This window comes from Castanea sativa, chromosome 8, assembly GCF_040712315.1.
Source record: "Castanea sativa cultivar Marrone di Chiusa Pesio chromosome 8, ASM4071231v1".
Classification (NCBI taxonomy): domain Eukaryota; kingdom Viridiplantae; phylum Streptophyta; class Magnoliopsida; order Fagales; family Fagaceae; genus Castanea; species Castanea sativa.
Window position 1 is genome coordinate 12764604 of NC_134020.1, and position 72089 is coordinate 12836692.

General features: G+C 38.5%; 4 protein-coding genes and 1 pseudogene across 9 annotated transcripts; 3 read left to right on the plus strand and 2 right to left on the minus strand.

Moving 5' to 3' along the window:
* Positions 1-15965: 15965 nt before the first annotated feature.
* Positions 15966-16439, minus strand: LOC142605887 (uncharacterized). Its single transcript, XM_075777314.1, has one exon. The coding sequence runs from the start codon at positions 16437-16439 to the stop codon at positions 15966-15968; it is 474 nt and encodes a 157-aa protein (XP_075633429.1).
* Positions 16440-21636: 5197 nt separating this feature from the next.
* On the plus strand, positions 21637-22677 carry LOC142605888 (L10-interacting MYB domain-containing protein-like). The gene is made up of 2 exons (XM_075777315.1): positions 21637-21999; positions 22093-22677. The coding sequence occupies exons 1-2, from the start codon at positions 21637-21639 to the stop codon at positions 22675-22677; spliced, it is 948 nt and encodes a 315-aa protein (XP_075633430.1).
* A 252-nt stretch (positions 22678-22929) lies between these two features.
* LOC142607215 (uncharacterized) lies at positions 22930-24297 on the plus strand (annotated as a pseudogene).
* A 4824-nt stretch (positions 24298-29121) lies between these two features.
* On the minus strand, positions 29122-45343 carry LOC142608180 (uncharacterized). Of its 6 annotated transcripts, none has more exons than XR_012839442.1 (16): positions 44814-45342; positions 42914-44226; positions 42597-42778; positions 41672-41871; positions 41349-41417; positions 40488-40560; positions 39625-39781; positions 39217-39508; positions 39020-39134; positions 38713-38876; positions 38420-38494; positions 37875-38290; positions 37416-37480; positions 36878-36929; positions 36687-36715; positions 29122-29352 (listed from the first exon to the last, which is right to left on the minus strand). XR_012839442.1 is itself a non-coding variant. In XM_075779893.1 (12 exons), the coding sequence occupies exons 1-12, from the start codon at positions 45177-45179 to the stop codon at positions 38102-38104; spliced, it is 3138 nt and encodes a 1045-aa protein (XP_075636008.1). In that variant the 5' UTR covers positions 45180-45343; the 3' UTR covers positions 37685-38101. The 6 variants fall into 6 exon arrangements, 3 of the variants coding, with proteins under 3 accessions (XP_075636008.1, XP_075636007.1, XP_075636009.1); XR_012839441.1 differs by lacking the exon at positions 29122-29352 and adding an exon at positions 30140-36086; XR_012839443.1 differs by lacking the exons at positions 29122-29352; positions 36687-36715 and adding an exon at positions 30140-36086.
* Positions 45344-49434: 4091 nt separating this feature from the next.
* Positions 49435-50457, plus strand: LOC142605889 (uncharacterized). Its single transcript, XM_075777316.1, has 2 exons — positions 49435-49730; positions 49914-50457. The coding sequence occupies exons 1-2, from the start codon at positions 49435-49437 to the stop codon at positions 50455-50457; spliced, it is 840 nt and encodes a 279-aa protein (XP_075633431.1).
* Positions 50458-72089: the final 21632 nt, after the last annotated feature.

Sequence of the window (72089 nt, forward strand, 5' to 3'; positions counted from 1 at the left end):
AGATCCAACCCTTGTATCTCTCTCCCACTAGAAATTTTAAAACAAGTGGATTGTCGTGAAATCATTGTGATCTCATCACAATTTTAACCCTATACATCAAATGTGTTTAATTGTTTAAATTTGATGTGATGTTACTAAGTCATGTCACAATAGCGTAACAAACTTTCATGCAATCACAAAGAAGTTTAACAATGTAATCTGTCAAGTAAATACCCTCCGCTTGGAATGCAAGACTTGAAGTCAAGACAAGGTATCTATTCACATTACAATAAATATAACAAAAGTGTTATTTCAACATTCCCACTAGTTATTTGAGTTTTTCTTAAATAATTGTGATCCCATCACAACTAATAACTTTGCACTTGATAAAGACTTTAATCTCACTAGAATCACTAACTAAAACGGAAGTCCTAAACTATTTAGGATTCCTTAAACACTAATGAATCAAAAATTAGTTATATAGAACTCTATCCTTAATTTACTAGATAAAGTATTCTAATCTCATTAAAAACTATATAACTTTAATTAGAATTTTAATCTCATTAAAAACCTCTAATTAAAATAAATTAAGGATTTTTAATCATAAAACAATTTAGGACTAAGAGTTTTTTTTTTTTAACTAACATCTTTGATCTCATTAGGTCTTTTAGTTAGATAATGATTAATAAATTTCCTTAACTTTTAAGGACTATAAAATTAATCACATAGCTTTGCTTTTTATCAAAGTTTTAACAGTTAGTAAAAAACAAGTGAAAATTCAAAATTCAATGCCTTCGATCAATCGAACCTATTACTTGATCGATCAAAAAATGAAGAAATTCATCATAAAGCTTCTACCTTGTTCGATTGATTCTCGATTCTTGTTCGATTGATCGAAAGGAATTCTCGATCGATTGAGACAATGAAGAATTTCATTATAGAGTTATTTCTTGACTCGATCGGTTCTCGATTCCTCTTCGATTAATTGAAAAGTACATTCGATCGATTGAAAGGAATTTTTGATCGATCGAAACTCGCATAACTAAAATTTTTCAGAATTTTCCAGCAACCGTTTTTGACATCTTCATTGCTTTCTTCCATCAAAAGCAACTTTCGATTTTATCAACGAAGATTTACAGATCAAACATTAAGGTTTTCAATATCAAGATCAAGAACCATAATAATGCTAGAAACCTTGAAAACATAATTCTAATCTGATTAGGAATCAATTTCATTAAAGGATTTTAACCAGTAGCCAAAAAACTTTAATTCTAACATTAACATACTATTTGATCATAAAAAGATTATGCAAGACTAGCAACCGTACACGTTAATCATTCAAGAATGAAAACTATTCATTCGTACATGTACCTCCAGCGAAAATCAAAAGCAATTGGCAATATTAATTATAAAGCTTTAACAAATATATAAACGAAAGCATGTTAACGGCAGATTAAATATGCCACATGGTCCATGATAATACATTTGTAAAACAACATATCATGCCAAGATTGATATATGTTAACGGCAACACTAATTATTGAATAAAAAACAATAACTATGCCAAGTATATCCAACCAGTGCAAAACGAAGTGCACACACTTGAATGCTATTTCAGTTACATTCATATTCTTAAACTGTAAACCATGTATTTCACAAAAGAGAACAATCAGAACACAATTATGCATAAATTTTACTACAGAAAATAAAAACACCAAGAAAACTATTTTCTTTAATTCTAAAACTCAATCACATGTTATACAAGCATAATATTGAAGACCGCTCTGATACCAATTATTAGAAAAACTAGTTTTGCATCTCATACAAAACACACAGCTGAAGCAACAAAACACAGATCTACTTCATTCATGAAAGATAACATGTAACCTTGAATTTAGAACAAAGAATAGAAAGTGTACCTTAATGTAGTGAAATTCAAAACCAAGATTTGAGAATACCTTTAATCTTCATCTCAATTCTACATGGTGCCTAAGAAGTGTGGTCTCTCAATCAGTCTTTATGTACGTTGATTCTCAAAGAAAAATCATTCTTCTTCTCCTTGTAGATAAAAACTGTTTTCTTTCTTTTCATCATACGTACATTCTAACTACCTTGACAGTTACTTTATTTAATAACTCTTATTATATAAAAACTGATTATCTAATTGGGTTAGCCTTTTGCGTCTGCCCAATTGGGCTTTAATTTGTGGTTTGAGATGAGACCAAAGAGAACAAATAAGACTCTAGCTCTAATGAGCCTTGGGCTTTTCTGTCAACTCTTGACAAGTCCAAAGTTACCATTAATTATATTTAATATCACTATATAAATATAATTGCACTCTAGGCCTTATTAATAAATTATATCTCAAGACTCTAATGATATCATTTGACCACTCTACGGAATATCCATAGTGAACAAAGTCATAATAAATTGTCACTTTGTAAACAACAATTTTATTATTGAATACCCGGCTTATTCTTTTAGTTATTCACATTTATTAAAATCCAATTTCAATAAATATAAGCTTTAGTAACTCCTTACTAAAGTGAGTGCCCCGAATAACTAAGTCTCATTAAACTTATCTCAAGGGGATATTTCGTGTCTCTATAAAAAGAGATTATGTATTTCATCTTAAGAATATGTGTTCTCTCAACACTACGTGTGGTTGCCCAACATACTGAGATTTTGACCGTGACTATTAGATCTCACTCCTGATCGGGTTCATTACCCCTTTGAAATTAGAAATCGTGAGATTAATTATTCAGGTGACAGTTATTGATTGAATAATTAATCTCACAGTGATCCAGTTCAATATGTCTTAACTCTTAAGACACATCAACACATCAACTAGAAGTCTCCACTTCCATGATCAAGACAAATCATCTTAGTTGATATATTATAGTATTTGCAAATGAAACACTCAATTCCATTACCGACTATGAACTACATTTTAAATTTACGAGGAACTTGTGATTTACATCTTCCGTGAGTAAATCACATAAATCACATATAATGCATCTCATGGACTATGATAATATTCCATTAGTTCATTTATAAATTATGAAAGCTCGGATTTTTGTTAAAAACACAAGAGCTGTTTAGACCCCAAATTAAAAAATTACGGCTCGGTTGATTTTACTCTAACTTAAACTAAGCGCGGAATAGAGTAAATGCGAGCGAACAATTAAAACCGCTACTCTAAGCCATATTCAACAATACACAGCAGTAAAATGAAAGCTAAAAGAGTAGGGAAGAGAGATGCAAACATAAGATAACATGCCGATGTGTTATCAAAGAGGAAGCCAAATAACTCGGTGAAAAACCTCTCTGCCACCCTCCAAGTGGTAAATCGATCCACTAGACAATAAGTTGTGATACACGAATAGTAAAAGACCCTCCAAGACTAGTCTACCCAATGCACCTAAGCCCTCCAAGCTCCTACTCCAACAAGGCCTCTCGAAACCGTGTCTTGTCTAGCTTTCCGAATTCCGCAATGCCTGATTGCATCCGCCAAAACTTGGCTTCTTTCAATGCTTCCTAGCAGCACCAAAACACACTGGATACTCAGTATGGGTGTGGTAAGTGTTTGGGCTATTAACCTCTCAAGGATATATAAATGGAGAGGAAAGAGTAGAGAAAAACCACAATGGATTGTGTGTAGAATTGTGGGTATGACAATCTCACACTCTTAAGGGTTGAAGCTAGAGTTTTCTCTTTTGAAGAAACTCTCTACTCAATATGTGGGTAATGATGGTATATATAGTGTGATTGAGAATGTAGTGAAGCAGATAAGACAAAATAGCAAAACAGATTGTTTCGTGGATATCTCGTGGGAAGGCCTTACTCGCGAGACCCTCACGAAAACCAGCTGTCACCATCTGTCATGACTCTTCGCATTTCAGTCATGTGTAGGACACATGTATTGCTTCGCGGGATGCTTAGTCGCGAGCTACCCGTAAGAAATCTTCTGCCTTCAAAAGCTTGAGTCTTCACACACACACTCTCTCTCTCTTTATCACACAACCCTAACAATAAAATCTCACATAAAGTACATGGTATAAAAGATTGAACAATATTACAATCAAATTTGGCACGGAATTAAAGCCAACACAAAACAGTTGTAAATTACAACTTTACAAATAGTCTTATATAATTAAACAATTTAATTATTTATAGCATACCAAAAAATTAGATTTTAAAGCATATACTCCAACAAACCATATATAAAAACACTATCTCAAATTAAAACTCTCATTTATAGTCATCACCAATGACAACTGAACTCCCCCGAAATCAAGATAACTATGCAGTGAACCATTTGATTAGTCTGCGAAACAAGTACAGGAAATGGACAAAAGGGCTGACATTAATCAATTTTAGCAGTACAAGGTGGCAAAGAAAGAAACAAGCAAGGACAGTGAAAGAACACGTTAACTAAAAATAAAGTAGTAAATTTCATTGAGGGGGAAAGCTGGCATGCCTGTTAGGAATCTAATATATGTACTTAGCGAACAGTTACTATTCTATACCGTGTCAAAATGCACTACTAAAATACACACCAATAAATCCTATCTTCATATTTTATTTCCTGTACGTATTGTCATGATATCAGTTTAAAAAGTTCATATATTGGAAATGGTCTATATTCAAAACGATTTTATTGGAATTGGACCACGATTTTATTGGAATTGGACCAGAGCCAAATTATTTGTTTTTATAGAACCCAAAGAAAAAGGATAAAGCTAAATGTCATTGAAAAAAAGGATAAGATCATATTTACTATTACGAAAGGTGGTTCAACGCATTTACTTGTCAAAAAAGAAAAAAAAAATTCAAAGATCCTAAATTTCTTACATATCACTCAACAAAATTCCCAAAACAAAAAACAACAATAACACTAACACTAACAATAACAATAACAATATAAAGTTGTGATTTACAATTATGTTTGATGTTGGTTTTATTTCATAACAAGAAGTGTTGTATTTGCTTTAATTTTATTCTTTGTATTTGATGAGATTTTATTGTATTGAATTCAGTATTAAGTTGGTGAAGAATTGAGCATGAAGTGAAGAATCAGTGCAATTTCGCGACTAACTCGCGAGAAAAGTATCCCTTGAAAAGGGCACGTGAGAAGCACATACTGGAAGCTGAAGAGTCGTGTCAGGCTGTCAATTTCCCGAGTGTCTTTTGGGTAAGGCCTTCCCGCGAAGTACTTGCAAAACTTTCTGCCTGGAGGATTTTTAAGTATGGCTTTTTTACCCTTCACCCATACTATATATACCCTCATTACCCATAGAAATTGCAAGGAGACCATTCAAAGAGAAAAACCCTAGATAGATTTTCTAAAACACAACACACTCATCTTTTAGAGAGAGAGCTAGGCCTGTACACGGTGCAGTGCAGCCAGTTATGGGGGTGATTTTTGCACCACACCTATAGGGTGCGGTTTTCCCTTGTGCTTGACCGCACCTAACCATTGGAGGGGTAGAACATGTCTACAAAAGTTGCGGTGCACGATACCAGTTTGGTGCAGTTAGTTCGATGAACTCTTCAATTGTCTCATGATCCAAACAATGTAGTTAACACTCCCAAACCACAACATAATCATTAAATAACCCAAATATTCCACACACGGAGAGAAAAAAAAAACACCACAGAAAACAAACAAAACATATCTAATTTCAAAAAAAATAAAATAAACTAGACTAAACCTAAGTCATAAAAGATGAAAATAAAACTATCAAAAACAAAATACATAAACAAACTTGTAGAAAGCATTGCAATGGGGAGCATTAAAAGTCAAAACCTTCTCTAAATACTCATGACAAAATAGGGGAGGGGAGAGAGGGTGAAACTCCAAGAACAATGGCATCAAGCGGTAGACTATGGTGACAACAAGTGGCGGAGGCTGAGGAGAGAGAGAGAGAGAGAGAGAGAGAGAGAGAGAGAGAGAGGCAAAGATGTTGTTTGGACATGGGATCTTGGGTGAGAAAGATTAATGGAGAGAGAGAGAGAGAGAGAGAGAGAGAGAGAGAGAGAGAGAGAGAGAGGCGGGGAATAGGGAACTGAACTTAATTGAGGAACTCATCTAATATATTTAGGGTTTATAATTGAAGCGACGTTTCAATTTTTTTTTTTTTATCGTTCCTTTAGATCTCACTCTTGATATATCAAAGCAACCTACACCTCATGATCAGGTCCATTATTCTTTTAGGATTAAGAGTTCATACAAATAGATGTCTTGAGATTTATCATTCATTTGACAGTCGTTAGGAGAATAATAAATCTCACAGCAGTCCAGATCACTATGTCTTAACTCTTAAAACATATCAACGTATCAACTAGAAGTCTCCACTTCCATGATCAAGACAAACCATCTTAGTTGATATGTTATAGTTTTCGTAGATGAAAGACCCAATTTTATCACTAACTACGAACTACAATTTTGAGTTTACAAAGAACTTGTGATCTATATCTTCTGTGACCAAATCACATACTATGCATCTCATGGACTATATGATAATGTCCAATATTCATGTTATCATTATTTTAGATAACAATAAAGCAACTTTATTAATCACAACATTAAGTCATACATAATGTCATACATAGCATCATATAATAGGATTTAAGGGTACTAATCCTAACATAAACAACCTTAATTTGAGTTTAAGTGGAAATTAAAGTCTTGGAAGCTTATTTAAGTTTTATGGGCTTCTTGAAAGCTAAAGAGATAAGTTTTAAAGGGTTTTAAATTCCTGCCCATGTAAGAAATAGTTTTAACGTATAAAGCTGAAAAGTAAATTAGTGTTTCTTACGTGAAACAGGGAGAAAGGCTGCATCCGTGTAATCGTGTGGTCAGGTATATCTCTCTCTCAAAGATTCATGGAAATGACCTATGATGCTAGTGTAGTTTAATAGATTTGCTTTAATATCCCATATGAACTCATGAACAGGTGTTAAGCCTTTAAATGGATAGTTCCCTGGAGATTCACGCAACTTTGAAGTAGTGCTGAATTCTTGACTTTGTAATCTATATCATGGTTTCAAGTTTCTAAAATTTTGTCAATACATGCTTCACGTTACTAGGTCCTACAGGTAGAAATTACTTTGTAAATCTATAGCATTATTTCTATGTCTTACGGGTAGGAATCTCCTTGGATGCTATATATATAATTCGGGTTAATATGATCTACAAGCATAAGCTTGATTGGAAGTCAATCTGGTACTAGGAAAATTTCTAAATGCCGTAGATATCTCCATATTTGGCTTATTAGAATTGTTTACTAGGTATTGATTTATTTTGGAGTACTTGATAAAGCAATTGAGTATTAAATTAGCTATAGTTTCAGAATAAGTTGTGAGATACGAATTTTAAGAGTAAAATTTATATTGTTTATTGCTACCTTAGTGTAACCATTTTTATTGAGTCATCTTGTCCTTATTTAGGTTCTAGTTGACATTGATTCAAACAGCTAAAGTGGAGCTTGATTTAGCAACTAGAGGTAAGTAAACTTCAGAACATGACGTCTCTCAAGATGTGTATAAATATACACACACACGCACACACACATATTTGCAAAAGTGAAGTTTCAAAAACTTATACCATTGTCAATGTTTTATACACATACCTGAATTTTATTATTCTTGAGTGTTATTTTGAAACTGTATATGTTAAAAACGACTCAAAACTATATTTTTGAGAAAGTATTTGTTATATGATATATGATTGGTATTGACAATATTGTAATAAAGGAAAAATATTTTCAAGTAGTCAACTAGACAGTCTACAACCTTTACCAACACATGGTTAAGTGTTGGTCTTCAGCCGAAGTAGTGTTACTATGGTGTGGTGCAGTGTTATTGTTTGCTCGAGCCAGCGTTATTATCTACTTTTTTGAGCCAGTGTTGCCTCTTTGAGATTAGTATTATTGTTTCCCATAGAAATCACCCACCGAGTGTTTAGCAGTATACGTCTTTGACTAGATAATGTTTAATGTTCTCCACATGAAACTGTTATTTGTTATTAGCCTTTATAAGTGGAAAAATTGTTTATTACTATATTATGTTGTTTCTATCTAGGTAGTGTATTTTCACAAATTAAAATGGTTACTAAATTATTTATTGATTACAATATTATAGTTAAATGTTTTCTTCCTAAAAATTTTACAAAGTATATTATATTACTGTTAAAATTATTTGTAAATATTTTGTAAAGCTTATATATTGTCAATAATACTATTGTTTTGCTTAGAGAAACATCCTCATTTTATGTAGTCTCTTATTGTGCTTCTAGCTCCCCCTACCCCCCCCCCCCCCCATCTCCACCCTTTCAAATTAGAGCAGTTAAATATCTTTTGATGGTTTGATTCTTATTTGTGAACAGTTAATTACGCTATGTTCCATTATAGCAAATGTTGATTATTTATAATACAGGTTGTGCGTCTGATCCCTTCAAAAGAATGCACTAGAAGTAATTGCCTTTCAAAAGGCCATGGACTACCATCCAACACGTGATCTTTGTCCTTTAGCATCACAAATTTCACTAGTAACATATTTTCTCTTGCATCCTTTACTGTCATCCCTCTTGAAGTTTTCCATACAGTTCACATTGTCTAATTTAAAGCCTAATGATTAGACTTTTTCACAAATAAAACTCAAACTGACGAAACTAAGTTAAAATTATATATAAACACCTTTGCCCCCAACATATATATTTTTGGTTGTCCCCTCCTCTAAAAAAGTGTTCTGTGAGTGTATGTTTAATACTAATAATAATTCTAACCTTTTGTAAATTTTATTTAAAAAAATGCTAGTAGTAATTGTAGGGACACGAAATTTAGCAACTCAAACCCAATTAGAATAGTGAAGTTCGTACCAAGTTGAGGGGATAAAACATGTTGAGTTTAGTCCGAAGATTCAAACACGAAGGGAATGAACCAAAGTTAAATTTAAGTATATAGACGGTTCTTTACAAGCCCGCCCGAGGACGATGTTCTTATGCTAGGATATACATTGTTCTCTCTCTTTCCTTCTGTCTCCTTCATTTTTTTCGGATTCATTCATCTGGAAGTTCTCTTCCTTTATATACTCCTCAGCTTCTTGCATCCTAGCCCTCCATCTGCAATCCTCTAGACCCTCCTTAGGACACTTGTCCCATTAGATTTCTGTTGAAGGTGGTAGAAGGAGTTGCTTAGCTGTGAATCTACTGTGGGGTCATTTCCTCATCAATGCAGCTAATAAAACTGTTACCAGTCATTTAATGCGGAGGCAGCAAGTAAGCTTTGACAGGAAACTTCTTTCAACTACCTTGACTCTCTTTCTCAACGCCATTCTCTCCACTCAGACATTGAGGAAGTATTTTGTCTCTTCCCATCCTATCCTTAGGCAAACCCACTCCTTGGGCTTAAAGTGCTTCCATTTGAATAACGAATGATGGTCACAACGGTTTTATTCTTCCTCGATTCTCGGGTCCCCACAATAGCCCCCTAAAACCTTGCTATTAGCTCTAAAGTAAAACGTAAGGTTTTAGTAGTACACCTCCAAGTAATACGTGCCAAATGCATTCCCACGTGGTAACGTCTCTTCATCTGTCTTCAGCACATTCCTGACGCTTCGGTTGTGTCAAGCGGCTGCTTGTCCCTTATATTCTATAGTGCGATGGTGATCCTACGGTTCTTGTTTACCCTAATTTATGAGCGGGAAATTTACCACTCATTTTTCACCCCTATATAAGGAGAAGTTGGTGCTGATTTTGCTCCATTTATTCATCTTGCAATTTTTTGTTGAAGCAGCAATCCGAGGAAAGGTTCTTCTATTGCTTGTAGGTGTGTCTGGATTCATTTATTTTTATACATAGATTCTTTATTTCCCTCACCACAAATTTCCATGGGTAGATTTGCTAGGCTAATGGATACCCCTAAAGGCATGGCTGCATTTAGGGCTCAATATAGAATCCCTAACGATGTTGAACTCCAACACTGTGAGTTAGGCAAATGGTTGGTCATGGATAGACCTCCTGGTTTAGTAGTGATTCCGATGATCGACTTCATAAAAGGAGGATAGAAATTCCCATGGGTAGGGTTACCAGAGACTTCCTTATCAACTATAGGTTGTCCCTTACATAATGTTCCCCCAACGTCTTTAGGGTCCTCAGTAGCGTAGATATGATAAACCGAAAAATGGGGACCAACCTCACCTGGCACGATGTGAATTGGGTGTATAATTGCCAAAAAGGGAAGGATACCAATTACTATGTCAAATGTAGGATCTCAGCTGTTAGGTTAATTTCTTGTATGCCTGAGTCAAACAAGGGCATACCAATTACTATGTCAAATGTAGGATCTCAGCTGTTAGGTTAATTTCTTGTATGCCTGAGTCAAACAAGGGCATGGACGAGTACTTTCTCATCATCTCGAGAGAGGCATGATGGATTGCACTGTCCCACCCAAGATGGAGAACCAGGTAGAGTTCCCACAAACCTTAGACGAGCTTAGGATTTTCAAAATTATACAAAGAAAACTTTTATAAAGGCTTTTACTAACCTATGATTTATGTTGTATGTTTATTGGCAAACGAATTTCACACCGCTCCGGTCAAGAGCTTAGTTAATTTTCCCAAGCTAAACCAAATCCTCTAGTTAGAAATTTTTCTTCACAGGGACGGTCAACTTCGGGAGGTGCACGTAATCCTTGGGTTTAAACCCATCTCCAAACTTTTCCAAAACCCCAAACACGTAATCAAAGCTAAGGACCCAAGGCTACCTTTAATTGACTTAGTAAATCCTAGCTTCTTAACAACCCCTCCTCCTTCTGGAACTCAGGAAGCGCAACTACCAGCCCCATTTATAGCCAAGCTACTTTACTCCCCAAAGCAACCCATACCTTCGAACTATGAGGTCAAAGAGCGCACTCCCGAACCCACTCAAGAGGTTACAGATAAAGACTTTGAAATCTTCTATTAGCAGGAGGATCCCGACGATCTCCCTGGCCCCTCTCGTCGTCATCTATTACCTACCCAGGTTAGCACCAGCCAGCCAACATCCCTGAAGGAATGGTGCTAGAAGAGAACCCCGGACTTGCTGGCGTTGCTTACCACCCATGCTAGGGGTGCTTCCTCAGCAGTTCTAGTGGTACCCCGACCACCAACTCCTGCCCCCATGTGTGCGTCATCTGGTGACGCCACTGATAAAGAAAGAAAAATGAGCCAAAGGGGTAAGGGATCTGATGGTGCTGAAGAGGGAGAGATCACACGCCCGACGCAACAGCCACCAGCCAAGGAGCCCTGAACAATAAGGGTCAACAGAAAAAGAGCGCCCCTTCAGGGACCTCTAAAAGCTATGGGGGGGGGACGGCAACCAAAGGCTTCCGTATGAAAGCCCTCGCTTGTGTTGAGCTTAGGGAACCCAGTCATGGATGATGTCACCCTCAGGGATCCCCAAAAAGGCAGGTCGGGCATTCTTTCTAAATGCCTGGAAAAGGCTCTTCTCCTTCCCAAAGACATGCACGAGCTTCAGTCTTTTGTGGAAGTGTGAGGTCTTTCTATCATTTAAGAGAGACCTTGCCAAGGTACACACTCAACCTCTCACTTTTGTAAGCTTGTATAAAACTTGTATAGATACTCACACTTAACAATTTTGTAGTCAGTGTAAGCAACTTTCATGGCTAAGGAATGGATGGACCACGCCCTGGGCCAGGCCTGTGAAGCCAAGGGTAAGCTAGAGACGGCTGAAAATTCTCATGCTCAGTCTGAGAAAAAGCTCAAAGACACCCTCTTCCACCTGGCCGAGATGGAAAAATCTTGAAAAAACACTGAGTCCGCCTTGGTTGCTTATGAGAAACAAGCTAAGGAGTCTATGGCCTCCTTGAAAAAGGCTAAAACTTAGCTAGCCTTGGCCATTGTAAAAACCAAGCAGCAACAAAAACAACTGGAGGCCAAGGACACTGAGAAAGCTAAGGCAGAGCAGGCTGCCTATGATGCGAGCATGACTAAAACTGCCCAGAGTCTGACAGCCCAGCTTAGGGACGTTGCTCAGGCCTTTTACCTTGAGGTCTGGGGTAAAACCCTTAATGCAGCTGGGGTTAGTGCTGAATTAGAGCTTCGTGCTCCTAATAAAGTATATTATCCTCCAGCTTTATGCCTTGCTCCCATCCTGACTCAGTCCTCAGCTGACCCAAGTTCTACATCCGCCTCAGCCCAACCTACCACCACTTCAGCTACTACACCCACCACGGAAAAAGAGCAAGATCAACGAACTCCTATTCTAGTGGTGGACATGGAATCAGAGGAGGTTGATGAAGTTAAGCAGTTGAAAAGGAAGAAGAAAGAGAAAAAGAAAAAGGCCTCGGCATAATTTAGTCATAGGTGAAAAATTATAAGTTAATTTTGTATTCGAGCTTGGTTTATCTAATACCCTTATCTTTCTCTGGCTGTAATTAGACTCTCAAACTTAAATGAATATATTCAACTTTTACTTTACGTATTTTCATTTGTCTAAGTATAATTTTTGTTCCTTCCTTTTCTAATATTACTTGAAATGCGTTGAACCATGTTTAACTTAATTTATTTCCAATACTATACCTTCCAATCTTGAATGAATCTCGAGGTAGCTACTGAATTGATACTTAATGTAATTCATGGTAATATTCTAATACTTAGTCAAAATTTTAAATAGAACTTACCTTACCTTGGATTTATGATGTTTAAAGACCAATCTTCTTAAGACTTGTAACCCGAGGAGTCGAACAAGATTGTGATATCATTCAACACTTAGAAACTTTTGCACAAATGTTAATTTACCCAAGGCTTGTGACCCGAGGAGTCGAAGGTTTTGCTTAACACTTAGAGACTTTTACCCCTAGGTTAATTTACCCAAGGCTCATGGCCCGAAGAGTCGAACAATGGCGAGGTTCTGTTTAACACTTGGAGACTTTTACCCCTAGGTTAATTTACCCAAGGCTTGTGACTTGAGGAGTCAAATAAGGCCGAGATTTTGTTTAACACTTAGAGACTTTTACCCCTAGGTTAATTTACCCAAGGCTTGTGACCCGAGGAGTCGAACAAGGCCGATGTTCTGTTTAACACTTAGAGACTTTTGCATTAAGAGATTAAGATATAACTTGCAGCCACATTAATACATAGATGAGCCAAAAATGAATAAAAAGAACTTCATATTATTAATAATAATAACGTCGTAAATTATTTACATTCCAAGGGCATGGAATCACACTCTCGTCTAAGTCTTCCAAGTAATAAGCCCCAATGCCCGCCACTGATGTTATTTGGTATGAGCCTACCTAATTGGGACCCAGCTTCCCCCAAGCCGGGTTCCTTGCTGTTCCTACTACCTTTCTCAGAACTAAGTCTCCCGGGGTTAGTGGCCTCAACTTCACTCCTTTGTCATACCTTTGCTTAAGTCTTTACTAGTAATGCGCCGTTTTCACCATAACCACTTCCCTTCTTTCCTCTACAAGCTCCAAGCTGGTTGAGAGTAGGTGATTATTCTCCTCGACACTGAACTGATCAGTTCTTAAGGTCAGGAATCCTGATTCAATAGGGATTTCTACTTCAGCTCCATAAGTCATTGAAAAAGGGGTTTCTCCTACAAATCCCCTATGCAACTCCTCTAATAAGGGCTCCACTGCCTCGAGATGCACACATAGTAGATACGATCCCGAATGAGAACGTGTTTACAACTTCTGCTCTTCGGATAACCAGTAACGTGGTGCTTTCCTATGTATCTTCTCTGCCTCACCCCCATCCTCAGGTGACAATCCTTGCCTTAAGAATGTAATTAAGAGGTCCATCCAACTTGGCCCAACTTGGATACTATGTACCCCAAACAAGGGCTTCTCCAGAAGGCTGGGATTGGCCACATTCTTAACAATAACGACTCAAGGTAGATTTGACACCAAAGCGGTTGCCAGCATAGCTAAAGAGTCTGCATGGGAGTTCTACCCCCTCGGGATTTGCTTTAAAGTAAAACTCTTGAAGTGGGTTAGAGCCTGTCTGACCTTAATAAGGTATCCTTGCATACATTCATCTCTGGCTTCAAAATCACTATTGACTTGTCCTACAACCAATTACGAATCTGAATACACCTCTACGATTTTTCCCCCTAGCTTGTTAACCATTTCCATTCCAGCCAACAAAGCTTCATACTCAACTTCGTTGTTCATAATTTGAAAACTCAAACACAATGATTTTTCCATCACCAGCTTCTCGGGGGTTATCAACACAATTCCCACTCCTGATCGTTTTCGGTTAGCTACTCCATCCGTATACACCTCCCAGGTGGCAACAACAGAGGCCGAAACCATTAAAGCATTTACTATCCCTTTCCCATCATATGCCCTACTCTCTATAAACTCCGCCACAAAATCTGCTAAGACTTGTCCCTTTATGGCAGTACGAGGCATATACCTAACGTCATAGGCACCCAACATGGTTTGCCATTTAGCGATCCTGCCTGTGTAATTTGATTTTCTTAAGAGCACTTGCAAGGGGAGCTAGGTGAGCACCACCACGGTATGTGCTTGAAAATATTGTGGAAGCTTCTTCATGGCATGTACAATGGTTAACACCGCCTTCTCCAAGGGAAAATAACGTGTCTCAGCTTTATGTAAGGATTTACTAACATAGTAAACGGGTCTTTGTGCTCCATTCTTATTCCTGACCAGAACCAGACTAACTGCGTAATCCGTGACTGCCAGGTATGCATATAATACCTCTTTCTTCTCGGGCCTAATGACAACAAGGGGGTGTGACAAATACTATTTAAGTTCCTCAAAGGCCAACACACACTCATCGGTCCATTGAAAGTCTTTCCACTTATGGAGAAGCTGGAAAAATGGACGACACCTATCTGCTGAGCGAGAGATAAATCTATTCAGAGCTGCTGCCATCCCCGTCAACTTCTGTACCTCCTTAGGATTCCAAAGAGGATGTAAACTGTGAATGGCTTTAATCTGATCGAGATTGACTTCAATTCCTCTGTGCGTGATCATGTAGCCTAGGAACGTTCCTGAGCTAACCTCGAAAGAACATTTAGATGCATTTAAGCGCAGTTTACATTTCCATAATACTGAAAACACCTCCCCCAAGTCTTCCAAGTACTCCACAACTTGTTTACTTTTTATCACCATGTCATCAATATGTGCCTCCACATTCCTCCCAATTTGTGCCTCAAACATTCACGTCACCATTCTTTGATATATGGATCCTACATTTTTAAGGCCAAAGGGCATCACCTGATAATGATAATTGCTAGTAGGAGTTCAGAAAGCAGTCTTCTCCCGATCGGGTAATGCTAAAGGTATCTGATGATACCCCTGGAAAGCATCCAAGAAACTCATTCGAGGATGTCCAACTGTTGCATCCACCAACTGGTCAATTTAAGGAACGGGAAAAGGATCCTTCAGGCATACTTTATTCAAATTCGTGAAATCCACACACACCTGCCATTTTTCGTTTTTCTTTTTCACCACCACAATGTTGGCCAGCCACTCGGGATAAAAGATTTCCTTGATTGCCCCTGCTTGCTTAAATTTATTAACTTCAACCCTTACTGCCTCAGTATGTTCTTTTGACAAACACTAAAGAGGTTGCCTTCATGGTATCACATCTGAATTCATATTCAATCGATGAAATATAAACTCTTAATCAATACCAAGTACCTCATAAGTACTCCAGGCAAACACATCAATATTATCTTCCAAAAACTTCACCAACGCTGCTTTCTCCAAGGGTGGCAACTAGGACCCCACTTGAAAGTATTTCTTCTCATCTTAACCAATCAAAACCCTTTCCAATTCCTCAGACAACACCCTCTACAACTCGGTCCCAAGTCCACCTTCGGGACCCTTTAGTTGCTATGGGATTTGTTACCCTTCCACCACGGCTTGATCCACGAGATGTTGTGTAATGGCTGCCACCAGACATTATCTAGCCATTGCTTGACTTCCCACCAATTCCCCTACTCTTCCCTACGTGGGATACTTAACTTTCAAATGCAAAGTTGATGATACCACCCTTATAGCATGAAGCCACAGTCTAGCCAGGATAGCTGTGTAAGGGGAATAGGCTTCAACTACAATGAAATTAATTGGCACCTCTTCGTCTCCAACCTGCACAGGTAACCTTATCATCCCGCGAGGAATTACTAATCTCCTATCAAAGCCCACCAGCGGTGAATCGTACCTTTCCAAGTCCTCATGTTTAAGATTTAACCATTTAAACAAATACAGGTACATAATCTCTGCTCCACTCCCTTGGTCTACCAGGACCCTCTTTACATCATATCCACCAATCCAAATGGTTACCACCAAGGCATCATCGTGTGGCTGGAGTGTTCCCTCCTTATCCTCTTCTGAGAAACCCAAGGTGGGCATAGCCACCACTTTGGCCTTTTTGAGAGCATGACTCCTGTCTTCTAAATCAAGGCCCGAAACCACAGACATAACCCTTGATTAGGTCCCAGTAATTGTGCCCAGGGCTGGCCGAGGAGCCCCATCCCTCTAATACCTAGCTTCGGGTTGCCTAAACTAACCCGCAGGCTGTTGCAAGAATTGCCTTAACTTCCTTGCTCTCACCAGTTGACCCAAATGATCACGCAAAGTCCTGCAATCTTCTGTTGTGTGTCCTTTTTCCTGATGATAATGGCAATAAAGGCTCTAGTTTCTCTTGGACAGGTCCCTACCCATTTTATTGGGCCATTTGAAATATGGTTTATTTTTTTTCTTTTCCAATATCTGATAAATTGCCTCCTTAAACAATGAACTAACCACTTGAGCACCCGCCAAGGGTGAATGGTTGGGGAATTCTCTCCTTGGACGGTTTTTGTGATATCCTCCTCCTCCCCGAGGATCCCTCCTCTCTAGAAAAGCTTTCGCCTTGCCCTTTCCTTGAGTCTGATCTTCCTCTACTCATTTGTACTTATCAATACGATCCATAAGATGGCGCATACTACAGGCAGGCTTCATTGTTAGTGACTTCCTCAACTCATGCTCCATTGGAAGCCCTACTTTAAAAGTTCTTACTACCACGTCCTCAAAATCCCCATCTATTTCGTTGAAAGTTTCCCAATATCTATCCAAATAGGTCTTATGAGTCTCACCTTCCCTCATGGCCATAAACAACAGGGAGTTTTAAAGGCTTGGGAAACTTGTTGCACATCACCAATCTAGCACCAAGCACCCTTGTCAAGTGTTCAAAGGATCTTATTGAACCTTACTCTAAAGCATCAAACTAGCGCATAGCCACAGGCCTGAGGCTAGAAAGGAATACCTTGCACATGAGAGCTTCATTACTAGTATGAACTGCCATCTTCTGATTGAAATGGCTCACGTGCTCTACTAGATCAGACCTTCCATTGTAGATGGTGAAGTTGGTTGTGAAAAATGGGGGGGAAGTCTAGCCTTATTGATCCTCCTAACAAAAGGTGACTTCGAAATTTCACAAAGTGCCCTACTCATTGTGCCATTCCCCATATTATGATGAGATGGCCCCTGCCCACACTTGGACTTGCTCTTTTCTCGTTTATCCAAGCGAGAAGATACTGAGAATGGCTCACTAGATGGGGTTCTTAACCTATGGCAATATGAACAATCCTTACTTTCCCCTGATCCATCACTTGATGAAGGTGATGAATTTCTTCTATCACGCTCCCTTCACAGCAACTTCTTACGCAAGTGATTTATCTCAAGCTTCAATTTTCGCGTGTCCTGTTGGTGTGAAATATGGCTCCCAATCCTTGAGTGACTCCTTTCAATACGTTTCGTATGATATGATTCTACCATAACACTAGGTGTATGGTGTCTGTCTCTTCTTCACTCCAGGTCAACAAACTGGTTTTCCCTCTGCGAATCAACACACTCCTCTCTATTCTGCTCTAGGTTAAACATAGCTTGTCAAAACAAACCCAAAACAAAACCTTGTTTCCCACAGACGGCGCCAATAGGCCCAAACCCACTTAGAATAGTGAAGTTCGTATCACCCCATTAGGCCCAAACTAATAGATATTTGTTAAGAGAGAGGGGATAAAACAAGTTGAGCTTAGTCAGAAGATTCAAACACGAAGGGAATGAACTGATGTTAAATTTAAGTATATTTTTACAAGCTCGCCCGAGGACGATGGTCTTATGCTAGGATATACACTGTTCTCTCTCTTTCTTTCTATCGCTGCTCTTGTTCTCATCTCTTTTCCTTCATTTTTTTTTAGATCCATTAATCTAGAAGTTCTCTTCCTTTATATACTCCTCAGCTTCTTGCATCCTAGCCCTCCATCTACAATCCTCTAGACCCTCCATAGGACACTTGTCCCATTAGATTTCTGTTAAAGGTGGTAGAATGAGCTACTTAGCTGTGAATCTACTGTTCAGGGGTCATTTTCTCATCAATGCAACTGATAAAACTATTACCAGTCATTTAATGCGGAGGCAACAGGTAAGCTTTCATAGGAAACTTCTTTCAACTACCTTGACTCTCTTTCTCAACACCATTCTCTCCACTCAGACATCGAGGAAGTATTTTGTCTCTTCCCATTCCTATTCTCGGGCGAACCCATTCCTCGAACTTAAAGTGCTTCCATCTGAAGAACGAATGATGGTCACAGTGGTTCTATTCTTCCTCGGTCCTCGAGTCCCCACAGTAATAATACTCTACACATTTTAGTTTGCCCTATCGAAAAACAAAAAAACAAAACAAAACAAAAGAATGTCCATGGCGTTGAATTATTAAGGGCAAGGTCCTTTTTTACTTTCTTTCTTTCATTATATATATAATGAATGCATGTGGGATAGCATTATTTGATTGTGGTAAATACTAAATAACTGTGGTGACTTAATAATTTATATGAGTCATGACATTTGTAGTAGTTAATAAATATTAATAATTGTTTTGTATATGGATTTTGTTAATAAATATTTATATTTGATAATGTTTGGTTTTTGGTTTTTGGTTTATTTAATAAATGATTAACATTATTGTAAGGGGATGTTTCCTCCAAACAAACCCTAAGCTGAGGAAGGCTCATCAGAGCAGCAATTTGAAGATCTGGGCCTGGCCCGAATCCTACAATCAAAGACTAGATGACCAAAGGGGGCCGAAGAGAAATTTAGGACTTCCTGCCGAGGTAAGCTAAGAACCCTCTTGCCAAGAATAGTCAATCAATAGTATAGCCAAGAAGGAAGACATTGCCCAGAATAATTGCCAAGTACCCGTAAGAAACAACATAGAGTCCAAAGTAATAGCCACATCCACATTAATTAGGTGTTTCTACCTAATGTCAATTGGATTAAATGTTGAATGATCACCTAAACAATAGACACTCCCTAAAAGTCTCTTTTCATGATAAAAAGAAAGGGGGAAAGGTTCTAATGAGACAAGTATCCTTAGATATCCAGCAAGGTAAACCACAACTAGAAAGGAGAGCTGGAGATATAAAATGGGACCTTCCCATAAGGGAAGGGGGATCTTCTTTTTGCTACAAGGGAAAGAGAGACTGAAAGTATTGTTGTCTTGCTTAAACTATTGTATACCTCGGCGAAAGCCAATTCAAGTCAAATATAACTAGAGAGTTCATCTTGATTCCTTACTATGAGCCCGTTTGGATAGGCTGTTCACAAAGCCTTAACGCGCGTTTTAGACAAAACGTGATTTTATAAACCGTTTGGCTCCACAAAAATCAGCACCTTTGCGTTTTCAAAATTCAGATTTTTCACGTTTACAAAACATTGCAAAGATCTGCTTTTTCAGAAACGCAGGATGGATTACCGCTATTTTTTTCTCCAGGAAATCAAAATAGCGCCAAAACGATAATCGGTTTTACCGAAATACCAACGTTATCCCTTCCCCATGTATATCTCTTCCTCTATTTTCTCAGCCAGTCTCCATGGGCTCTCCATGTATATCTACTGCCGTGTTCTCTCAATCTCCACAGGCTCTTCATGTATATCTACTACCCTGTTCTCTCGCCCACGGCTCTCTTTTTGCTTTTTTTCTGGTCTTCGTTCTTCATCTTGCTTGCCAGGTAACAATTCTCCATTCCTCTTTTGCTGAATTTATGTTATAGATTTGGGATTTTTGCATGGTGGGTTACACATTGTTAGAATCCTAAATGTTAGAACTTATTTTGACTGATATAATTATTGCTACGATTGTTTCTGTTTCTGTATTGTGGATTTATTTGGGTTTTTGGCTGCTTTTGAGACCTGCCCATTTTGGGTTTTCATTATAATTATTGCTTTATTATGTTTCTCATTCAAGAATCATGTTTGTGTTCATGGGCTTTTGATAAAAATTTAATTTTTAACATTCTTTAGTGAAAAAAGGCTTAATGGGTATTGTAAATGCACTTCTAGTATAGTGTTTGTATATCCTCTCTATGTGAGGTGCCCCTGAGTTTGACAACATTTTGGTATCTATTTATGTGTGCCGCCGGAGAGTTGAGGCTTAGGTATGTCTATCTCTGTGTAGTGGGCATAGTTCTAATAACAAAGTGGAAAAGAGCAAAAATACTACTTATTGAAACAAACAATCTGCTGTTATGGAGAAAATTTGGAATGATAAAGAATTTTACTTGTGGTCTTTATCAAGAAGTTTGCTATTGTGTCTGTCAGCTTTTATATGACAAGATATTGGATACATCTTTTACATGAACCATATATTTCAATACACGTATATGCACCATATATTTTAGCTGAGTTTGTAGAGTAGCACTTGCCCTTGGAACCATACATCTTTTCCAATATTCAAGTTTCATGGCTTTTAGGCAGAGGGATTATATTTGTTATATAGTGGTAGTATAATTATAGTTCTTGAAGCAAACAAACAGCTTTTTAAGCTACGCTACAGCTGCTGAATAACTGTAAAAAGCATGCAACTGACTTGTAAAATTGGTCTCTAATAAACACTTACTAAAGTCACATCTACAATTCAAATGAACCATACCATTCACATTTTAGATCAATGTACTGAATGATTTCCATACCTAGTTTGGCAACCTCAAAAAAATAGCACACCAATTTCTTTGCCACTGCTATTACTTTATGTTTATACAAATGTCATGTCTTGTGTCTTTAAAAAAATACATGTATGTCTACTGATACACACTCAAAAAAATAGCATACCAATTTCTTTGCCACTGCTATTACTTTATGTTTATACAAATGTCATGTCTTGTGTCTTTAAAAAAATACATGTATGTCTACTGATACACACTAGTTAATGCATTAACAGTAGCAAAAGGCCAAGTTTAGGTGGGTTTCGTTCATTTTTAGCTTATTTTTCTTTTGATTCCTCGGGATGCCTATATTTTGCTTATTTGTAGATGATCATATGAGCTGAATAAGTTTGTTTGTTTCACATTATTCCATAATGTAGCCAATGCAGTTTCTCTCTCAAAGCATTGCATGGATACTATCAAGAATTTTTTTTTTTTGGGGTCTTGATGAAGAACTGTAGCTTTTGATTCTTTGGAGGTGGTGATTCACTAAATAATTAAATAGACTTGACACAAACTTTTTATTTTTTTTTACTAGCTTTATTAGTAGAAAGGCAACAAGTTTAGTACATACACAAGTTTTTTATCCTAGATTTTTTTCCTAATTGTTCAAGGATCAGCATGTTACATTATTAACAAACCTATGTTCTTTTTAGATGGTTAAGATAAAGGAGACTTCAAATCCCAACCCTAAACCATCCAAAAATAGCTCAAGTGTTAGAGCTATTTGGACATCAAGACAAACAACAATCTTTTGTGAAGCTTGTGTGGATGAGGTATTTAAGGGTAATCAACCTAGTACTTGCTTTAATAAAAAGGGTTGGAATAACATTATAGAAGCTTTTGAGAAGAATACTGGAAAGAAATATTCTAGGGATAAGTTTAAGCATACGTGGGATGGATTGAAGAAAGAATGGATACTTTGGAACAAGTTAATAGGAAGTGAATCTGGATTGGGATGGGATGCAGCCAAAGGAACAATATCTGCAACTGATGAGTGGTGGGAGAGGAAGCTAATGGTATGTTTGACATGACCCACTGTATTACTGTTGTATTAGTATATAAAAAAAAATGCTAATTTGAGTTATTAACGAAAATAGTTGAACTTGTAGGAGGTACCTGATGCTGCAAAATTTCGAGAGAAGGGTTTGGAGAATGTAGAGTTATTAGACATCATGTTTAAGGACATTGCAACCACTGGAGAATTAGCATGGGCCCCCACTTCAGGTGTGCTACCTGATGATATTGAGACACGTAAGGAGGGGTTAGGTGAAATTTCTACTGACACATCTTCTCCAGATAATAATGATGATGATGATCCTAACGAAGTTGAGACTCCTAACCCTACACAGCCACTTAACCCTATACAACCAACACAAGACAAAGGAAAGAAGCTAGCTTTGCCATCATCCACACAGGGCAAAGGGAAGAAAGGAGGAGCAGCATTGAAGATGACTCAACAACTTAGTCGTATGTGTGATGTTGTGGAGTCAAGGAACTTAGTTATTTCAGTTGAGCCGGGTAGTACTATTCGTAATGTCATGGAACGTGTATGCACTTTGGATGGCATTGAGAAGGGATCTGAACTCTACTTCATGGCAGCACGTATTTTTCAAAAACGAGAGAAAAGAGAGATGTTTGTCGTGATGGGAGAACCATATTTGTACCCCAGCTCCAAGATGAAGCAAGATTGTTAGGGGGGCACTACTTTAGCAATTAACTAGAATTTGGAAAAGTTTATAATAAGATAATTGCTTGAAATTGTGTTCTTTGTTAGGTTTTTCGTAGTTTATTGTTTTTTCCTTTGAATAATGTGTTTGTTAGGGTGGTTTGAACTTGTTTAGATGTTTTAACAATGTTTTTAATAATTATATGAATTTATTCATTTGAGCAATTTCTTTTTAGTAATTTTTCTAAGTGTTTGTTATCATTTTTTAGGTGTCATTCATATGGATTACAATGATTATATTGATAATAGTGATGATGATCATTCTTATGATGTGGAAGATGATGATGAATTATATGATCTCGTTGTTGCTGGATGTCATGTAGCAGTGACATATTATATAAAATACATTGATAAACAACCTTGTAGAGATTCTGATCAAACTGGTTATAAGTGGTTGATGGATTGTTTGACTGGTAATGAAGCAAAATGTCATGAGATGTTTAGAATGAAGCCTCATGTTTTCCTTCAATTGTGCAATGATTTGCAACATAGATATGGACTTCGGCACACAAGGCACATTAGGCTTGAAGAGTCAGTAGGTATATGTTTGATGATACTTGGACAAGGAACATGTAACAGATTGGTTCAAGAAAGATTCCAACATTCTGGTGAGACTATTCATAGACATTTTCATAGGATTCTTAAACGCCTTAACATAATGTCAATGGATATCATTAAACCTTCTGATCGTACATTTAGTGAAGTTCCAACATATATACAACAAAATCCATTATACATGCCACATTTTCAAGTATTATTTCATTCATTCTAATTTGCTTCTAATTTTTGTTATGATTATTTCTTTAATAACTTTGTATTGTATTTTAGGACTGTATTGGTGCCATTGATGGTACACATATCCAAGTTGTTATTGGAGGGGACAAGAAAACTCCATATTATAATAGAAAAGGTGTGACAAGTTTTAATGTGATGGCGGCATGTGACTTTGATTTACTCTTCACATATGTTATGGCTGGATGGGAAGGTGCTGCACATGATACACACATTTTCTTAGATTCTATCCATCGACAATCTGTCAATTTTCCAAAATCACCACCAGGTATATACTATATTTATATATTAAATATGTATAAAGGATGTTATTTATGCACATCTCATATGTTTTAATTTTGTTAGGAAAATATTATTTAGTTGATGCTGGATACCCCTTGAGGAATGGATATTTGCCACCTTATAAGGGACAAAGATACCATCTTGCAGATTTTCGACGAGCTGGTAGAGGAAATCACCTAGAAGAGAGGTTTAACTATGTTCACTCATCACTTAGAAGTGTGATTGAGCGAACTTTTGGAGTGTGGAAGAATAGATGGAAAATTTTGAAGCAAATGCCATCCTACGACATTAAGGACTAAAGAAACATTATAGTTGCTACTTGTGTCTTGCATAATTATATTAGAAAACATGATAGGGAGGATAAGGGATTTAAATGGGATAAGCATAACTTGGACAAACCACAGAGCAATAGTAGTGAAGAAGGTAGTAGCAACAGGCAAACATTGAGAATATGCATGATAAGGAGATGAAGGTTATTCGTGATAGGATTGCTCGATCCATTTGTGGGTTGTAGCCAATGTATTTTCATTATTTCTATTTTGGACAAATTTTTATGTTTCTATGGTGCAACACCTTATTCATCTGGATAAGACTTAATGCTTTATTGTATCAGCTTTGTAGCTATTCTATGTTTCTACTGCTCTAGCTTTGTATTTGGACTTTGTTGTCTTCCATTTTCAATTGAATGAACGCATCGTTTCAATAAAAAAATCATTAAGTTTTGTTATCTCATTTGATGCATCATGATTAATTTGAGGTAGCTGATGGTACTAGAATAAAATTTTGGTTGGATGTTTGGTGTGGCTACAGTTTCTGATTATGCCTTCTTCTTCTTTTTATTTTATTATATTTTTTATATTTCCTGCTAGAAGAGTTCTAATTATACAGAGTGTTTGAATGTCTAGTCCATTTCTCTCTTAATTGAATGAACCCATGTATCTTTGGGATTCTAGCTGTTCTGTTTACTTTGGCTGCATTTGTATATCACGTGTTGCCAGTTTGGTGTTGACAATCTATATCAGGCTATAGGATGCAGAAATTGGAGAATGCAATCAATAATGATTACAATGGTATCTAAAAAGTGGGCAGTGGTATCATAGGGGATTTGGAATGCACGAAATAGAGTATACTCTGAGAGAGTTCAAGCCCACCCCAAATCCATTTTGGAGGGAGCAATTGGATTCTTGCAGGAATACTACAATCTCACCAACACACAAAGAAGCAATGGATAAGCTTCTTAGCTTTGCAGATGAAAGTAATAGAGAACCCACACGGCAACACTCTTTCAGCTTTGGAATTGTCTAGATATTTTTTTTAGGCATGTATTTGGAAGTTGTTTAGAAGTCTTCTTTTTCCCCTGTTTCGGTGTGTTTGAACAGGGTTTATACACTCTCTTGTACCGGTTTTTCTCTATTCAATAAATATTTCTATCTTTTATCTCAAAAAAAAAAAAAAAAAAACTCTTTTAGATATGCAGAGAGAGTTTAGGAAGGAGGTCTTTATAATGACAAAATAACCTTAACAAAATAATTAAGTCCTTTTTTGGAATTTACACTTAAAATAGTCATTTTTAAAACAGCATATACAAACGTTTAATGTAACTTTAAAAATAAAAAACGCATATTTTCACATTTTTACCAAACGCTTATCTATGGTTTTTAAAATGATGTTTTCAAAACGCACGTTTTAAAAACGCTCATTTTTAAAACGCACCTTTGTGAACAGCCTATCCAAACGGACCCTATATCTGTTTAGTCCACCCATTGTGAATTGCCTTCTTGACTATTACAAATTAGTTGTGCAGTCAATTACATTGAGCTTTTTGTTTCATCCTTGGTGTTTTTTACCCCCACAATTAATTTTGTTGTGGTTTATAGGGCTTGCTTGTTTTTTTTTTTTTTTTTGTCTTTCTTTTTGCCGCTCGGGGGGGGGGGGGGGTGGGGGGAGAGAGATGATGAAACATTTATTTAATTTGTAAATCATGGGAAAGTCAACTACAATGTTAGAATTTTTCCAAAGAAAAAGACATAATTCAAAAGCCAATATTGATGATGAAATGTTGCTAACCTCTAGTGTTGATGTCTCAATTTCTCAAAATCCTCAAACAAAATTTTGAAATATCATCACCAATGAAAGTGAAATTAGTAGTAGTCTGATGCATGACCCTGGATTACAAAAGTAAATATGGGTTCATGATTGTAAGTGGTGAAAATTTATGGAGGATGATTTGGTAATAACTCCATGGATTGAGTCTGGTACTAGAACTAGTTTGGTATCGGTGCTTCTCCACTAAAATGCAAATGAGCTTGGCACTTGCACATATTAATTACCGGAGTTGTAACTCTATTTGGTGGGGGAAATGAAGCTCTATTGAAGTTTGGCACAACTTAGGTCTTGCAAGGAGAATGAGCAATACTGTGCTGAGAAATTATTGTGCACTCCCGAAATACCATAAATACATACTTCCTCATCTCATATGAATAGTGGGTCTCACTAATTAAATTTATGGTGAGACCCACCATTCATGTGAGAGGGGGGGATTACGCATTTATAATACTCTGGGAGTACTTAATAATTTTCCTACCGTGCTAAGCTGCAATAATCACCCTGATATTTGAATCAATTTCATTCTTAACAAGAGAGAGAGACTTTGAGTTTTGAACCCCCCACATCTAGTTGATGAAGGGGGTATTTATACCCTTACCCGCACATGCAGTCTAGTTAGGGGGGGGCATCATTGCCTTATGAGGCTATCCTTGAGGGGACACCTATTGACTGGGCATTATAGATTGGTATTTGAGAACAGTGCCTAAGTCCTATAGTTAAGAACGGTACCTAGGTCCTACAGGACCAACCTCGGCTCACTACTGGTGCTGGTCTTATCATGATGAGCTTCAAATCATACCTTCATGCATAGTTTCTACCTCCCACAACTCCTATGTTACCAATCCAAGAGAACCTTGCAACATAGACCAACACAAACAAAATCACACCCACGTAAATTACTTGAATTTAAGAGATCTAAATTTTTATTTTAAGGGAGTTCATAATTTTTGGGATCCAAGCACAAAAAAAATTATTTTAAAGCAAGAAGATAAGGCTTTTACCATCTAATTTTTCCAACTCATCTAACAAATTAATCACTAGTTAATTTCCCCTATTCCCATCTTAATGTAAGCGTGCACCCCATGCTTCGTAAATAGTGGAAAGTACCCACCTTCACTAGTTGAATTCTCTTTACAGTGAGGCCTGTACAAACGGGAAGTTTCTTAATAGTCTCTTAACTCTAATATTGCAAGAAATCGAGAAAACAGTACCATTTTAATCTTTTCTTTAAACCACAGAAACGAGTACATAAGTCTACAATGGGCCCCAACCATATACTTTCATTGAATGTAAATTGCATATAAGAACCTTCGACACACCTCTCTGCTTTGAATTGTAGATAAAATATTCATTTGGAACCTGTCTCCCATACGCCATAGCCCGCAATTCTGAAGACAATCCCTACATAGCCCACAATTCTGAAAACGGTCCCTACCAAGTTACCAACCAATTACCAAAATATAATACTACACTTTTAGTACTAATTATTACTAGTCAAAGGTAGGTCTGGTGGTAAATCATGAACCGAAGAAATATACACTCTGAAACGGCCCATATAATGATGAGTAACAAGTACCAACCATCTGACTTCGTGTACGTTACATTCAATTAATTGAACAAGATTCTAGTTTATACTAGAGTAACGTATATTGTATGGTACTTCTCCAGCCACAGGAGAATTGGTAAGACTATTTAAAAGTTAAAGATTTTTTTTTTTTTAGCACCGTAGTGTGTACAGATAAACAATATTATCAATATTGTTTTTGTAATAATAAGATCTTTCTTATGACAAAAGGCTTAACTCCACAACATGACAAAAGACTTAACTCCAAACCTTTCAAAATGACAGCTTCATTAATTAAAGGGTCTCTTCAGATAAGCCCAACATTGCTGAGGAAGGAGGGTGGTTGATATTTTATATATACCAAAACTATCATGAGAATCAGAATAGCGAAAATTGTGGTTTACTCCAAGAAGGAAACTGTTCTGCTTGAAATTGGAAAGTTTTAGGAAATAAATTTTTTAGATGATTGAAAAGGTTATTGTTATGACTTATGAGCCTCCTAACACAAAAGAAAAAGGCAAATCCTGGAATCCACAAACAATTTTTATATGCAATTCCCCTCTGATGTGCCATATATTTCCTTGAATACGCTAAACCCAAGAGAGGTGACCAGGAAGAAGACACAGACGTCTCTACCAATCACTTGCTTTGTTTGGTCCTTGCATACTTCTCGTGTGAAATTCCATAAATGCCTCTTTATACCTCCAATAATTATTCTTGATACCCATAGTTTTTAAAACCAGAATAGTCAAAAAACCGAAAGAGAGAGTGATTCTTGGTTTTCTGGTTCAACTAGAGTCGAACCAATGATTAAACCAGTGATATCATAAATAATTAATTAATAATTTTAAAATAAAAAAATTATTTTTTAACTAAAAATATTCAGTTAAAAATATATAAAAATTTAAAAAATAATGTGAGTTTAGTTTCCATGTATTAAATTTAGGAAATAAAAATAACAAAACCCACCACCCATATATAAAAAGTTTATAACTATTGAGAATCAAATTAACAATATTCTGATTCTCAAAAAAAAAAAATTTAACAATATTCAATATATATAATATTATACATTTAATAATTATATATATATACACACACTAACATAGCCATTCTCCTTCATTAATACTTCACCCACCTGTTCTTGTTTCAAACTTGTCACTTCGGAAGCCAAGGTCATTCTCTCCTCTTTTGTTTTAATTTTGAAGTCTCTTACAGTCTCACTCTCTCAGTCTCAAAATATTTTCGTTACAAAATAAAAAATTTTAGAAAATTGATGTTGCCAAAGTTTCACCTAAAAAATAATAGGATCACATCTTAATCTTTAGTTCTTTACCTCTCTTTCAATTGAGTTTTTCTACTTCCCACAATTTTGGATCATCATTCTTATGGCTTTTAGGCTGGATTTTTAAAAAAACAACACAACTTTTTGTCTTCTACTGCAAAATGCACACATCTTACCATTATTCTATAAAACTATTTCAAGTTGAATTAACACTTTGCCATGTAGAAAGTTCTTGAAAACATTATTTTATAAAGGACAAATTACAACTTATGCATTCGTAATTTGGCCCCAAATTTAACTACATATGGTTTGAAATTTAACATTTTACCCACCAAGCTCTATCCCATTAAGCTTCCATTACTCACCTCTTTACTTTTTGTTAAAAAAAAGACATCTGAATACAAAAACATGGCAGAAAACAGAGCAAAAGGTTAGGGTTTGAAGAAAACTTTTCACACTATATCAAGTTGCCCATAAATTATACGCAAATTTTCAACAAAAAATGTCATAAAAAAAATGAAAATTGAGGATTTAATTTTACTTTTTATTTAAGAAAAACGGAACTTACTTGGCAATACCCTTCAGTGCAACGTTAGCAGATATTGTATTCCGCACTATCATTTTGACAACAAGAGACGAATTAAAATTACAAACCCAACACAATGTACCACGGTCATTTTCAAAATTCCAGACCGAACAAGAAGAAAAAAATTTTGAAAAACAGAAAAGAAAAAAAAGACCCACTTAGTCTGTTCATTGATCTCGGCCTCACATTCAAAAATCAAAGAATATTTCTGGCGAGCAAAAGAGAATTGTGGGACCAGGGACAAGATCAAGCTCTTTTTTATGTAATGTTCATCCATTTTTTCCAAAATTTTAAGCCCTAATTTTTTTATCTATTTTATGTTATCTTTTTGAATTAAAATTTGTTTTTTCTAATGGCAAATGCAAAAGTGGATAACGGAAGTTTAACAAAATAGAGCTCAGATAGATAAAGTGTCAAATTTCATATCACAAGTAGACAACTTAAATTCAGGTCAAACCACATATGAGTAAATTATAATTTGCCTTCCTATAAAACCATTTCGAGTTGAATTGGCACTCCTTCAGCAGTATGTCGTAATCTCTCAACAACAACATATATATATATATATATATATATATATATATATATATATATATACACTAGAATTGTAACAAATTATATTTAAATACTATATTTGTAACAAAATAAATTTTCCTTGTTAGTTTAACAGCACATCAAGTATAAAGACTATTAACACCCTATATTAAAATAAAATAACACAATAAAATAAAACTGGAGTCCAAGGATGATATTTAAGAAGTAAAAAAATCAAATCAATCTTCTCTTTTTTGGTAGTATGGTTATGTTCTCAATTATTTTTATTTTTATTTTTAAAGAAAGAACAGAGTACTTTTACTGATAAATACGCAAAATGGACAATTACATATCCAATATGGTTATGTAATTGTTTAGCAGATCATATTCTTTTCGAGGAATTGTAAAGGAACCAATAATATAAATAGGAGTATGAATTAAGGAGAATTGACATATGTAGCAAATAGAATTTAACTGCATAGTTTCTATTCCCTCATGAATACCCCAGGGCCTACTTTGCTTGCTGCTCTAACCAATAATGATGCATTGTGACACAAACGTTGCACCCCTACCACTAATAACTAATTTGTTCACCCGACCGACACTGCAATTCTTAGTTTTTATTACTTCAATAATCTTCTGCATGGTCCAGCCTGCAATTACTTTACGTAAATAAAATCGGTTGTCAGAAAACAACCAGCTTCCTAGACGTGTTCACTTGTAGGCCGATCTCAAAATGCTTTGGGGACCAACAGGAATTTTAAAATAGATATTTGGCAATAAACACAACTTATTATTCTACAGATCACCACTGAAATCTTCGAAGCACATCCACTACTAAAGTGCAACACTATATTGTATTGAGTAGGCGTAACCAGGTTACTGGAATGAATATAAGATTAAAACTGAGATCATCAGAAGCTAAAACATAGTTTATAAATGATATATACTAGGCTTTAAAGTTGCTCTACGATTCTAGAGTTTAAAAAATCTTCGTCAGTAGAAATATTTTCAATTGTAGAGACTCCTTAAAAGTCATGAACCAAAGTGACCAAACCTTTTTCCCCCCGCTAATGATTATCAAGGGTATATTTACGTAGCCAGTTCAAGGATTACTATGATGAGCATAAACACAGAAAAGGCAGTGCACAAACCTCCAATGGAACCGTCATACTCAGAATCACCAAACTGTATTCTAGCCAAATGCAAACACGAGTACAATAAATTATATTTAGCTCGAGTTCAAATACCACCAACCTCACTAAAACATATTTATACTTAATACATAGACTGCATCACATGCATACTATTACTGTATAAACGCCCCCACCCACCCCCCTTCTCCCAACATTAATAATAAAATAAAATAATTATGAAAAAGCCTACAAATGCAGTCTGTGCAGACAAAATGGATTCTAATAAATTAGTAGGAAATAATCAGCCAGAGAAAGCAAAAAGCAGAGGAAACACATCACCATTAGTGCCCACATGTTCACTGTAGCAAGAGGCAGCTGGGAATTGTGAAGCCATTGGATTGAACAATGCTTATCCAATATGTTACCAGAGATGACCAAGGCAAAAGAGAGCAGAATATTGGAATGTTGATTATAGCAATGAGATATAGATCACGTGTTACAGCGAATCACAGACAATTAAACAATAAGCTATGTGATAATTGGGGACGCACTTCAAATCAAAATAACATTTAACAAATTCAGGGCACCATAGAAACAAGCTAGAATCTGCAGATGTCAATCTTAGAGAATGGGATTTTACCAAGAGCCAAAATTAGCATAGTCTAAAAATTAACAGTAAAAGTAAAACCTGAACAGAACAAAACCTACAAACAAGCAGTCAAAGGATAATTTTAGATGATAGAAAAAGATAACCAGGTTAAAGGAAGGATAAAAACCATAGTACACCAAGGAAAGACTTTGCAGATCTGTTTTCAAAACAGGAAGATCAAATAATGATCATTGAAAGTATTAAATGATGATTTAGATATCTACCCCATATAGACAAACTGATAATTAATGGTAAGAAAAGTAAATTCCAACGTATATAACATGGTGTATGGAACATTCCACACGTAGAAAAACAGGAAGCAAAACTAAGATTTGTGGGAGAAAACACCTTTATAAAAAATCAACAGTGAAGATCCAACATCAGAATTGAATATAGATGGTTCAAGGAATTCTTTTTATCACTTCCCACAAAAAACAAGAATTAACATTTATCACAGGCATCAAACAGAACAGTGTTGCATACAACTTATCAAGTTACTTCAGCCACCAAAACCTCAATTTAAAAATAAGTAAAACAGAATTCACAGTGCACACAGACATGTACAAAAACGAAAATGATCTTCGGCCACAAAACCAAAAGTTATGCTGAACTGTGAAAATAATATCACAAGGAATTATAGTCCCGGCACTAAAAACACATTTATCGATATGCATATCACAAAGGAGTATAGATAAACAAACGCAAATGTCCTGTGTTATTTAACACGCAGCAATTTGCTGAATCAGAGGAGAGAAGGCAGTACCTAAAAGTTGTTTAGTAGTCCTGGTTATATATTCTTCCAAACTCATGTAGCACCTAGAAGATATCAAACACTAAGAGCCCATATGTTCTTCCAAATGCAGCGGTATAAAGGAAATTTGTGTTAATACTGAATGCAATTATAAGAAGGGAACAAAAAGCTAAAATGTCATCAATGTGACTAACAGGAGAGAGCGAGAACCCCCCCCCCTTCCAAAAAAAAAAAAGATTCGCTTCTCAGCTGTCTTTAATTTCTCTCCTCTTTCATTCTTGAACCCCAAACAGGAAATCATCTCCATGCTGGAAATTGCCAAGTCAACCTTTACAACCTCATGTCTCAATTTGGAATAGACTACTGTTTTCCCATAAGGAAAAAAAATCCGCATGTAAGGGAAGAAAATGATATTTTCTGAATGAGAGCTCCTGAGCCCAGCAGTGATCCAGTGACCAGACAAGCTCCATCGCACATTGGGCATGTTTAATGGTATATAAACACATTTTGTGACTGAGCACATGGTCTAGACAATCTAATTTTTTTATGACATTTAGTGATACTGTTCACAGAGCCAGAAGGCCCAGAACAGCCACTTACACTTTGCTCTCCCTTCACCTATTTTCAGATCTAAACCATATCTTATATCTCACATCCATCCTATTATACCTACCTTGAAGCCTCTACACCAGCTGCTGCCAGATTTAAGTTCTTTATACGATAAACCCTTTTACCTACAAGCCTATCTAATCAATTATCAAATAGTATAGTCTTTCCAGTTTCCACTACCACAACAAACCCTAAATCAAGAGCTCTGAAAGCTCAAAGGTAAACCGAGCATATTTCCATGGTCTAAATCACTTTCTTCATACCAGCTTGTTTTTAGATAGAGTGAAAGAGTGATGAAGTTCAGTAAAATAATTAACAAAAAAAGAGGGTTCAGCATGGTAGATTGGCCACAAATTAGTAAAGGAAACCACATCGAAAAAAATATAGGTAAATTCCTTAACACTTGTGAATTATTTATATAAAAATAATTATAATAATAAATGAAGGAACACAATAAGAATAAGAGGGGGAAAGTAGTTCTCCATAGTGTAGCATTAGACAAATGTAACTCCCAACAAGAATGAGAGAATAAAAGAACCTCGAAGGAAAATAAAAATAAATAAGGAACACACCAAAAAATGTATAATATAAAAAATTATGACAAAATGGAAATGATATAGGAAACTAAGCAACTAAAGAAAAAATACTTTGACGAACATACAAAACTAAGTAATGGCAACCATAAATTGCTAAACCATATTGTATATCACTAAAACTTGCATTATCGTTATAACAAGGACATTTACTCTTTTATTGATCACAAAGAGTTCAAAATATTTAACACCCAATAAGAATGAAAGCAAAGAACCACTGAGGAGAAAAGGAACACACCAATATATGTGTATGTATGTATGTATGTATGTATAATATAAAGAATCATTACAAAACGGAACAGACATAGTGAACTTAGAAATGAAGGAAAAACTACTTTAAGAACATACAAAACTAAGTAATGGCAACCATAAAATGCTAAATCATATTGTAAATCACTGAAACTTGCATTATATTACAACTGGGACATTTATTGTTATATTGATCACATGTTTTTAGCAAAAGATGCCAATCACATGCTCATGATATTAACTATTTGCTGAATTCAGTTGAGCATACAATACATACCAAACATGATTCATGCATCTTGGGTACCGAATCTTGTGTTCAATACTGGTTGAAAAATGGACTGCTAGTTTAACCTAATTCAACTCTGGAACTTGGTTTTAATACCAACAGACATGTCAACATTATGCTAGACTCGGTTTGAGATATTTTAGGCTAATTAAATTCAGGGAATTCGTTATAATATCGACAAACAACATTCCAAGACTCATATCAATCATATAACAGAAAATAATAAGATTAACTTCACAAGGAACATTATCCTATGGTACATATTAGTCTTCCTCACACTGAATACCTTCACAAGGTCTCTTGGTTGAGATTGTAAATATCAAAATGCATCATAGGAGGAATCTTTGCCTGTTTGGAAATTGACACCAAAAGGTTGCTTTTTGTCGTTTTAAAATTACAAAATGTGGATATAAGTCAAAATCATTTGATAAAAATTTATTTAAAAAAATAAAAATTAGTTTTGCCAAAAAAAAAACCCTGAAAATAAGGTTTAATTTTACAAATCCACCATACTCTGTGATAGTTGCACTTTGCATCCCTAACTATGAAAAGTTGCAATCACCACCAAAATTATTATGAAGCTTGCAAATTGCACCCCATTGTCAGATTTAATATTATAACTAACGGTCATGTGCAATGAAGGTAAGTCTAAAAGAATTGATTCTCCCTTTTGCCATAAAACATTTTTAAATTACTTAATATCCAAACAAACCAAATTACCCAGCCATCTCTTTCAGAAATTAGACAACCAACTCCCTTAAAAAAACAAAACAAACAAACAAACACCTGACTTTCTAAACCCAATTGGTGACCAAGTGGCACGGGCCCGGTGACAGTGGACCAAACTAACTTCCTGACTGACTGCTGATAGCAGCACAGCATGCATAGAGATATTGAGAGCATCCCAGGCTATAAATCCTTGAATTTCTATCATTATCTAAGCTCAAAAATTCCTCAATACATCATTCTTTTCAAGGTTTTCATTACTATACGCCAGGATAGCCACACTGGACAAACTGGGATTGATAAAGATCGTTAAGTATGAGGATGTAGAAGTCATCAAGGGAGGCAGAGGAGATGTCAAGAGCAGCAGTGTTGGACATCCAAACAGTGTGGCCAGAACCATTGACATGACAGAGGATGTAGGTGAACAAGAACTAGAAGGAGGCAACAGAGCAGCCAGCGCCTAATAATCATGTTACTTGCACGTGACTGTTCATTTAATAGTAAATTTGACTACAGGGTGCAATTTGCAAGCTTTGTTATAATTGCAGTGAATGCAAGTTTTCATAGTTTGGGATGTGAAGTGCAAGAACCCCATAGTTTAGGGTGGATTTGTACAATTAACACCAAGTATAATTTGGGTGAAGTTGGCAAGTCTCAGTTTTGACATAGACAGTGAGAACCAACCTTGTGTCAATGGTGACAACACCGACCTTGCTGTTTTCTTTCCATGAAACAATGCGGAAGAAGGTTTAGTCTTGCATTCCAATCTTTCATTTCTTCCTCTTTAATCTTTAGTTTTTAATTTTTTCCTTTTATTTCTTTTTTCAATTTGGGGTGAATTTGGTTTGTGATTACTGACAAGATTCTCTGCCATTGGAGAAGCCCAATGGACCAAAACTGGGGCCGCTCAAATCATCATCCAAGTCCTCATCCTCAGATCAGGAAGAGATCAAAATAGATTACCAAGGTGTTGCACGGAAAGAAGTTGAGGCAACCCCAAGGCCATTGCAAGCAAGAAATCTTGGCCAACAATTCCAGAGAAGCCAATAAATCCTCCAATGATGCCAAATTCAAAGTCTACTCACCAATCTCAAACTCACTGTCCACAGTATCAGTCTTGGTCACTTTTGCCTCAAAGTCTATCTCTTCTTGTCACTCCCAAGTCCACCATTATATGGCTAGTATGGGCCCGGAGGAACCATTGTTCCCAATCACTTTTGTGCTCCTCACTGCCCAACCCCCCCCCCCCAAAAAAATTAAAATAAAATAAAAACCTTGCCTTGGGCTTTCCCCACTAACAATCACAGCCTTTCCAAAAGGGAATTGAATGGAAGAGTGCATGTCTTACGGCATGAAGAAAAATAAGAAAAGAAGGAATGTGATTATCAGGTGTTGAAGAGTGACTTTCGCTAATTTACAAATTTGCTACCAGATTTTTCATATAAACTTCTTGAAAACATCATTTTGGAGTTTTAAAAAAACCGTTTTGCACAATATTTTTTGAGTGACTATTTTTAAAAACTAAAAACAAAAACATCAAACCAAAATCACTTTTAGCAATTTCTTATTCATTATTAATCTTCTTTTACAAATTCACTATTAAATATTTTAAGCATGAATCAAGGATAAAAAAAAAAAGGATCAAAAGGAACATGCCATAAACCACATCTAAACCCACATAGAATATAATCTACAGAGCTTGCCAAATATCTAGAAGGGAACATGCCATTAACCAAAACTTTAATATCACATGAAACCAAACATCAGATACCAATCATGGTATCAAAACAAACAAAGATGAACAAGAAAGTGGATTAGAAAATACATACAAGAATTGCATGGGCATGGGAGTCATAACCTGAAAACACACAAAAAGAAAAATCAGGACATTGAATCTTTTCAGCAAAATAAAAAAGCAGATTTGTCTTTAAACGTCTATTGTACAAGGAAAACAAATTTTTTTTTTTTTTTGGATAGTATTGTACAAGGAAAACATGAAGAAATTATATAAATTACTAACCTGATATATTTGTGTTCATCAAGCCTGCAGCCATAGACTCCAGTGCAATTGCCTCCAGAATGACCAGACCATGGATCAGATGTAATGCAATTTCATTAAAATAAGCATAAATTTAAAGCAAAGACAACCAATCAAAAAAAATTAAGACTAGAAGTGCCCAACACAGGGTTGTTTCACCAAAAATGCAACCTGCCTAGACAAACTATCTCTAAAATCTACAGATGTACATCACTGAAAACGGCTCATACAGGTCTGAAACAAGTTTGGTAGCAGAGTACATTTTAAATTTTGATGCAAGTTTTATCTATCATAGTACTCACGAACTTTTCAGGTCACTGACACAATACTATGTCACACATACCAAGTACTAATTGATGTTTCTCATATGCACTCCATCACACACACACACAAAGAAGCAATCAAATAATTTTTAACAGAATTCCATTAAAGACAACAGAAACACAAATATTTGAAAGAGAAATCACAATATTGACTTCTAATGCTGTCACAATAATCACCCATAAACAAACCAAGGTACCTTCTCCTGGGTGCCTTTTAAGCATCTAAGCACTGGAGGGTTGCCTCAAAGCAGTGGCAGACATCCTGAATGAAAAACTAAATTAGACTCTCAAGAACCCAAAAAACTAAAATAAAGTGCCACAAAAAGTAATAAAATACAACAATAATATGAATGGAAAGAAGGTAGAGCAAGCCTTAAATCAATTTAAAATTACTATCCAAACGTTATGAAAGAGAAGTGGGAATATAAAAGAGAGGAGTTTACTATTCCAGCAGCAAAAAAGTACATTCTGCCAACTCATAGGATTTGATATTTTAATATCATTGATTTTCCAACAAATTCCATAGAAGCCACCAAGTTTGGAGTACAAATATAATCATAGTCGGGGAAATGAAAAAAGATAAATGATTTTTCAAAATGGCCATAATCAAGAATGATTACAAGGGAAAAAAAAACGCCTTCGGCAAGTTGTCTTACGATAGAAACAGTACAATCCACTGAAAGAACCCGCCAGTAAAGAGTCCTCCAGACCAAACATCACCCCCTTTTGACTTCAACCATGCCAAAACTGTGTTGCAAGCTCTTAGGCCATCACAGAGAAGACAAATAATGCCCAGTAATTAGAAACTGAAAATAAATTAGATCATAATGTACAAATATCTGGCGGAACAGCATTTCTGGAGTCATAAAATCAGCAACATGGTTCACTTGCCCGTGATGAACGGATGGGTCAATGCTTGTGACACTGTCATCCTCTTGTCTGGATCCAACACAAAAACTTTTTCTAGAAGATCTTTAAAATTGGCTAACATCTTTGGATCCTCACCAGGAGAGCCCACAACAATAGATCCAATATCTTTTGGCTTTATGTTAAAAATCATCCGCTTTATAGTCTACAACAGTGAAACCAAAAGCTCAGTCAGCATTAAAGGTATACATGATCTCTCGTCTCTCTGCACAAACAAAGGGACCATGATCGACTAGAAATAGATAAATACACATTAGAAATGCAATTCTCATACCTTTTTTGTGACAGGATCCTCTTCCGTAGCATGAAAATTCAGGTCATGATCAAAATGCTGATCAGTAAACGCTCCCTATAAGAAGAAAACCCACACATAAGAAATAAGCAACATAAAAAGTCACAAACCAAGGCATTGATATAGAACATATATAAAATTAAGGACTTAACAATTATATCTTACATTGACAAAATACCAAACAAAAAGTCACATTACTAAATCACAAAATAAAAGGATTCAAACTTCAAAACTTAACATTTGGGGCTATAACTCCGATAAAATCAAATACTTGCCTTCCGGAGCATCTTCTTTGGGAAAGGGCCTTTCAATTCCATGTGAAGTCGTAGCATGTCATTGTTTGTAGGACCTGGAAAGAGAACCTTTCCTGTATAAAGCTCATACAAACAGCAACCCACAGACCACATATCCATTGGATGATCATAAGGCAAACCAAGAACTGCAAAAGAATTGTTACAAAACAAATAGCCAGTTTCAGACACAGTTTAATGAACAATAGTTATACACAACACGTTCAACAACCATAAACATCCCTTTCCATCATTTATAAATTAAATATAATAGCTCATGCATAAAACTTACTTATTTCAGGAGCACGATAAAAGCGGCTTACAAGGTATGGCGTAATTTCATTTTTACCGGCAAACATAGCATTGCCAAAGTCGCAAAGCTTCAGCACATTTTTTGCCTCATTTACCTGGAAAATATAAACAAATATCTGATTATAAAGATAAATAATTTTTGATAAGTAAAATCATCAAAGGGTGCCAAAAACCTACAAGCATATTATCTGGCTTTATATCACAATGAAGAACACCACAATTTCTAAGATGTTTCAGTGCAATAAAAAGTTGCTTTGCATATGCTCTCACAGCAGTTAGCTTCAGGCCAATATTGCGTCCAAACTTCTTTAAAACCTCTCGCAAATTCATATGAAGAGACTCAAAAACTAAACAAAGATGATTCCGGTACTTGAAACTTGAAAGAAACCGAACACAATGGCGCTTGTCATCTGGATCTGCACCTACTAGTTTCTTTAAAATCACCAGTTCCTCCAAACCAGTCTTGTACCTAGTCCATAAGAGGCAATGGCACGTATTAAGACAACAAAGCTAGAAATTTAATAAGCACCAAAAAAATAATCAACATTAGAACCGAGGCGAGTGGCTGGGACAATGGTGACTCACATTGTATCATTACTGCGTATAATTTTTATGGCTACTTCCTCCGGTTCACCATTACCAGCCTTAAGATTCTTTGCACGAACTACAGTAGAAAAGACACCTTTCCCATGAGCAGCAATAACTTCATATCGGCCATCAAGTGTTTCACCAAACCGGTAGCCTGCATATGAATATCATAATTACATGAGAAAAGCAAAAAATATATATATATATTATATATATTAGGAGAAAAAAGGCATAAGATTGATGCATATATAAACAAAAAACACAGGAATCACTTCCAAGAGTTTCAGGGTTTTCCTCTAGGAAAGCTTCAGTAGAAATGTAATTCTCTTACAATGTCAACTTCCAAAATATTGATCACTAGAGAGTATAATATGAAAACAATTGCTTCATGCAATGATACAATAGGAGTTCTGATTTATGTTTTAATTTAATAGTAAAGTGTACTCTATGTTGCCCCATTATAAAGAACACATAAATTGGCATTAGATGATATTATATCCAAAAGGTAAAGGATATTTTGATACTTCATTATAGTTGCCATTGGCTTAAGGTGTTGATTTTAAGTGCAGTTGCCTTCATTTTTGGAAAAACAAATAACAGAATAGAGAAACTGCTGGAACGTAGTTCTACAATTGAAAATGTTATTTACTTCAACCAAACATACCTAGGAATAAAGATTCAGATAGGCTAAGGACAAACTCGTGATTTACAAACAAAGCATAAACGAAGAGGGGAAGCAACAGTAAATATCTCTGAATGCACCCATAGATGCAAACAACAATGGACAAAAAGACTGACAAAATACAAAGGAAAAACAACATAAATACAGAGAGATGACCAAATAGTGATATAATACTTACTATAATACCCTTCTGCATCATCCCAGTTGTCATGAAGACCACTCCTTTCTATTCGTAAACCATCACCTTTTCCCTGCATAAAACAGAACATAAAAAACCTTAGCGTATAAGTACCGGACATAAATAGTTAAACTTTGATAGTCATAAAATCTTAGTGCTCCAAATATAACAACATTATGTGTCTGTTTGAGAATAGCTTATTTAGTTTTTTGCTAAAAGTGTGCAAAGGTATACTTGTACTTCGAAAAAAAAGAGGAAAAAAAAATTGAGGTTTTAAAAAAGATGATACAAAGGCTAGCTTATAAGCTATACCCAAACACACCACATCATTTTATCATATCTGAGAAAGTACAAAAGATAAAATAAATCATGTTATATGACATGAAGCAGGCCTATCAGATAAATGAAAAACCAACATTGTGAAAATAAAAATTTAGCATAGACATTAACCGAAATTATGAAACAAGGCCAAAGGGAAATCACAATGATAAACAGCTACCACAAAGGTTAATATGTTCACTCTCTTTATCAAGAAATGATATTCTCAAATGCCTCTAATAGCCATTGGAACCATAATAATTTGTAATCAGGAGAAAAATTATAATAATCAACAAAAGATGGACAGAACACTACTTCACTAAACTCGCAAGTTTTTTTTTTAATAAGAAACAAGTAATTGATTATTCAAAACTAAATTCAATGCACAGAAAATACAAAGTAAATGATTATGTATATACAGGCTGTATGGTACAGTATCCTAAACTCGCAACTAAGTGGCAGACCAAAATGTATCCAACTTAATGAGCAACAACAAGACAATAAACAGATAAAAAGGAACAAATAATCATGGAAGTAACTTACAGATTTGCGGACTCCTGTTGGTGTCTCACCAAAAATATCATCACAGAACTTGTCATCTGACCTCTCACTCTGCACAAATATATAAAATTTATATTACTCAAACAACCCCAAGAACTCAAAATTCAAGTCTAAGAATGTTTGCAATACATTTACCAAAAGCATTTAAGGTGCTCCAATAATACCAATCATGTTAAGAATAAGTCAGAAATAAAATTCGAGGAATAGATGGATGCAAGTTTTTTGTTTTTTTTTTTTTTTTTTTTTGGATAGATGGATGCAAGTTCAAAAAAAAGAAAAAAAAAATTCAGAGAAAGTGGAGACACCTTAGGAGTACCCTCGCCAAGGCCTCCAGCACCGGAAGTCTTCTCGAAAGCAGCAACTCCATTCTGTGGGGGTGATTTCCCAACAGAAAATGATGGTTCAGCAACATAGTCATCTACAACATCATTCCTACCATCACCAACTTCTGGAACAACATTATTAGCAGCTATTGATTGATCAGGATCATGTGCAAGCTCCTTATCTAGTTAGAAAACAAAATTTGAGCAATTCGCAATTAAAACATTTGAATCTACATGACATACAAAGTTTTAGTAAGAATGTATGAAGAAAGAAATATGCTAGGCACATTAAGAAGCCATTCTTCGTCTGGATTTGCTCCAGCTAAGTAATCTAAACACTGCCAACTTCTTTCCAAATATCTTGGACTTAACAACAACCACCATAGGCCAAGGACTCCAAGCCAAATACAGAAAAAGACCACGGCATTTCCAGATCAATCACACCACAACATTCTTTCATGGACCATCAGTTGAACTGTTAATTCCAAATTTATTTGGCTAATACAGGTACAATTGCAATAGCCCCCAAATAAATAATAAAAAGGAACAAACAGATTACTACCTGTAATTTTTAAAAGCACATAATGAGAATAATACTGATATAATCACATTAATATAGAAGTTTCCAAATTATAGGAACAAGTATGATATGGCACATGACATGAATGCCAATTCTAAAAGTGGCATTTGTTAGGCAAGGTGAGAAACAAGCTGGACCCAGGTTAGGTCAGATCCATTAAGCTAAACAAGCCTAAGTTCAATAAACAAGATCAACTCAAACTTAAATTGATATGAGCAAGAAGAGCACTCATAAGGGGTCAAGATCCTATAACAGAGCTTCAAACTACATAAATGTAATATCAATTATCAAAATTTCAGTATGACACTAAAAAACAATTTAATGTACCTTTGTTAACGTCTTCTGACTGTGGTTCATTTGGTTGCTGTGGCTGCTGACTCTTATATTTTTCTAGGATGGCTTGCCTTCGCCTTCGACTCTCCTCCTTGATTCTGTTGAGATCCTCCTCTTCCTGGTCAGCAAATTCCAATGCAGTCGCTTCTTCGTAGTCTCCTTGATCATCTTCATCTCTGCATCCATTAAATAAAGCATATGCATCAATATATAATTGGGGGAAAGGGGAAAAAAATCAAACCGAGAGGGAAAAAAAAGAGGGGGAGGGGGGGGGGGTTTCAGATTGGCTAGAAGAGCCTCTTTCAAAATACCTTTTTTGTTTGTCTCTATATCCTTCCAATGGATTGCTCTTAAAACTAGGAACCTTTTCTGGATCACTTTTTCTTGTTTTATCCTGGTTGTATTCTTTTTCATCATGTCTTGAGCGCCTAGAATGTTTATATCTTCCATTGTCATAGCCATCTTCAAGATTTTCATACTTCTCCCAATCATTTACAATACCTCTATCCTTATTCCTACTTCTATCATCTCTCCTCTCTCTCTCATTCTCCCTCCATTTGTCCCTATCCTTCTCCCTTTCTCTATCCCTATCCCTATCTCTTTCACTAGCCCTGCTCCTATCACTTTCCTTCTCCCTTTTCCCATCTCTATCCACCTCCCTATCCCAGTTCTTATCTCTTTCCTTCGCCCTTCTCCTATCCCTGCCCACCTCTCTTTCCCTCTTCCTATCTCGCTCTATATCCCTTTGCCTGTCCATATCTCTGGCCCTGTCCCTACTCCCACCTCTGTCCCTGTCCCTGTCCCTTCTCTGAGCCCTGTCCATCTCACTATCCCTAACCCTTTCTAGTTCCTTTTCCCGTCTCAAGTCCTTATCCATATCCCTGTCCATGCTCCTCTCCCTGTCATGTGTAGCCCGACTACGATACGAATCCTCTCCTCCGATATATCTACTATAACTAATACTACGGTCCCTTTCCTCATCTCTTACCAAATCTCTACTACCATGCCGTCCATCCCTACTCCGTCGAACCTTTCTTTCATAGTCAGAGTCATACTCAAACTTGCCTTTATCAACATATAATGAGGCATCAGAATCATGATAACGTCTTCTTGTTGAATGAGCCTCCTCTTCTCTCATGCTACAGGAACGAGATCTCTCCCTAGCACCAATTGATCTAGATCTGCTCCTAGTATGGACTTCCCCACGGTCCTCTGTGCTATGAGAAGAAGACTTTCTATGATTGCTCAATACGCTTTCCTCAACCTCAATCTTTTCATCATCATAGTAACTCTTCAGCTTACCAATTCCTTTAGAAGGGGACCCGGATTCCCTCAGCCACTTCTTTTCCTCTTTTCTAGACTCGTGACCCAAATCCCCATTGACGTGACCCTTTGAGCCAACTCTTGATCCATCTTGAGGCTCAACACTTGTATTTCTTAAAAAACCAACCTCATTGTGCCAGTGGTATGTTTTGTCTTCCTTATCTAATGTGGAATTAATCACCAAATCATCTTCACTCTTGTCATCTCCAAAAGTCTTTGAATTTGTACCCTTGTTCCCCACACTCTCTTCCATGTGAAGACTAGCTTCACGATCAGATGACCGATGCTCAGCACAATGTCCCTGGCAAGCAATGAACATAACAAACTGAGTGCACAAACTAGCAGAGCATATCACCCAAATAATACCCAAAGAATTATAAAAATGAATATAAAAATAAAATCAGAATTAGGCTATATGCAAAATAAGTAAAAACATGTAACTAGCTCTTACAAATTTAAATGCAAGCCATGAGTCTTCACTGAAACGCCTAGGGGAAACTTCTTTTGCAATTCACTCATGCTCGTCTAGTGCAAGCAGGTTCTTTACATAATGTATGAGACACTGACTCAGTCACTCTAACAACCTCTCATAAAAACAAATTCATTATGAAATCCAAAATTCACAAAATAGCACAATCCCCTGTTTGGTCACTGAGAAGAAATATCAATCAAATTTTCTTCGATTTTTTCAAGTTCCATTGTCTGAAACCTAATGAAACAACTCAAATACCACTTTGTTAAAAAAGTTTTGTTTTTTGAATTGAAAAACCCAAAAAAAAAAAACTAATTATAATTTGAAAATCCATAATTTTCTCAGCAACCAAACAGAAAGCAAATTAAAATTAAAGAAAACTAGAACAAGGATAGGGGCAATCAGCAAGAACACACCAGATTTGGCTTATCAGATTCATCGCGAACACGAACGGCCGCGATTTTCCCACCCTCATCGTCGGACTCGAATTTCTTCTTCGCAATCTCGCCACCACCGAAACCCTCGTCTTCGAGAATCTCACCCTCCTCCACATCGTCCTCGAGCCGAGAATTGTTAGCCACAGGAGGAAGAGGAAGAGGAGTGGGATTGATATCCTCACCCTCGGGTTTAGATTCCTCGTCGTGTTTCTTGCTACGGTGGCGGTGACGGTGACGGTGGTGGTGGTGACGATGCTTGTGGCGCTTCGAAGACTTCTCGGCTTCGTCATCGTCTGAAGAAGAACGACGGTGCTTACGACGCGAGTCATGGGATTCGCTGGCCATTGAGGTCGTGGTGCTCGAAATCTAGGGTTAGGTTTTTTTTTTTTTTTGGTTTAACTTTTGTTGGCGTTTCAGAGAGATGGAGAGCGAAAAGAGATGCGAATTTCAATTATGTCGGGGCCTCGGGAGAGAGAGTCGGCTACCGTGTTGGCTTTCTTTATTTTGATGACCTTTTGCGAGGATATATCTGTATCTAATAGGAGTCCGAGTATCTATGTTATTTTATTTTGTTTTTATTTTTTTTGGAACGAAAATATCTTTATTAAATAAATGTGAAATAAAATTTATTTTTTGGAGAGAGATTAAAAATAAAAATAAAGACATCACAAGATGTAATAGGATGCTGACATATGACAACATCCCAATGAGTTCAATGTACAACACAATGCACTCATCCTAAGCCAAACCTAGAAAAATTAAGGGTACATATAGAATGTGAGGATAGGAAGTTCGAGTAGGCATGTTGGGTTATGGGCCGTGCCTAAGGACGAGCAAAAGCCTGAGAAGGGTCAAGGGGATTAATGGGCTTGAGTCAATGGGTCGAGGACAAAGAAAAAAGAATAACAGGTCAGGTTTGATTTTCCAGGAGCCGGGCCACCTCAGGAGGGCTCTAGGGAGGTAACCATTATGGAAGGATAAGCTTCAGGAAAAGTAGCAGAAACTCAGTCAATCATAAAAGACGACTCCTCCCACTTACCATAAAGATAAACTTGTTTGGGGACTGCAATTTCCCAGAAGGCCAGGCCCCCGTGGGCTCTGCGAAACTTAAGGAATGTTGCAGTCGGGCAGTCCATCCAGCAGTGGAACCAGTTCCAATGCCACCTTCACCTCTTCCCACTCCCAACTAATCACCCACTTCAGGGTAATAGTATTGGACCACTCCTCCCACTTACCATAAAGGCAATCATAATCCTTCCACTAAGGGAGGCTATAAATAAGAGATGAGAATTGGAGATAGGGGTCGAAAAAATGGAGAGAGAAAATAGGGAGGAAAGAGAGTGGTCATTTTGGGAAATTAGGGAAGATAGTATTCTAGGAACGCGAGAGATAAAGTTATCAAGGGTGCCGAACATAGGACCACCCATTGTAAGAAATCCAAAAGCCCATAAAGTAAATAAATTGTAAGCCCAAATAAAGTTCAAGCCCAACAACTACTTTTGGGTACTCACAATTCGCACCGTCTGTGGGAATCTCCTACGTAACTGTGGTTCTGTTAAAGTGTGCATAGGAGTATGTCTGGAAGTAGGCTGGGAAGTTACGCTGAAAATGGCTTTGAAGGGTCATCGCGGGGATCCACATGGCGAGAGAGAAGGCAGAAAAGACGCTAAGACAGACAGTATGAAGAGGCGGAGCAGTCCGGGCTCGGAGAGAGATCGTTTCAAACGCCCCGAACAGCTTCTGACGCCTCAGGCCGCAACCGCGACTACAGGAGGGACTGAGAGCTTGAGCAAAGAGACTAGGAGCTCGAGCGTCTACGTGGGATGGTGAGAGATTTGGAATTGGAAGCTAAGGGTAGACATCGAAGGAGGGACCAGGAGGAATGAAGGGGAAGGTCAGCTAGTGTAGGGAGCTGCCATGAAGTAGGATCCCATCAATCTGGGTATCATTGGCACCACGATCGTTCGCGGGAGTACGCGGACCATGATTCGACTTCCCCAAAGGGGGAACAACCCCGAAATGTGGCCATGGACGCGATGAGCCGGGCATTATGCCAAGTTGCACGATTGCCATTCTCGAGAGATACTGAAGGCGCACCCATGCCGAGCAGATTTACACAGCCGCCGTTCAATTCTTACGTAGGAAAGACAGACCTGGTAGAACATGTAAGCCACTATATTCAGATGATGTTTCTACATGCTCATAATGACGCACTGATGTGTAAGGTTTTCCTTTCGAGCCTCGGCCCCACCGCGTTAAGGTGGTTCAACAGATTAAAGAAAGGCTCAATCCACAGTTTTTTAGAACTGATCTAGGAATTTGGCGTACGGTTCATGACATGCAGTCGAGTTTTGCAGCCAATGGATGCGTTACTGTCAATGAAAATGGGGGCTAGGGAGACCATTTGCAACTATGCTAACCAGTACTAGGAGCTGTATAACGAAATCAGCGGGGGCAACGAAAAGATCGCGGCGAGCACTTTTCAAATGGGGTTGGTCGATGAATCTGGACTGAGGGAATCATTGACGAGAAGGCCTCCCGAGGATATGAGGCAGCTAATGAGGCAAATCGAGGAGTATAAGCGATTGGAAGATGATCGGTTGCAAACCAAGGGGAAGGCCCTGATCATAAATCATCCCCGGAATGCTGGTTTCCAACCCAGAACCTAGAAGGATCCGAGGATCCAAGAGCCCGAGCTAGGGACTGGAGAGGTTAATGTGACCTTCAAGGAGCCGGTGCACAAGATCATCGATCGAATAAAAAATGAGCCGTATTTTAAGTGGCCGAATAAGATAGGAGGCGACCAATTAAGGAGAAACCAGAATTTGCATTATACCTACCACAAAGACAAAGGGCACACCACCAAGCAGTGTAGAGTACTGAAAGATCATCTCGAACAGTTGGTGAAGGCGGGGCATCTGAAAGAATTTCTGGTGGGAGCGAGGAATCAAGGGACCAGGCAAGCAGATCACCTGCACAGAAATCCACTCCCACCCCCTTTAGGAGTAATAGAAGTCATCCATGCGGTACCCAAGGGCGCTCAAGAACCCAGAACCAAGAGGATATTGGTCGTAGTACTGGCAGAAAATAACACAGGTGAGCATTCTCCCGAGAAGAAGCTGAAGTACACCAAACAACCCATTGCGTTTGATGATGACGATATGGAAGACACCACCCAGCCACACCACGATGCCTTGGTAGTCACAGCCCGTGTAAGGGGTTTCATATTGAAAAGAATGATGATAGATCAGGGGAGCGGTGCAGATGTAATGTACCCCGACTTGTGTCGGGAGCTCGGACTAAAAAAGGAGGATTTATCCAAGTATGATGCGTTGTTGATGGGGTTTGATGGCCATATGGTAATTCCGGAAGGGCAGATTTCACTCCCCGTCAGCATGGGGGTAAAGAGGTAACTGTAACGTTCATAGTGGTCATTTCTTTCTTGCAGTACACAGTGATCCTCAGGAGGCCATGGATTCATGACATGGGGGCTGTGACGTCCACCTTGCATGTGAAGGTCAAGTATCGAACCGAGGATGGGATCACGGTGATAAGGGGCCATCAACAAGTAGCCAGACAGTGCTTAGTGGCCGCAGCTAACCAATAGATCGAGAAAGGGGACTCCGCCAAGAAAACCCCCTTATAGCAATTATAGCAGCCCCGAGAGGAGGTGGGGGCCAGTTGTGCCGAGGATTTGGTGAAAGTGAGGATTCTGCAGGATTGTGAAAGGAATTTTCTAATTGGGGCAAGCTTGAGGGATGAAGAGAAGGTAGAGTTGTTGCTTTTACTTGTACAAAACGTGGACGTGTTCGCTTGGAGTCCATACGAGGTGCCCGGGGTTGACCCCGAATTCATAGTGCACAAGCTAAATGTGGACCCTTCATGCCCTCCCAAGAAACAGAGGCCGAGGAGGTCAGCTAAAGAGCATGTCAAAGCCGTCAGACAGGAGGAGGGGAAGCTAAAGGAGGTGGGGGCCATAAAGGAAACGTTCTTTCCAGAATGGTTTGCAAACACTGTAGTAGTGAGGAAAAAGAACGGTAAATGGAGGGTCTATGTTGATTTTACCGACTTGAACCGAGCATGCCCAAAGGATCCATTCCTGATGCCAAAAATTAATCAATTGGTGGATGCTACGTACGGACACCCAAAGATGAGCTTTCTAGATGCTTTTTAGGGTTATCATCAGATTGCCCTATCAGCCGAGGATCAGGAAAAGACTGCATTCATAACACCCGATGCTAATAATCATTATACCATGATGCTGTTCAGATTAAAGAATGCTGGAGCCACTTATCAACGGATGATGACGAGGATGTTTAGGGATAGGATTGGGCGTACGGTCGAGGTATACATTGATGACATGATTCTAAAAAGCAAGCAGGAAGGGCAACACGTAGAAGACCTTGAAGAAGTGTTTGAAATTCTCCGGCGACACCGGCTGCGTCTTAATGCTAATAAGTGCGCTTTCGGGGTAGGATCGGAGAAGTTTCTGGGCTATTTCATCACCAAACAGGGAATCGAAGTTAACCCTGATTAAATTGACGCTGTGAAACATCTTAAACCACCGAGCAACTTGAAAGAAGTTCAAAAACTGACCGGTATGTTGGCTGCCCTCAACCCGTTTATTTCCAAGTTCGCTGATCGGTGCCGACCATTCTATCAACTTTTGAAGAAATGGAAGGGGTTCCAATGGGACGAAGAGTGTGAAAAGGCCTTCCAAGACCTAAAGGACTATCTTAGGCAGGCACCAACGTTGACGGCTCCGGAGCCCGGGGAAGATTTGTATATGTATCTCTCGGTATTCGAGCATGTTGTGAGCGTAGTGTTGCTAAAGGACAATGGCTTACAGCTACCTGCTTACTATGTAAGCAAGACGCTCGTTGACGCCGAGTCGAGGTATTTACCACTAGAAAAGTTAGTGTTGGCACTTGTGCACTCTACCCGAAAATCGTCCCATTATTTTCAGACTCACACCGTTTATGTCCTGACTGAGTATCCTCTCTAGTCACTGTTGAGGAGATCTAACTTTATCGGGAGAATAGCTAAGTGGGGGACTCGGCTGGGTTCTTTTGACATTAGATATAGACCAAGGAACTCAGTGAAGGGTCAAGTGCTCGCAGACTTCATTGCCGAGTTTTCGCCGAAAGGTACGAAAACGGTTTGCCTTGTTGGAACCAACCCATGGAAGGTATTTGTGGACGGCACTTCCAATGCAGCAGGAGCAGGAGCTGGGATTGTGGTCATTACACCGAAAGGAATAAGACTAGGGCATTCATTTAGGTTAGGCTTTAGAGCCTCCAATAATGAGGCCAAGTATGAGGCTCTACTGGCCGGACTGAGAGTCATCTCGGACTTGGGAGCTAGGGAGGTGGAAATATACTCGGATTCTCGGTTGGTGATTAACCAAGTACTGGGGAGTTTCGAGGCCAAGGATCCCCGGATAGTTGAATATTTACGGGTAGCGAAACAGACTATGGGCTATTTCCCTAGTGTGAAAGTAGAGCAAGTCGCCAGAGGGCAGAACCACCACGCCGACTCCCTTGCCACCTTAGCATCATCAATAGCAAATATGATACCCCGATTGATTAGAGTTGAATTGGTGAATGAGCAAGCATCAGTGTGAGGACGGTAGCCTCGCAAGTCACCACTGTTGGGAGGTGCTAGATGGACCCCATAATCGAATTTTCGGCCGAGAACCGTGTACCGGAGGATAAGAAAAAGGCGGCCAGGATACGACGGAATTCTTCTCGGTACGGGCTATCTGCAAATCGGGAGCTATACCGAAGGTCTTTTGAGGGCCCATACCTACAGTGTTTGCACCCTAGTAAGACTGAAGAGCTTCTGACCAAACTACATGAAGGCATTTGCGGTAGTCACGTTGGAGGGCATTCGTTGGCTCACAGAGCAATGACTCAAGGATTCTGGTGGCCCTGAATGCAGAAGGACGCCATCGAACATACACGGAGGTGCGAGCAATGTCAAAGACACGCCCCAATGATCCACCAACCTGTCAGGAACCTAAATCCTATGAACAGCTTGTGGTCTTTCGCTCAGTGGGGGCTGGATATAGTTGGATCGTTTCCTCGGGCGACGGGCAATCGAAGATTTGTACTGGTAGCAGTGGATTACTTCACAAAGTGGGCGGAAGCAGAAGCACTTGCAAACATCCGAGATGTAGATGTCAAAAAATTCGTATGAAGAAACATTGTGACGAGATTTAGGGTGCCAGAGTCCCTCGTCTCTGACAACGGTCCGCAGTTCGATAGCAAAGCTTTCCGCGAATTCTGTAGTAACCTTGGCATTAAAAGTCGGTATTCTACACCGGCCTATCCACAAAGTAACGACCAAGCTGAAGCCATCAATAAGACCATTGTTAACGGATTGAAGAAAAGGCTGGAGGGCACTAAAGGCAATTGGGCCGAGGAATTACCAAGTGTCCTATGGGCATACCGGACAACTCCAAGGAGATCCACGGGAGAGACCCCTTTTTCTCTAACTTTTGGAGCAGAGGCAGTTATTCCAGCTAAAATAAACCTATGCATCTCTCGAGTCGCAGGTTTCGCCCCGGCCAAGAATGAAGAACTGATGTTCAAGCAGTTAAACTTGTTGGAGGAGCACCGCAAAGCAACGACCATTAGGCTGGCCGAGTATCAGCAGAAGCTCGCCCGAAGGTACGATAGAAGCGTGAGAAAGAGAGTGTTTACCGTAGGGGATTTGGTGCTCCTAAAGGTTGTTGGAAATACGCAAGACATCAATGCAGGGAAATTAGCCTCGTCCTGGGAAGGGCCCTATAGAGTGACCGCCATTGCAGGTGTAGGAGCATGCTACTTGGAGGATTTGGAGGAAAGACCGTTTCTCCGGCCATGGAACGTTCACAACTTAAAGAAGTTTTATCACTGACCGATTGAGCTCCCGAGTGTAAATTGAATGTTATTTTACAATATATATGTTACGTACGGATATGATGGTATCTATTTGTATAGGTGTTTTTAATTCTTTTGACGATAATTTATTATTGCTAGTCAAAAAAGAAAAATGTGGAGGGAACTGTGTCGACCTAGATATCTCGTTCTACTATTAAAAACAAAAGCCTGTCCTCGGTTCGATTTTCTTCACTGAGCAGGTGGAAACCTTAAATTAAAATATTCTAAGGACAGAAGCCTGTCCTCGGTTTGACTTTCTTCACCGAGCAAATGGAAACCTTAAATTAAAATATTTTAAGGACAAAAGCCTGTCCTCAGTTCGATTTTCTTCACTGAGTAGGTGGAAACCTTAAATTAAAACTTTCTAAGGACAGAAGCCTGTCCTTGGTTTGTTTTTCTTCATCGAGCAGGTGGAAACCTTAAATTAAAATATTCTAAGGATAGAAGCCTGTCATCGGTTCAATTTTCTTCACTGAGCAGGTGGAAATCTTAAATTAAAACTTTCTAAGAACGGAAGCCTATCCTCAGTTCGATTTTCTTCACCGAGCAGGAGGAAACCTTAAATTAAAATATTCTAAGGGCAGAAGCATGTCCTCGGTTCGATTTTTTTCACCGAGCAGGTGGAAACCTCAAATTAAAATATTCTTAGGGCAGAAGCCTAAGTAAGAAAATAAGGAATAATAAGCAAGCTCATCACAATCATTTGCAAATGGGCAAACTCGGTTACTGTCAAACAAACACGGGTGTATTTAAAAGTAAGGGGTGTGGGAAAGGATCAAAACACTGAACTTTCCATCTTAACAAAACTAATTAAAGCCGTTTAAAAGATAGAATAATTGTTTTATCGCCACAGCCCGACGACCTAGGCTTACCTAAAATAAAATAAAAAATTTAGTCTTCATGCAGCAGGGTTGGAAGGTGGAGTCTGTGGAGTAGGTTGAACGGGCATATCCTTGACTGGCGGGGCCGTGAGATGGGCCTGGTTTTGAGTATCCTCAGCTTCGACATGAATATTGCTCGAGGCTTCTAAGTCGACCATCTCAACATGGGAATCAATCACCTGCACAAGGTCCCTCATGCTCGGCGTATCTTCATCATCTTCAACGCCGACCTAACTCTGAACGGGCGGGGGTGGGACTAGATAGGGAATCTGGTAGGGATTCCACAGAGGGGAATCTTCAGCAACTCCCATTGCTTGAAGGGTAGCCAACCACCCTTCCCCGAACCTATGGTTCCGCGCTTGATGGATAATAGGCTCCACGAAATTTTCTGCCTCCGTGAAGCCTGCGTTATACCATTTATCCTCACAGGCTTCAAGACCATCCTTCAAACCAGCGATCTGGTTAGCTTGGGCCAAGTTCAAGCTATCCGCCATGGCTAACTTTAGCTTGGACTCACCCAATTTGGACATCAAATTGATCAGCTTTTTCTCTGTCGCTAATCGAGCTCTCTTGGCATCTACTGCTTTTCTTTCAGAAGCGTTAGCAGCTTCCTCTTTCTCCTTTGTTGTGTTCTCGGTAGCGGCTTTCTGTTCGTTAGCCTGATCAATAACCTCGGCCACCTCCTTTAGCCTCCCGTCAATAACGCTAGTCAACTGCGCTGCCTGAGAACATAAACAGCAATAAAATGATGAAACTGGGAAAATGCCTACATATCGCAATGCATGAAAGTGGGGAAATAAGAAATTACCGCGATGGTATGCCATTGCAGCCATCTAGCAAGTGACTCGTCATCCCCGTCCAAGAAGAAGTGAGCATCCTCGGGCAATAGGAGACCTTGTGCCAGACTCTGAGCGACCCGGCCTCCTTCGCCTTGCGCCTACAATCGAATAGTGGCGATCGCCAGCAGAGGTTTGTTGCCCAATTTAAAGACAAGTTGCCAACCAACCTCGGTCTGGGAAAAAGATGCTCCCTTTGTCCCAACCTGGGTAGCCGGTTGAACAGCGCCCGTTGTCTATTGGGTCTTGGGACCAACTTTCGCACGAGGTGGGGTTTTCAGGAGAGCATCACCCGAGTCGGGACTGATCCTCTCAGTAGCTTGCTTCCTCTTTTTGGTTTCACCAACGGGAAGAGTCTACCCCTTTCCTAGGGGGGATTGAGGTTGGGCCACGGGGCTGGCCCCGGGTAGGAACCGGGCAAGGGTCATTGTTCTCTTGCTCAATATTTTCTCTGTTGGACCAGATTTGACGCCCGAAGTGCCGATCAGCTCAACTGCTTCTCCTTCGGCTACTTGAGCTTAGGTGTCATTCCCCTCAATAGGAACGTGTCCCAGCTCTCTGAGAGCCCAGGAAACTCGTTCGACTAACTTGTCCCTGATTGGGGCAAGATCTTCAGTAGTTATGTAGCAAGGACCAAGGTCTCGGGCTTCGCCGGTAGTCAATGAAGGGGGAAGGAAGTTGGCATGCCGGACGTCGATGTAAGATAGCAACGGGCTATCAACCAAAAGGGCTTGGCTGAAGGATTGCCAAGTCTTGTATACGGGGGTGCAACAGAGTATGAGGTGCGATGCCCGGAGCTGTCTGTCGCTGTGGACGAATATCTCGGACCTAAGCACGAAATTTAAGTTTTTTATATTCACCACTCTATGATCCTAGGTGAATACTTTACTGTCTGCAACAAAGAAATACGCTGGGTCAGTATTCAAAAAAAAAAAAAAATAAAGGAAAAATGACGAATTAGTGATCGACACGAACCAACTTCACGCCGCGAAAGGGGACAAGGGATGTCACCGGTAAACCAGTTACCGTGCACCCGAACAAACTCTCCAGCAGAATTCCTGTTAGAATCAGGCAGGCATGAAATTAGCCATACCCGCGTATCTCTAACCTTTAAGTAATAATTGGTCTCTTTATTCCCACACAGACTGTACATGTAATTTATATCATGATGACTCAATCTCAAACCGTATATTTGGTTCAACCTACTAACACAACTAACTACCCGGTAAAAATTGGGAGGAAGTTGGTCCGGGCACAAGCCATAAAACCTAAGGGTGTCGAGTAAGAAAGCATCCACAAGGAACCTAACTCCACCCTCCAGAATTGACATCATGGCAGTATGCCACATCTACATCCTCAGGGATGTTGAACGTTTGCCTAAAGGTGGCTAAGGACGCCTCAGTGTTCAGAAGGTGAACGTAACCAATCCTAGACACCAAGAGTGAGGAAAGGAACTAAAGTAAAAGAGAGAGGTAGAAGACTTACTTTAGGCTATAAGAGAGAGGAGTATTCTCGGCAGAGAGAGGACTCAGAGAATGGAGATCATAAAAATGAGGAGGGATTCGAAGTGGCCTATTTATAGGAACCACGAAGGAGGGGGTTAGCGCTGATCAATAAATGGGAAGCATGAAATCTTGCAAATCCCCACGCCAACTGTTGCGCGCACTCCGCATTGGTTCATGAACCATCAGGCAATGATGAGAATTTGAGCCAACGGTCACATACCAGACGACTTTTCAAGAGCGCCTTAAATGAATTTTCTGAACCACCCTACCCTTATCCGTTCAGTGTCTCGGATAACACTTATCTCTCATCCTTGACTCGTGCCCGGGAGCCGGGCATGAATCAAGGGGGGCTATTGTACGGGACGTTGTTCTTTTGCAAGCCCAATACTCACAAAACCATCACAATAATGCCACGTATGTGAGGCCCAAGACCCGTTGGGCCACGAGTTCTAAAAAACATCATGTAGAAGGATTCCAAACTATATCAAGTCCACAAACACTGCTCGGATGGTCCTTGACACCTGACTTAAATTCGAAAAACACCATAAATCCTGTTATATTGTAAACTATGAGCGTAAAACCCTGCTTGTTCGGGGACTGCAATTTCCCAGAAGGCTGGGCCCCTGTGGGCTCCGCGAAGTTTAGGGAATGTCGCTGCTAGGCAGTCCATCTAGTGGTGGAACCAGTTCCAATGCCACCTTCACCTCTTCCCACTCCCAACTAATCACCCACTTCAGGGTAATAGTATTGGACCACTCCTCCCAGTTACCATAAAGGCAATTATAATCCTTCCACTAAGGAAGGCTATAAATAAAAGATGGGAATTGGAGATGGGGGTCGAAAAAGTGGAGAGAGAAAATAGGGAGGAAACAGAGTGGTCATTTTGGGAAAGTAGGGAAGATATTATTCTGGGAACACAAGGGATAAGGTTATCAGGGGTGCCGAACATAGGACCACCCATTGTAGGAAATCCAAAAGCCCATAAAGTAAATAAATTGTAAGCCTAAATAAAGTTCAAGCCCAACAACTACTTTTGGGTACGCATAACGGTTATATGAAAATATATATATATATATATATATATATATATATGAATGTATAACCTCCATGGCGGTTAAGGAAGTTATGCCCGAACCCTCTAACCTCCTCAAATATAGGGGACGTTACAAGCCTAATAATTGTTTCTAGGGTGTACTATATAAACGCTTATTCAAACCAGACAAAGGTACGTTTTTACATTTCCTGAAAAGTTGGAACTCCAAAATTTAAGAGAGAAAACTAACTTTGCCATCGGAGGGTTCTTGGCTGGCAACCCCGGTCACCTCTGATCATTGTTCTTTCTATTTCAGGCTTTCAAGACAGTCACCACACCTTTGAAATTCGAAGTATCCAGTCTACTGATTTTTATTGCACCATCAGTTGGCGCCGTTTGTGGGGAATAATAGTGTTCTTTTCATTTGATTATTTGTTTTCAGCGATTCGCCTTTCCCAGACAAAAGGTTGAATGGTTCGGACAGGATCGAGGGCTACCAGCCCAGGCCACCAGGAGAGTAGGGATGCTTCCAGTAATCCTTACCGTGATTGTCAGTCAGCGCTTGTCATGCAACCGTCTTCCATTCAACATATACAGTCCATGACTACTACTATGGTGGAACTAACCCATCAGAACCAAGAGTTGAATAGGGAGATCAATTTAAGGAGGTTGCATCATGAAAGGCATGCAGAAGGGCAACCCTAGAGTCAAAATGGTAGAGGAGAAAATGTGGAGTCCGAGAATCAGTCAAGGGGTACTACTTCAAGAAGAGTGCCACACTTGGAAAGGGAGATGGACCGGATAAGAAAAGCTATGGATGAAATGAAGGAGAATATGAGACGGGCAAACCCCGTGGATGACTTAGTTCATTGAACGAACTCCCTTTTCACGGCTTCCATCAATGGTCATCCCGCACCCTCGAAGTTCAAAATGCCTTCCTTGGATTCATATGATGTAAATCATGACCCGTGTGATTACATCGCTACCTTCAAGACCACGATGCACCTTCAAGGGGTTCTGGATGAGATTATGTGTAGAGCATTCCCTACCACACCTAAGGGACTAGCGCGGGTGTGGTTCAACAAAATTCCCCCAAACTCTGTGGGGTCATTTGAGGAGTTCGGTAAGTTGTTCGACAATAATTTTATTGGAGGGCAACGCCACAAGCGTTCCTCTTCTAGTTTGTTAACTATAAAGCAAGAGGAAAATGAGAGTTTGTGATCCTTCATTACTCGGTTCAATAGAGAAGCCTTGACGGTGGATGAAATGGACGATAAGTTGTTATTGGCTGCCTTCCATAATGGGGTCAACTCTAACTTGTTCATTCATAAGCTCTACGAGCAAGAACCACAAACTATGGCCGAACTCGTCCATTCGGTCCAAAATTTCATGAATGCTGAGGACGCGATCATGGCCAAGAAGAGGAAGAGAGCAGAGCGTTCGGAAGTGGCTCACCTGCGCCATCCAGATCAGGGTTCTCGTTCAAAGATGGCTCAGGCAGAAGAGAAAAAAGATAGAGACAGTAAGAAGGCGAGTTCCTCAGTGAGAAATCAGCAATACACTCCCTTGAACATGCCACTAGAGCAAGTGCTTATGCAAATCAAGGACGATCCATCCTTGAAGTGGCTAGAGAAAATGAAAGAAGATCCTAACAAGCGCAATAAGAACAAGTATTATTGCTTTCACAAAGACCATGGGCACGACACAGACGAGTGTTTTGATTTAAAGCAGCAGATAGAGAATCTTATCAGGCAAGGGAAGTTAAGGAATTTCCTTAGACGAGATCACAAGGACGAGAAGCAGAAGGCCAAAGTGGAAGAGTCATCACAACCCCTACTTGGAGAAATAAGAGTTGTTATAGGGGAAAGCTCAGCAGCTGAGTCGCCCAAATCAAGGAAGACATACTTGAAGGTGGTGCAAAATGTCCAGCTGTCTGGACGATCTCCCAGGACGAGGGAAGCTAACGAGCAATCCATTACATTCACGGATGAGGATGCTGAAAGAGTTCACCACCCCCACGATGACGCAATCGTTATTACCTTGCTCATTGCCAATTATACGACCAGGATGGTGTTGGTAGACAACGGCAGTTCGGCGGACATTCTATATTACCCCGCCTTCTAATATATGAGGCTAGAACGAGATCAACTCTGACCAGTGAATTTGCCATTGGTGGGATTTAGAGGAATGAAGGTACAGCTTATGGGCACTATTACATTACCTGTAGTGGTTGGAGTGTACCCGGAGCAGATATCCAAAGAGGTAAACTTCCTTGTTGTTGATTGTTAATCATTATAATGCTATTATTGGAATGCTGACTTTGAATAGTTGGAAAACAGTAACCTCTACCTACTATTTGTCCGCCAGATTCCCGACCGAGCATAGAGTGGGTCAAGTAAAAGGGGACCAATTAGCCGCCAGAGAGTGCTACTTAGCCATGTTGGCAATGGACGAGTACGTGCAGACAATAAGCATAGACGAGAGAAGGATTACAGCGGAACCCACTGAGGTGTTAGAAGATGTCCCTTTGGACGAGGGCAGCCCCGAGAAGTTCACTAGAATTAGGGTGAGCATGAAAAAGGAGGTAAAGCATACTCTGGTCCAATTTTTGAAGAAAAGTCTTGGTATCTTTGCATGGAGTCACGAGGACATGCCGGGTATTGATCTAAGTGTCATTACTCATCTTCTAAATGTGTGTCCCTACTCTAAACCAGTGCATCAGAAGAAAAGGATTTTTACTCCTGAGTGAGACAATGCCATCAAAGAAGAAGTGCATAAGTTGATTACTGCGGAGTTCATCCAAAAAGTCTATTATCCGGACTGGTTGGCGAATGTAGTCATGGTAAAAAAGGCCAACGGCAAGTGGCGGATGTGCGTGGACTTTATTGACTTAAATAAGGTTTGCCCCAAGGATAGTTATCCATTGCCATGCATAGACCAATTGGTGGACTCGACGGTAGGTCACAAACTGCTGAGTTTCATAGATGCCTTTTCAGGCTACAACCAAATAAAGATGGATGAGACAGATCTAGAAAAGACTTACTTCATTACTAGCCAAGGGTTATTTTGCTATAAGGTAATGCCTTTTGGTTTAAAGAACGCAGGGACGACTTACCAAAGACTGTTAACCACATGTTCCATCCTCAAATCAAATGAAATGTGGAGGTTTACGTAGATGATATGCTGGTAAAGAGTTTGGACGAGGGAAGCATCTAGACAACCTTCAAGAAACGTTTGACACACTTCGGCGGTATAACATGAAATAATCCAAATCAGTGTGCTTTTGGAGTCTCATCAGGGAAGTTTTTGGGGTTCATGGTTTCACATAGAGGAATTGAGGCGAATCTAGACAAAATCCAGGCGATACTAAATATGGAACCACTTAAGAACATCAAAGAAGTCCAATCTCTTACCGGACAAGTTGCCGCCCTTAACACATTTGTTTTGAAAGCTTCTGACAAATGTTTGTCATTCTTGAAAGTCCTTAGGAAGGTATTTGAGTGGACGGACAAATGTCAGAAAGCCTTCCAAGACCTAAAGGCTTCCCTCACGATAGCACCGTTGTTGAGCCCATCTATACCTAGAGAGGAATTATATTTGTATTTGGCAGTGTCCTTGCACGCTGTGAGCTCGACATTGGTTAGAGAAGAAAGACGGGTTCAAAAACCAGTTTACTATATGAGCCGGGCACTAAGAGAAGCGGAAGGACGATATTCGATGATGGGGAAGCTGGTCTTTGCTTTGATCACGGCTTCTAGAAAGTTGAGGCATTATTTTCAAGCTCATGTTATCAACGTCCTAACATATCATCCCCTAAAGAAGGCAATCAACAAGTTGGAAGCCGTAGGACGACTAATCTAATGGGCAGTGGGGCTCAGTGAGTTTGATATCAGATACCAACTAAGGAGTGCGATAAAGGCACAGACGTTGGCGGATTTTATTGCGGAGTTCACTCCTTGTCAAGACGAGCTAGATGAACTCAAATGTGGATTATTAATGTAGACAGATCATTCACACTATACGCAGGGGGGATTGGAGTCATACTTAAGTCCCTAAAGGGTGACAAGTTGGAATACGTAGCCCGTTTACAGTACCAAACCACCAATAACGAAGTTGAGTATGAAGCTCTACTCAAAGGGCTGGAATTGGCTAAGTCCCTAGGAGCAGAATCAATAATAGTCAAAGGAGACTCTCAACTAGTCATCAATCAGGTGAATGGAATGTGTGATACTAAGGAAGATAGGATGAAGAAATACCTCAATAAAGTGAAGCGGCTTGTCCAAAAGTTTAAAGAAGTGAGTTTTGTTCAACTCTCGAAGAAGGAAAATTTGGAAGTAGATGCCTTGGCAAGAGTAGCTTTGGTAGGAGGAGTTATGGACGAATATGACAGAATCTAGTACATGCCGAGAATAGACCTTCCAGATATACATAAAATAAGAGGAGGAGAAAATAAGATGAGTCCAATAGTAATCTATCTTAAGGATGGAAGGCTTCTAGAAGACAAGGACGAGACTAGGAAGCTGAGGGTTAAGGTTGCCGAGTACGTCCTCATAAATGAAGTGCTATACAAGCAAGGCTTTTCTCAGCCCTACCTAAGGTGCTTGGCTCCGAATGAATCAAACTATGTGTTAAGGGAGGTCCATGAAGAAGCATGTGGGAATCACTCGGGAGCAAGATCGCTCGTCCATAAGGTCATCTATGTAGGCTACTATTGGCCTACTATTCAAGCGGATGCTAAAGCTTATGTCAAGGTGTGTGACTAGTGCTAGCACTTCAGTAACATTCCTAGACAGCCATCGGAGTACCAGACCCCAATGATGGCCTTGTGGCCCTTTGCACAATGGGGATTGGATATCCTAGGTCCTTTCCTCCTGAGAACTAGACAGATGAAATTTTTGGTGGTAGGGATTGACTACTTTACCAAGTAAGTGGAGGCCGAACCTCTTGCAAAAATTACTTAGCAAAATGTTAAGAACTTTATTTGGAAGAACATTCTATGTAGGTTCGGAATACCTAGGGTACTAGTATTTGATAACGGACGACAGTTTGACAACGCACCTTTTAGGGACTTTTGTGAACAGTTCGGAATTAAGAATCACTATTCCTCACCCTCTCACCCACAAGTAAATGGACAAGCAGAAGTAGCGAACCGATCCTTGCTGAAAATTATCAAGACTCGGCTCGAGGGGGCAAAGGGGGTATGGCCAAATGAGTTGCCAGGAGTTCTTTGGGCCTACAGGACGACTGTGAGGACACCAATAGGAGAAACCCCCTTCAAGCTAGCCTATGGAAGTGAAGCAGTCATACTTGCAGAAGTTCATATGGCTAATCATCGAGTGATGAAATACCAGGAGAAAGATAATGAAGAGCAACTCTGTCTTAACCTCGATCTCATTGACGAGGTAAGGATGGACGTAGAGCAAAGGACAGCGAGATACAAAAATCTTATGGCTAGGCAGCATGATGCCATGGTAAAATCTAGGCGCTTCAACGTTGGGGACCTTGTTCTCAAAAGAGTCTCCTTGGCAACCGGGAATCCAGCTCATGAAAAATTGGGACCCAATTGGGAATGACCCTATAGGGTAATCAACTGCAAGAGGCAGGGGTCGTACTACTTGGAAGCTCTAGACGGACGAAAGTTAGAGCATCTTTGGAACGTGGAGCACCTGAGGAGGTACTATCAGTAATGAGCTTGGACGAAATTTATCAAGGACGAGGTTATAGCTATGGACGAAGTTACTACTATGGTCTACGTGTTTACTCATGTTTGCTGTTATGTGTTCTTACTACTACTATTGTGTATTTTAAGAATACAAAGTGCACTAGTTCTTAAACTTTTGCACCGTCTATAGATAAGTTTGTTCAAGACGAAGTTGTGTACATTTAAGTATTTTCCTAAGACACTAGCTTCTAAGCATGTGCCATATTTGTGGACGATGTTTATATAATAATATGGTTTGGATTTCAATGTATTTAATGCATAAATCTAATTTCTATAGTAATACCCACAAGAAGGCAAAAGCCTAAAAAGAATGAAAATCTCTAAACGCAGGGATGTAACGTTCATAAGCTTTCCTCGAAATGAGGATAAAGCAAAGAAAAATAAGCTAAGACATACTCATCTGAAAAACAAATGGAATAACTTATGCTCGTCCAAAGGAAAAGATGAAAAGAAACTGTAAGCCTAACGCCCAAGTAGTGGACGAGTTAAAGCCCATGGACGAGCATCTAGCCAAGACGCTCTAGTGTTCTGGACGAGTGAAGCACTAGAAACGTTTAGATGAATGGTGAATGCCAGTTGTCCATCTCAAGGACGAGGGAAAGAACTGGAAAAATCATCACTGCCACTCTTTGGACGAATTATACTTGTAAAAATTGAATGACAAATGAGTCGTCCATACGCAAATAGGTCGTCCATACGAAAAGCACATGGACGAACCTCTTACATCGTCCATAGGAAAAGCATATGGACGATCCTCTAATACTTAGAAGTATGCAGATCCCATAAAAGCCAGTAACATAAGTGGTATATCTATATATATATAAACTCGTCCATGCAACAATATGTTCAAAAAATAGACAAATAATGCCAATAAACATTCATAAGTCAAAGCTTTAAAGGGTAGACGACCATCGTCCAAAAACCCTTATAAAGTAAAAGCCTAAAAGGCAATTGTTTATGAACTTATCCTAATTTCCTGGATTAGCAAAATGTACTTGAATAAATTTCAAATGGTCCCAGACTATGGACCTTATGAAAAAAAGAAGAAAGGAACTAAGATAAACTTTCTCTGATACAAATTTACTGAGGGTTGTCTCCAGCCTTAGGCTCGTCCTGGGCAGGCTGCGTGGTGGCATTGTCCTCAACCTTAACGTCTTTTAAGCTCGTTTGGAGGAGGGAGCTAGTAGAGCCGCCAAGGTGAAGTTTGATGGGGCTAAAATCTACCTTGGGGAAGCGTTCAACGGCGTCTATGTGGAAGTCTTCGAAGCCAGTAGCATAGTTCGTGTCCAACAGGTCAGTGAACTGGCTGGAAGTTTTGAATTCTTCCACAGCTACCTTTTTGGCGTCCTTGAGAAGGGTACCAAGCTCGTCATTCCTCTTTTGAAAATGATCCAGACGAGTGTCCTTCTCGACAATGTCAGCCATTAGCTCCTCGACGAGATTTTTAAGTTCCTTAACCTTGTCCATAGCTTTGCCTGCTGCCTTAGCCCAGCTTCTATAGTCGTCCTTAACCTGCCGTAGCTTTGTCTCAAGCTTGGCCTTCTCCTTGTCTATCTTTGTGGCTTGTCTAGACGCTGCTATGAACTTTGACATGGCCTATGCAAACGATTAAAAGCCCTGTTAAAAATAAAACAATGGCCATAGTAAAATGACAGGAGGTAAAAGATAGAATTACATAGCTTGAAAAGGTCATGGACAAAAGAGTGCTCAAACTCTTTCAAAGACATACCATAGCAAGCAACCACGTCCTCCTCAGTCACGGGTTTTTCAAACCTCTCCCAAGCTAAATCCTCATTTCCAATCATGTTCATGGGAACCTTTGGATGAGGCTGAGACAAAGCAGGAGTGACGACCTTGGAAGGGGTAAAACCAGCAGGCTCAAGAATTTCCACGTCAAGGACTTGGACAGGAAGCACTTGGGAAACAGAAGGGGTAGTGCCTGGCTTAACAATTTCAGTCTTAGACGACCTGTGTCTTACCTTCTTGTGCCCTCGACGACTGGGAAGATCTTCCAAATTTAGATTCTTAAACAGGTTCTTCTTTTATCCCTAATGGCAGGACGAGGCTGAGACTCCCCAATGGCAGGACGAGGCTGAGACTGAGCCTCTAGCCTAACAACCTTGTCCACTATCTCCTTCCCTTTGTTCTCCTTCATGGTAGCCATTCCTGCAAAATAATTTGTTAGAATCACTTCTAAAAATGACAAAAGGGATCACTCAAAGTAAAAACTTACGTCTACGGACTGTAAGCTCGTGGGCTGTGGCTTCAGGAGAAGGCTCAAGACCAAGTCCCCAAGTAGCGAGGTGTTGAAAAGTAACCAAGGAGTGGAAATCCCTCTCAGGGTGAAGGCGAGCTTTTTGAATGCGTCCAAGGTAAAACTTGTTCAAGGATGGTCGTCTAACACCTGCAAAAAAGAAAGTTGGAGTTAAATAATTATAGAAAGACATATGTAATGAAGATAACAATGCGATAGTAATAAGCATACCTTCAGGACGAAGGTTCCCTAACTCTTTAGTATATGGGGCAAATGGATCCCTGCCAACCTCAACAGGGTGTCCTGCCTAGAAACCTGAGACGAAGAAAAACTCTGTCTTCTAGTTCCTATCTGACGTAACCAAAGACTTTATAATCCTACAATTTCTCCCTCTGGCTATGAATTGATAAAAACCATGAGATTGGCTAATTTCAAAAGGTTTATGACAATAAAGGAATTCATCCACAATGAGAGGACGATCCCCTTCAAACACCTTTCTCCACAAAATTTGCATAGAGATGACTAGTCTCCATGCATTGGGGTTAAATTGACACAATCCTAAACCTAACCTAGTGAGTAGCTCCCTCGCAAAAGTGTTAAGAGGCAATCTAAGACCTCCTAAAAGATAGGCCTCATAAACTCCCACGCCAAAACGAGGTTGGCAACACCATTCATCTCGGACGGCTAACCTAGGGTTCAACTCGTCTGGGATTTGATACCAATTCCTAAGAGATGCTAACTTCTTGTCATCCGTCTTAGAAGGGACTCCCACAACGCAGCTATATATGGTTTCTACCTCGTCTTGGAAGATAGACTGGGGAGCACTTGAAGGACCAGCCCCAAACCCAAACGCTGCTCTCGTCCTAAGTTGTTCTTGAAAGACTTCTAGAGGAACCCCAGAAGTATACTCCTCGTCCGTGGTATTCCCCCCACTACTACTATCACTACTAGAGCCACTATAGCTAGTGGAGTTATGATACTCGTCTATCTCTTTTTCAACACTATTACTACTTAACGAAGAAACGACAATTTCAAACATTTTGAAAAACTTAAGGAAAACCTAAAGATGAGTGTAAAGAAGATACCTGGCTCTAGATGGAGGAAAACTAGGGATGTTGGAATGCTTCTAAACGAGGCGATGGAAGAGAAATTTCAAAGAAGAAAATCTAAGAAATGTAAAAGGGTACGAGATGAATTCCACTATTTATAGACGTTGAAAATTGGTACCTGGAAAGATGTGACCAATCAGAATGTGCCACATGGCATTTCCCTTGGAAACTTAAATCGACACGACCGTTCACCAATAAGACCATGATACGTGGTGCATTCTAAAACGTTAAAGCTCAGCCATTAAAATCGTAACACATGGAACAACACCTGATTACCAATATGTAAACACGCATCCATAGGGCGTCAGTAGATCCTCCATCACTCTGGACGACCCTCAGACAAGGGGCCAACTGATAGAGAACTGAAAATCTAACCAACTCCAACTCGTCCATAGGAGACATCCAGAGCAGAAGAGGCATTCCACACAGAAGGTCGTCCATGTATGGACGACCATAAGGTCGTCCATAGACGACCGTTCGTGACAAGGTCGTCCTTGGAGGGATGATCAACAGGGAGCGCTCGTCAAGAATGCTCCTAGACGACCCCCTAACACTTGGGGAATACTCAAGTATTGATTAGCCTACCAGAACTGGCGATGGAACCACATACCATTATTCCAAGGCATGGGTAAGATCCAGGTTCATCGCTAGAACTAATTAAATACTTAACTTCCAATGACGGTTATATGAAAAAATATATATATATATATATGTACGTATAACCTCCATGGCGGTTAAGGAAGTTATGTCCGAACCCTCTAACCTTCTCAAATATAGGGGAAGTTACAAGCCTAATAACTGTTTCTAGGGTGCACTATATAAACGCTCATTCAGACTAGACAAAGGTACGTTTTTACATTTCCTGAAAAGTTGGAACTCCAAAATTTAAGAGAGAAAACTAACTTTGCCATCGGAGGGTTCTTGGCCGGCAACCCCAGTCACCTTTGATCATTGTTCTTTCTCTTTCAGGCTTTCAAGACAGTCACCACACCTTTGAAATCCGAAGCATCCAATCTACTTATTTTCTTTGCATCATCATATTCTAAGAAGGAAGAAAAAGAGAAGAACACAGTGTATTCACATAAGCTTGATTTAAATATAAGAACATCTCATCCTCAAACTTGACCGAGGAGCATTATTTCCATCAATTTGTGCTTTTAATCTTATTGATATCTATCCTCTCAACTCTCGCTCATACTTAATTTGCCGAGACATTTTCTTGTCAAACCCATTCTCAAACCCACTCTCGCTCATACATATTGTTTTCTTGTAAGGCCGCTATATTACAAGAGAAAAGTTCTATTTCCCATGGTGTTACACTACAACAGTACTCTGATATTTCACTCCAACTCTTCCTACTATTTCTCTCTCTATCTCTTTCTATTTTTTTTATCCCCTTTTCTTTTCCAATCCTCCCCCTTATCTAGGTGTCTTTTTATTCTTATCACTACAGTTGTCTTGTCACTAATTGAGTTTTTAGGGATATTTTGCTCTCCTTTATCGGGTTTTTCTCTTCCCTTATCTTGGAATTTGACTTTTTGGGGCGTTTGTACTGTTCAAGTTGTCTTTTATGCGTTCAATTCGACAGGGATTATGTGGAAATCCCCTCATTAATACGGAGGTGAAAATCTTCAACCTTCTTGCATGTTTTGGAAGTCTCCCAAGGTCCCAAGTACCTTTTGGAAATTAGATATGGATTATTCATGCAGTCCACCTCGGGTTTGGCTAGGCTCTTTTTAGCTTATTGCCTTCTTCACAGGAATGATCTACTAAAACTCCTCTCCTCCTCCTAGGTGCTCGGGATGACCCTATTGCCTCTCTTCCATACCATGTAACCCATTGGGTACTTCATGATCCCAGTTGGGATTTGGGCTTTAGGCCTAGATGGGGATTCTTCCACTCCCCACAGTAATGATATTTTAATTAGGACTACAAATTAGGATTACATGTAATATAAGAATATAGAATAGAATGGCCACAAGAGGGTATAGGTCAAAATAGGGCTGAAAAAAAAATGACAAATCCAATGGACCAACCTAAATCACCCAAACTGAATCCAAATTTTCAGTTTTTTATCAGTTCGGTTCAAATTTTTTTAAAACTAAAATTCACAAGTTTGGTCATTTTAGTGAAAATTGTACCAAACCAAACTGAAATCGACCGATATATATTACTATAGCTAAATTATATTACATAAATGTAAATTGCTTTAGTGGTTATCGTGTGTCTTCCATATATTTTAACCTTTTGAAGAGCAGTTTTCATTTTTTTTTAAGTTTCTATTATCAAAATGACGTTTTAGGCTTCTGAGTTTTATTTAAAACTAAATGCCTAAACACTAATATCTCTTTCTTATTTAGTTGCCCCCTCTCCTCCCTCTCTTCCTCTCCACTCATCTCTTAGCTATTTCTTTAGCTAATCTTCATCTCTTAGATGAGAGTCCATTGGTGATCAGAATACTCGTCCATGCTCCCTACTCCTTTTGCTTGGATTTAGTCTGGTTGGGTTTATATTTCAGGTTTGTTCTCTATTTTTTTGCTCTATTTTATTTCCTTGATTCTTATAAAATAAATTATGTAAGGAATTGAAAAAGTTGACCACACTGACTATTGCTTTCACGATCAGTTTCTTACGGTTTTGTTGTTGTATCGGTTAGTATTGATTTTGAATTTGGCAAAACCGAGTCTCAGTGAGGTGTGTGTGTGTGTGTGTGTGTGCACGTGAGAGAGAGAGAGAGAGAGAGAGAGAGAGAGAGAGAGAGAGAGAGAGAGAGAGAGAGAGAGAGTATCTTTTTCTTATTTTTATTTTAGGAGTTGTCGCCAATCATTGGCTTTGTGTTAGGTGTGATGTGTCATCTATTTGTCTAATTCTTTTAAAGTTACCTAATTAACTAAAACCAATTTTAAGGGTTGTTAATTAATTAAGGCAAACCAAAAGTCTCAAACCAAAGATTTTGGACTTGGAAGTTTGGTTACATGTGAGAAAAGTGTTAGACACCCCACACCACCCATCCAAAGGATAGTACCCCATTTTAATTTTAATTCTAAGGTTATCTTTTTGGTGAAAAATTAGATACTTGGCACTTTGTTTTTGAAATTTTTTTTGTACAAACAATACACACACACACACACACACATACACACATGTGAGTATTTAATTATTTATAACATAGCATGTGAATATTTATTTCAAAGAATTATTTACAAACAAAGTATGTTGAATATATGTACATAGCATGTGAAGATTACTACGTTGCAAAAAATAATACATATAATTTAACATGTGATTATTTATTTATTGTATTTAGCATGTGAATATTTGCAACATAAAAATAAAAGAGAGTAATAAAGATAGCACCTATTAGCAAATTTATCCTCCATTTTTCTCATTTTTCATATACAAATACAATGGACCAAAACATTAGTGCCAAAGGGGAGTAGGGAATGTGTTAGCTTGATTGGTGCCTATTGGTTCAATTTCCTTGAACCATAGGCACAAACCTCTAAAAAATGAAATTCTAAAAGAGCTTAAAATGAATGATGCACAAATATGTAAGGAAACTTTGAAAACTTACTTAAAAAGAGTGGACAGTTTATTTTAAGAAAAGAGCAAGATTGTTTGAAAAACCAAAGTTTACGCATTTTTTTTTATTTAAAGACTTAAAAAGGGTTTTCTTGGTTTTTGTAAAAAAAAAAGGGGAGGTTTTCCTTGATAAAAAGGTGAAGAACAAGTTGATTAAAAAAGATTGAAATTCTTTGTGAGAAAAGGGGTTGGATTTTTAAGAAAAGGATTTCCATGTTTTTGTTGAAAACCATGGTTTTTATCCAATTGAAGAAAAGGCTTAGAGCATCTTCGGTAGTTTTTCTAAATTTTTGTACTTTTTGGAGTGTGAACAATTATTTTTACCTTTCACCTACCTACTTTTTTAAATACACTTTCCAATTAACTCTCTATCATTTCTCTATCTCATTTAAATATTATTTCTTCATTTTTTCTTTAATTTTTCTTTAATCTTTTCTTAATATTTATTTATTCTTTCTCTATTTATTCCCAACGGCTATGGGGCTGTTTGATTTTTAAAATTTCATCATTTATCACTCCTCACTCAATTTTTGTCACACATCACTCATCATGCATCAATCATCACTTAAAATACCCCAATTTCCTAAACCCCACCCGTTTGGCACACTTCACTCAGCTTCTCATCACTCAAATTTTTCTACTTTTTTGTGGGACCCATACCTGTAAATTGGTCAGACCCTTCTGTTAAGCCTACCCACAAAACCCATTCCCACCATTTTCTCTTTTCTCATTTCCCTTCACCCCTTCACCCCTATTACTCTCTCTCTCTTCACCCTACACTCTCTACCACTAAGCCAACAAGCTCAACTTTCTTCTCCACCAAGCGCCGAAGCTCACAAACTCGCAAGCAGACCAAAGGTGAGAAGATCAATGCGAGCAGATCAAGGCAAGAGATCAAGCTTCTTTCTTGATGCGGAGAAAATGATGGGAATAATGGATTTCGCTGTAAAAATGAACTCGACCTAGGTGAGAGAGAACGATGGCGTTGGAGCCCCGGATCGAAGTGGTCAAGGTCGCTTTGCATGAGGAGTTTTCCGCTGGAGAAGGAAGGTAGATAACATTGGTGCTTTTGTGTTGTTGATGGCGGATTTGGGTTTGTTGATGGTGGATTCGGTGTTGTTGATGGCGAGTTAATGGTGGATTTGGGTTTGTTGACGGTGGATTTGGTGTTGTTGTTAATGGTAAATTCTGGGTTTGTTTGTGTTTGTGTTTGTGTGTTTTTTTTTTTTTTTTTTTTCCCCTTGATGTTCTGGGTTTGTATGTGTACTGAGTTTGTTTGTGTTCTAAGATTTTGCCTAAATTGTTCTAGATTTGTTTGTTTTTTTTATGCAGATTTGTATATTTTTTTGGATTTATGGGTTTGATTTCCTAGAGGTTTCAATGTTGATTATGTTGGAATTTTTTGTACTGAGATTGATTTTGAGTGGGTTAGTCAATTGGGTTTGTCTTGATTTGGAGAAGAACATGAAGAATGAACTGAGATGAGAAAGGCGAAAAGGAAGAAAAAAAAAGAACGAACTGAAGAATAGAGAAAGAAGAGAGACAAAAAGAAAGAAAAGTGGAGAAGAAAGGAAAAAAAAGAAAAAAAGAAAAAGAAAAAGAAAAAAGGAGAGTGAAGTCAAAAGTTGCGGCTGATGGGTACCTCATTGTGTGTGTATCTACAAGATTGCCATCATAACTTAGTTTCCATAACTTGAAAACACCTAAAATTTGTTTCCGATTTCCATAACTCATCACTCAAAAATCAGAGAATTGAGTAATGGAAACAAAACTTGAAAACACATCCAAACAAGCTTTCTCTCTGTGGGCCCACCATTTTTGAGTTATGGGTGTTGGAAACAGAATTATAGGTGATGGAAACACAAAAACCAAACAGCCCTTATATTTTTCAAATTTCCAATAGCTATATTTTTAAATCTTCTAACAATAATATTTTCAAAATTTCTAATAGTCATATTTTCCAATAGGCTATTTTTTTAATAGTCACACACACACACACACACACACACACACACACACACTTGTTGCTAACCCATGCAATGCATGGGATAGTTAAATAAAAAGATAATTAATCGACCTCATAGTAAAAGGAATAACTAAAAGAATCGGTAAGAGGTTGATTTGCCCATCAGGAAAAAAAAAACCATTAAAGACAATGGGAAAACTTTTTTAAAAAATTGCAATCGTTGTATGTTTACCTAGTTCAAAGCTAGAATCGAAATTCAATTTTGAAACAATAAAAACATACAACTCATTAATTGTAAATCAACCTGACTACACAAACCTAATTTTCACTCTAATGTATTTTGCAGATCATGCACCTACAAACACTCATTGTGTCAAGAATTTCAATAAACACTATTGCCACTTTTATCTTTGTTCTAGACATTTAATTTACAAAAAAGCCAATAGCGCAATCAGCTATCATGGTTGCTCAATACTATGACAAGCTTGACATCTTCTCTTTTCTTTAAATCTGCATATCCAAAGTGATTTCAACTTTTCAAGTAAAAATTACATTTACCCGAAATCTAAGCAACCTAACTCACCTTACACCTTATAATCTTACAACTGTAGCTTCTTGCTCATTAAAAGGTCGCACTAAACGCATAAATCTTCTACTCATTAAAATGCATAATATGTGTAGGTTTTCCTGGATTTTGACATCTTATAACATTGCTCATCATCAAACAACATCAGTATGAGATTATGTTATTTCAACGAAGTGAACCAATCTAATACAAAATCAATGCATAAAAATCTAAATAGAATTACAATTTAACCAAGCATTAATAATTGCATGCAAAAATAAAAGATTCAAAAGCGGAACTGAAAGCTTTTGGTCATAAAATAAAATCACAAATTCTTTTTCTAAATAGCCTGCACTCCCTACTTTTTTACACTAATTGAAAGAATAAAAAAGAATAGAAATGTTCTAATTTATTTAGATTCAACTACATGTTAGGAGGATATTCTTCTTAGTAATATCATGCTTTACAATTTTGTCAACATCATTCACATTTATATATATATATATATATAGATATATATAACTTACCAATCAATAGCTTCTGGGTGTGACTTCCTCCAAGAAAAAGAAGTGATATACAGGGAGCAAACTTTAAAACCCAAATGGCATTCGTTTGAAATACAAAAATGTTCCCAAAGTCAAAGATAATCTACAAAAATCTATAAAACCCAATCAAACACATTAGATTACTATAAAATTTGGAACACATTTTGAAGGGGATAAAATCAGGAGACGGACATCTTCATTGAACTTGAAGGGACGGTGAGTAAGGAGACGAATCAACACCATAGGTGACGCGAATATGACGGTTGAATTTACTGAGTATCCGTCATATATGTATTAGTTATAGATTCTAGGTTGGATGTCACGTGATATGTTT

Bases quoted from the DNA above. Each gene is read 5' to 3' on its own strand.
- LOC142605887 (XM_075777314.1), bottom strand. From the start codon at position 16,439: ATGTCTGTGGTTTCGGGCCTTGATTTAGAAGACAGGAGTCATGCTCTC.
- LOC142605888 (XM_075777315.1), top strand. From the start codon at position 21,637: ATGGTTAAGATAAAGGAGACTTCAAATCCCAACCCTAAACCATCCAAA. The intron at 22,000-22,092 runs GTATGTTTGACA...TTGAACTTGTAG, and splicing joins GGTGGGAGAGGAAGCTAATG to GAGGTACCTGATGCTGCAAA.
- LOC142608180 (XM_075779892.1), bottom strand. From the start codon at position 45,179: ATGGCCAGCGAATCCCATGACTCGCGTCGTAAGCACCGTCGTTCTTCT. The intron at 38,877-39,019 runs GTAAGTTTTATG...ATTCTTTTGCAG, and splicing joins TTATCGTGCTCCTGAAATAA to TTCTTGGTTTGCCTTATGAT. The intron at 38,495-38,712 runs GCAAGTATTTGA...TTCTTCTTATAG, and splicing joins CAAAGAAGATGCTCCGGAAG to GGAGCGTTTACTGATCAGCA.
- LOC142605889 (XM_075777316.1), top strand. From the start codon at position 49,435: ATGTTGGCTGCCCTCAACCCGTTTATTTCCAAGTTCGCTGATCGGTGC. The intron at 49,731-49,913 runs GTATTTACCACT...TTTTGACATTAG, and splicing joins CTCGTTGACGCCGAGTCGAG to ATATAGACCAAGGAACTCAG.